This window comes from Gordionus sp. m RMFG-2023, chromosome 1 (assembly GCF_954871325.1).
Source record: "Gordionus sp. m RMFG-2023 chromosome 1, tfGorSpeb1-WG-v2, whole genome shotgun sequence".
NCBI lineage: Eukaryota > Metazoa > Nematomorpha > Gordioida > Chordodea > Parachordodidae > Gordionus > Gordionus sp. m RMFG-2023.
The window spans coordinates 16,345,449-16,417,537 of NC_088775.1; the positions used below are offsets into that span (position 1 = coordinate 16,345,449).

The window sequence follows — 72,089 nt, forward strand, 5'->3', positions numbered from 1 at the left end:
ATACTTTTCAAATGGTTCAAGATACATATGCTATTTTTATTTACTTCTATATACAAATATATAATTAAAATAATTGTTAGATTTTAATAATTCATATATAAAAATGAAAAGAAAACAACTAGAATATAAGGCTGCTGCTATATTCATGGTACTTTCATAACTGAAATTTAAAATTATAGTTTTTTCCCCTATATTCATTATGTTTTTTAAAAAATGTATTCGATCGATATTGTGTATTGTTTACATTTTTACATATTAATTAATTATATTTCTGTATTAACAATAATAAAATATAACTATATTAATTAAATGATAATATTTTAATAATAAAACATTTTCAAAAGTTTTAGCACTGAGGAACCTCCGTTTATATGTAAGGATAATTTTAGCCATTAAAAACTCTTTCTATCGAAACACTTGACTACAGAGTGGTTGTTATATTTAACGAACAACTTTATATTATAATACTTAAATATATTAAAATCCCGATATGCATAAAAAAATTATTTAAAATTTAATGTCTCAAGATATATTATAATACTTAAATATATTAAAATCCCGATATGCATAAAAAAATTATTTAAAATTTAATGTCTCAAGATATATATCATCTAAGGGTATCCCAAAAAATCGAATATTAAATTATTTTATTTCTTTTCACAGATTGCCTAGAAGTATTGATATTGAATAAAATATATGTCTGGTTTGTTATTCTAATGAAATAAAATGGGATATTTTATTAATAATTTAATTTAAATATGTTATTATTTTTAATAAAATAAACGTAAAATAAAATTATATCAAAATATATATAAACAGATACCTCTAAAATAGTATTTAGTAGGGCTGTGTCGATCCACATATTTTTCACCGATCCGATCCGATATTGGTTCAAACCCGATCCGATATTTATATTGATTTTTCACCCCCCCCCCCCCCACCGAACCAAATGTAATTAAGAGATCAATATTTTTTATGCAAAAATCGAATTCTGCATTTAATTTAATTTTTTTATTTCTATAATAATTTTAAAAAATTTACGGATATTGGTAGTAGAATTTTTCATTATTCTTCCCCGTGAAATTAGAATTCTGCAGATAACACATTTTGCAAAATTATCTTTATCTTTTATAAATATTTCCATATTCAGATACCATATTTAAAAAAAATTCTTTTATTTAAAATATAAATAATAAAATTAGCGTTATTATTGAAAAAGATTTAAAATAAATAAAACTTGGGTGTTCCTTTCTATTTTTATAAAAAACTTTTAAAATACTATAAATCTATTTTAAAAAATAAATAAAATTTAAGGGATTTTGTGCATTTGCATTGTTTAAAAAAAAATTATTAAAAAAAATTATTAATGTAAAATAAATATACATAAAATAACAAAAAAAAAGTAAAAGATCGGATCGGGTTTTTACAGGTATCGACCCGATCCAACATTTTTGGAAAACGCTAAATATCGGTGCCGATTCGATATTTAATATCGGCACAGCCCTTGTATCTAGATTCTAATACTTTTTATAAAAGTGTATCTTGGTATAGATATCACATTTTTATATCTAGATACTTCAACTCTGGAATATATGTGTCATTTCTCTAACCCTTGTTCACCCTTATTCATGAATTTAGCAGACACAGTATGGTTAACCATTAAACAGATAAACGCAATGGTAAGCCGAATGAACATATAATTTCTTCCATAGGGAAATTTGCATTATATTCACAAAGTGTAGAGAATATATGTATTCTCAAAATTATAAAAAAATAAAATTCAATTTAAAAACATTTCTTCTCTCCCCCACTAAATTACCTAAATATTAAGGTAACAAACATGCCTGATAGATTTTTAGCATCATAAAGTATAGAATTCTCAAAATAAAAATAATTGCACTTGTGCAAATATGCTAACATTTAAGATTCTTTAAATTGTATTTTGTGAAGGATAATTATAGGGGCTATAAAATAATATTTGTAATTATTTTAAAATTTGAGATATGTTAAATCAAGATAACGCATCTGGCCTGGACATTGAAGGCCCATAACTCTGGGTCTAAGTGAGCTTTAAACATTTGATTTAGGTAAATTTGGAACCTATATAACAAATAAAGAAATTCGTTTGTTTACAAAAATGGGGAACCCTAATTCATCAATTCCCTTTTTGAAACAATTTACAATTGAAAAAATGTTAAATAAAATTAAAATTACAGGCCTGCCATAAAGTAGTCAAAAATCTAAGCTGGATGTTTAAAATATCCGGGCCAGGCCAGAAATGGGCTGGTCCTAAAATTTTAACCTAGACAAGTCTTTGCTCTATTATATAAAACACAAACCTCATATCATTCAGTAAAGAGTATTCGTGTGGGATTTCAGGCATTAAATATGTTTTGGCAATAGTATTTTCGATTGGCTGTAAAAGTATGTTTGGACCCTTATTTATTTTTTTAAAAATTATCATACAATTCTTTAAATTTATCACTTATTATTAAATTGGAAAAATTTGCCAGATATATTTTAAATAAAAATACTACTAATAGTAGAGGCCTATAGGATGGGAAAATTAATCTAAAATTCAATGAATAACTTCATCTTATATAAGCTTTTACAATTCATATAGTTAAAAAGTTTTGAGAGAATTGCTTAAAGAGTTTTATTACTTTATCAAATAAACAATTTATTATGTAAAATATAATACAGCATTATTTAAACTCTTTCACATCTTTGAGGGTCAATGGTAAACCGATCACCCAGTAAGTTCCTGCACCGCTAACCTTGAATATAAAGATAAGTCACGGTAATGTCCTCTAGTTGTCATAATAAAAATGCATTCTTTGTTTTGATTATGGATGTAACGTATTATACCACCGAAGTTTATATCAAATATATCCTTTATGTCGTATTTGGTAGAGTATCTTATTACGATTAAGTATCTTTACAATTAGTTTAATTAAAAAAAATATATTAAAAGTTTAACATGAACGTAAGCCTACTTATATAACATGATAGGTAGGTCTGCAGCCATACAATTTTTTTGAACGAATCGGTATTTTATTTATGATTTGTTTTGATCAACACTGCCACATATGGTTATCATATTAGTGTTGTTAAACAGCTCGTTTTGAGCCGATTTTTAAAAACGGCTAACTCAGTTTTTTTATCCAGAAAAATATTACGCAAGCCTGAAAATTTTGCTTATAGAAGGAGCAAAGGTCTAGACATATATTATTGAAATTTTGAGGCTTAGTCAATATTTTTCTGGCGAAAATATTGAGTTAGCCGTTTTTAAAAATCGGTTCAAAACGAGCCGTTTATATTTAATAAATGGTCGTTTTTCAGAGAGCTTCTTAAGTAGTGTTGTTAAAAAGCCTGTTTAAGTCGATATTTAAAAACGGCCCAATTAAGATAAAATAATATTATGTAATCCTCAAGATTTAGCAAATAGATGTCCAAATTTTTCTGCCAGCTATGAGCAAAATCTCCAGGCTTACATAATATTATTTTGGTTGTAACCTTAATCGTTTTAAAAATTGACTCAAACGGGCTTTTTAACAAGATTATTCCTAGTCCTAATAAGTCAGTGAATCGTCAATCTGATGTTCTGGATTTATATCTAACAAAGACCATATTTTTTTCTGAAACTAAATGTGGTTCCATGCGAATAGTAGGTCAGAGGCAACCATGAGATTATATCATTTTTTGTTAACAACATTTCCTCTTTTATTAAATCAGTTTCACTACAATCAATCATTGCTCAACTTGGTTTCATACATAAGTAAAACTTACGTTCATATTAAACTTTTAATATATTTTTTAAAATTAAACTAATTGTAAAGAGGGCCTTCAATCTTTTGAACTTTTTTTAGAAACTTCAATGAAAGGTTCAGTTTTCCCATGCAAGTGGATTCTACAAATGCAAATAATAGAATATCAAGACCAAAAACATATTAATCAAACTTGAATATTAAAATTGAACATCTTATTTCACCAGAAGTTAAATTATATATTAAATGTTGTTCTTTTAGGATAAATCAAAATTTATTTGATATAAACATCAAATCTCCTCAATATCGATAGTAATCATTTAAGACTTACATGAAGAAATTTAAACCTAAAATTAGTCACCTCCCACTTTTAAAATTAAATTTGAAGTTCTCGAGTATAGGCTTTTGTTTTGCCCAACTCTTCTTTTCTTACCCTATAAACATTTAAATAACAATTCTTGAACTGTTGTGCATATAAGTAGATGTGGTTTGCCCATAAATGTGTAAAGGGCTCTCTAATTTTTCATCCAACTTAATTTAATCCAGTTAGATGGAAATGAGTAATACTTAGTATCACGGTGTTGAACCTTCAACGATAGAGGGAATAGCACTATAAATCACGTATCACGTAATTGGAAGGATATTTATTCATAGTAAGATACCCAACCAATAATGTCATATAGGATATAACTGATAAAAACTTAGGTGGCATAATACGTTAAAAACAAAAAATGCATTTTTATTACAACTTAGAGGACATGACAATGGCTTATCATTATATTCAAGGTAAACAGTGCTGGAATGCACAGGGTGATTGGTTTACCATCATCGCTCCGACATATTATATTTTACATAATAAATTGTATAAATGATAAAGAATAAAATTATAAAAGCAATTTCTCAAAAATTTGTATGGTGGCAACAGTGGGGTGATATATAGTAGGTTGAAGGGAACCATGTGATAAAATCATTTTTTAATCTAACAACTATTATCTTACAAAATTATTTAAAAAATAATCTTAACATAAAATCTTTTATTACTTCATTAAAGGTTGGCTGGAATGGGACATTGGGATAGCTAGATATGTTAAAATTTGCATAATATGGAGAAAGGGATAAGTTTTGATCTTGGTTATATGTATATTTTTGACTATCCCAACTTTGCTCATTTTTTAAATCTGGATAGTAGCCAAAACCTTTATTATAGGGGCTCAATGAATAAGGTAAATTATCTTTTGTTATATTTGAAGCACAAGTCCTTAAAAATTTGTTAGTTATAATATTATTATTATAACAATATAAAACCTTGGTGGCAGAAGAGGAATAGGAGGATTTTTGTTAAATTCATTGCTAATTTCTTTTAAAATCATACATATATCAGTAGATGGAGTATACTAAAAAAATATAACAATATTTTGGTTATTAAACAATACCTTGAGAAGGCTAGGTGATCCAATAATAACAAGTTCATCATTAACCCAATTATGTTTGATGGGAGGTTGAACTTTGATAATAGGCTTTTCAGATGGGTATTCATTAGGAAAATTGCTAAAACATGTATGGTACTCATAGGAATAAATTATATTACATATTAAGTTTAAATTCGATATTAGAATTTAGAAACGCAAGAGCATATTCCTGTTCTTTTACATTTTCGATTATCCTATAAAATAGATTTTTAAAGCGATAAAAGACTTATTTATACTCCGGGAATAAATTTTTTAGTGATTCGATTTGTTTGAGTTTTTGGTAATGAATAATAGAACTCGTAGGCCTCGATGCACCAAATAACCAATTCACTGGCCAATTCATGTAAAAACTTAATTTGTTAGAATATAAAATGAGCAGTATTATAACTTGACATGACATCTCAGTAGGCAAAATGAAAGTTATAATATGTATGTAAGGCAGCATACATTACAGCATACTATTAATGAGTCCATAATAGATAAGCGTGACTTTTGCTTGTTATTTCCCCCCCCCCTCCAAATTTGCCAAGAGGAATGGGGTTTTCAACCATACTAAATCTTATAATTTATTTCGTATCAGGTCAATTCAGCGAAACTTTATCGCGGATGTCATTTAACGCGAAGAAATTTTATAGCGAAAGTAATATCGAGAAACCAATTCCGCGAATTTTTTTCCGCGAAACACTTATAGCGAAGACAATATCGCGAACTTATTATCGCGAATTTATTTCCGCAAGACCTTAACCGCGAATACTAGCGAATACATTCTAGGGAAGCTTTGATCGCGAACTCGTTATAGCGAATTTATTTCCGCGAAACCCTAACCGCGAATACTTTATAGCGAATACATTTTGGCGAAACTTTGATCGCGAACTTATTATCGCGAATTTATTTCAGCGAAACCTAAACCGTGAATACTTTAGAGCGAGTACATTTTAGCGAAACTTTGATCGCGAACTCGTTATAGTGAAACTTTAATCGCGAACCATTTATAGCGAATTTTTTACCGCGAATGTATTTGCGCGAATTATAGCGAGCGCATGAATGCGAAAATTGCGAATTCATTTTAAGTGAAATTGATATAATTAATATCAATTTACCAACCGAAGTTTCTTAAATCATAAACGCGAATGTTTGAAGAATATTTTATTACATATTGTTTTTAATAAGCTTGTAACCTCTATCTGATGTGACAAATATATTAGTCTTTCTGGTCTCACTCACTCATGGTTGTAAGTATGGAGGAGACATTTTGGGTTAAGTTTTTACCAGAATAAGTTAACCACCCACTTCCCCCAACATAAAATTTTAACGTGTGCTTTATGTCATCTAAAATAAATGAAATACGTATTTTCCAATCTAGATAAAAAATATACTGAAAGCTAAGAATTTTTTATTGATTTTCTCAGATTATTTTTAAAAATTATAGAAGATTACTGATAATTAATGCCTCCTAATTACAATTTTTAGATAATGCACATCGATATAACTTTCTGATATAAAAGTAACTAATTCATTTATATATTTTGACCTCTCCTTTTTCTTCTATTCACATTTTAATATATAGAAATCTGCAAAGCTATGATTATTCCAAAAAAATATTCAAAATATTCTATTGGATTACATAAATATGTAATATTTATGAAAAAATAATTATGGAAATAAATCATTAGATCTTCAGTTATTTTATTTTTTTATTTTTGCTGATTTCACAAGTCTAACTAAAATAATATAAAAATTAAAAAACGTAAAATAGTTTTCATCATTTTTTAAAATAATACCAGTTCAATTTAAATCACAGCGTTTTTATGAAAACACCTCTAAACGCTTCTACTCAATTTGTAAGCACGTTTACTCATTTTTTATAATAAAATGGAATTAAAAAAATTCAGGATTTTTTGAAAATAAATAGAAAATGTTCCAAATCAAGAAAATAAAGATAACCAATATCGGAAACCAGGGCAAAATGGAGTGTTTATTTATTTACTCTTACATATTTTACCACGACAAGGGTGGGGGGGGGGGGGGGTTTGTTATAAACATTTTCTAAATTTTGAGAAGAGTATATAAATGAGGATAATAAAAAATAATTATAAAAAGTGTCTATATTTTAATTATAGATTAAATAGGTGTCTTATTCAATTTTCTCATTTTGTAAATTGCAAAAATTTTTAGAACCGGCCATACATCCCATATTCTAAGAGTGAGGTGGGATTTTTAATGACTAAAAGGATAAAAAGCGGGAAAGCGCGACAACTGCAATCCTTTTATATATAAATATTGGTGAATAATTTTTTTCAAATTATAATTTATAAATTTAAATTTGAATATTATCCATATTTATTAAGTCAAAATATATAAAAATTAGATCCAAATCTACATATTTATCGGAAGGAATTTATTTTATTTAAAAGTTTATTATATATGAAAATAAATTTTAACTCTTCGCAATTCATGTCAAAATTCTGCTTTATCATTAATTTGGCCTCTAATAAATCAAATGAGACCGAAGAAGGATTTTTTCGCCTAATCATATTCATTAAACTCATCTCTGAGCCAGCATTTGAATGTAGAATTAAAAATAAATCTTTACATTTTTTTAGGCTCATATTTACATTTTTATTTAATTCTTTCAAAATATTGTAACTTGATCGTATCATTCAAAATCAAAGGTTTAAGCTATTTATATCTATAATTACCATAATAGTTTTATAATTCTGAGTAATTTATTTATATGCTTCAACTTGTGTATCAGAACATAGGAATAGACAAGATTTATATATTTTAATATCAGCGCCATTAATTGGCGACTGAATAGTTCTACGAACTAATTGTAAATTATATCAATATTTCTTGCTTTATTAGTACCAATTGAGTATTTAAACGAGTATATAGTAGCTCGTAAAAGGAAAAAACTATTAGTAACAAAATTCTGGCAAATCTATGATTTAAGCGACTGAAATAATTTATTCCGAAAATTTTATCGATGTTCCGTATTAATTATAATTTAATTCGTTTAATAGACAGTATAAAGAAAAAGTTTATTAGCAAAATAAAAAAAATTGCCAATTTGGCATTTTTGATAGAAAGGAAAATAGCTGGTTTGCGCTCATATTTATTAATTCTTCAGACATTTTTTTCACACACAAAAAGGTAACTGTACTATAAGAGAAATAAAATCTATATCCCCCATTAAAGCTTAAAATCAACCAAATTTCTGGAAGCATTTAATCTGGAACTTAAATCAATAATTGGAATTTATTACATTGATTCTTCAATTCGTTTGGTAGATAGTTTTTAACGACAAAATAAGAAAAAATTGCCACGATTGGCAACATGCGAAAACAAAGAAATATTTTTGGGTGAGCTCATATCATATGAAATGCCAGATTATTATCTACTATTCCATCAATCAGTTTTTCTAGTCAATAAACAAAAACTAGTTTTAATAAGAGAAATAGACAATAGCACACCTTTAAGTATGAACAGGGATACCATGTCTCCCCCCATCAGCGGGAGACTCCCACAATTTTTTAGTTTACAAGCAGATATCTCTCTCCCGCAAAACTACTGCAATTAGACTCTCGCAAAAATCTACCGCAATTTTTTAATTTCTCCCACAATTTAAAAAAAAAGTTATTTTAACGTTTTTAATATGTAAATAATAATTTTGAGACATTAATTGATTATTTTTATATTTTTAAAATAAATTTTAAATATTTATTCGAAAAACATGTCTAGTTTGTATATTTCTTTCTATCCTGTTTTTTTTTATCCAATAATAAATCAACATTATTTCATTCATATTAGTCAGTACAGGGGAGTATATCAACATCGATTGCAATACAAAAATATTCTTAAAATGAAACTATATTTGCGGAAATCGTATACATCTATTATGTAGTTCAACATTCACGGAGCTCTATATATATCATTACAATGTGGGTCGAATCTTTTTCTCATGATATTTAACGAGTCTAATATAAGTACAAACCTTACTTGTGGCAATAAAAATGAGCAAGGCTATCACAAGTGTTTTGGTACCTGAATCCTAGAGGTCAATTCTAGACGATTTGAAAGATGGGCATCTATATGCAAGTCTAACAAATGCATCTAATAAGGGAAATATTAAAACATTTCCCTCGATCCTTCGCAATTTCAACAAGAATAAGTACATTTCAATAAAACTGTTAAAAAATTTTCCTCGGATAGTGAAAAATCCAACGATGTAGCTAGCCACATAATGGTAAATATAGCTGATTCAGGGTTATCAATGATTTGCATGCCAGCTTTCTGCGCTGATAATGCCTCTGTAAATTTTGGCAAAAGCGAAAGTTATCGAAATGAGGCAGCACAAATGAATTAATACCAATTGGCTGTATATGCCATATATACTACATAATTCTTGGAAGAAGGCAATGAATGTACTATCTGTGGATGTCGAAATAATTGTGATGAAATGTTTTAACGAATTTAGTTCAAAAAGAGTTAATGAATTAAAAGAGTTGGTGAAGTGGTCTGACTTGGAATGGTGTGAGTTGTTGCGATATATACCTATCAGGTGGTTGTCATTAATACCTGCCATCGATAGAATTTTAAAATTTTTCAAACCCTTAAAAAAATACTTCTTAAATAAAGATTTTAAAGGCTGTCCTAAAATTTTGAAAATTTTTCGAGTATGAAATGGCAGAAGCATATTTGGGATTTGTTTCACATGTAGGAAATCTAATGCAGTTAATATTCAGTTGCAATCAGAATATTCTTTATTAAAAATGATTCACAAAATCATGCTACAGCTCTGTTCATCTCTATAGTTAAAAATTGATAATAAATTTTATGACGCTATTGCTAAAAATATTATATTAAAATGTTCAAATAATACTCTAATTAATACATTTTTAAATGAAGCAGATATTTTTATTAAGATAATTTTAGAATATTTACAATCAAAATTTGATTTTAATAATTCTATTTACAATTGTATAAATATTATGACATTGGAACAGAAACCATCAATTGATGGTTTTTATAATTTAATAAATATATTAAAAATACCGAAAGACTTTGAAGATATTGTAATTCTATCTATTTTTTATGATTCGCCAAAACTTCTCCTTACCTCATTCTTGTCTTTCGGTGTTATTTATTAAATTATAAAAAGCATCAATTGATGGTTTCTCTTCCGATGTCATAATATTTATACAATAATTGTAAATAGAGTTATTAAAATCAAATTTTGATTGTAAATATTCTAAAATTGTCTTAATAAAAATATCTGCTTCATTTAAAAATGTATTAATTAGAGTATTATTTGAACATTTTAATATAATATTTTTAGCAATAGCGTCATAAAATTTATTATCAATTTTTAACTATAGAGATGAACAGAGCTGTAGCATGATTTTGTGAATCATTTTTAATAAAGAATATTCTGATTGCAACTGAATATTAACTGCATTAGATTTCCTACATGTGAAACAAATCCCAAATATGCTTCTGCCATTTCATACTCGAAAAATTTTCAAAATTTTAGGACAGCCTTTAAAATCTTTATTTAAGAAGTATTTTTTTAAGGGTTTGAAAAATTTTAAAATTCTATCGATGGCAGGTATTAATGACAACCACCTGATAGGTATATATCGCAACAACTCACACCATTCCAAGTCAGACCACTTCACCAACTCTTTTAATTCATTAACTCTTTTTGAACTAAATTCGTTAAAACATTTCATCACAATTATTTCGACATCCACAGATAGTACATTCATTGCCTTCTTCCAAGAATTATGTAGTATATATGGCATATACAGCCAATTGGTATTAATTCATTTGTGCTGCCTCATTTCGATAACTTTCGCTTTTGCCAAAATTTACAGAGGCATTATCAGCGCAGAAAGCTGGCATGCAAATCATTGATAACCCTGAATCAGCTATATTTACCATTATGTGGCTAGCTACATCGTTGGATTTTTCACTATCCGAGGAAAATTTTTTAACAGTTTTATTGAAATGTACTTATTCTTGTTGAAATTGCGAAGGATCGAGGGAAATGTTTTAATATTTCCCTTATTAGATGCATTTGTTAGACTTGCATATAGATGCCCATCTTTCAAATCGTCTAGAATTGACCTCTAGGATTCAGGTACCAAAACACTTGTGATAGCCTTGCTCATTTTTATTGCCACAAGTAAGGTTTGCACTTATATTGGACTCGTTAAATATCATGTGAAAAAGATTCGACCCACATTGTAATGATATATATAGAGCTCCGTGAATGTTGAACTACATAATAGATGTATACGATTTCCGCAAATATAGTTTCATTTTGAGAATATTTTTGTATTGCAATCGATGTTGATATACTCCCCTGTACTGACTAATATGAATGAAATAATGTTGATTTATTATTGGATAAAAATAAAACAGGATAGAAAGAAATTTACAAACTAGACATGTTTTTCGAATAAATATTTAAAATTTATTTTAAAAATATAAAAATAATCAATTAATGTCTCAAAATTATTATTTGCATATTAAAAACGTTAAAATACTCTTTTTTTTAAATTGTGGGAGAAATTAAAAAATTGCGGTAGATTTTTGCGGGAGATTTCCAATTGCGGTAGTTTTGCGGGAGAGAGATATCTGCCTGTAAACTAAAAAATTGCGAGAGTCTCCCGCTGATGGGGGGAGACATGGCAACCCTGCTTGTATGCCTAATCCTTTTATTATATTACATACTTCATTAAATTCACTATGATTAAAATGCTCTCCTTAATATTAGGAACTCACAGCGTCTACATGAGCGGGAGGGGTAGGAACAGTTTGAATCCTATTTTTTGTGGGGGTAGGGGGTAAGCTGCTTTAATGGGGGTAGGATAAATTTTTTGGGGGGTTATCTATTAAATTTTGAGATGAAATAGGACAAAATTTATTGCTGTAAAAATTAATACTTTTATTATAGAATTATTATAATACAATTATCGACCAAATCTATATATTGCAAACAATCATACACATTGTTTTCCAAATAAAACTTTCTGGTATCCTTTTAAATGTCAGCAAGCTCATAATGGCATAAATTCATTGTAAATAATGGAGGTTTTGATTGAATTTATTATCTAAAAAATAAATTCTTTATAATCACAAAATTAGTTGGTAGAGATAGATTAATTTAAGTTATCTTTATAAATTCTCTGAAGAGTATCAATATAATTATAAAGGTCAAAATAAAAATAAAATACCGCCTCCGAAGACGGCGGGGATTTTTAGGGGGGTAGGCAAAAGTTTTTTAAGGGGGTTTGCATCCAATGAAAATCCTGTCATGTAGACGCTGGGAACTCAATAAATAGCAGCATTGTGATCACATGTATTTATATCATTTATTCTTTTTCAAATATATTTTTATATTCAGATCTTATAGAATATTTGACTATTTGACCAGGTCAAATATTCCCCCGTTCAATTAACCTGTCAAAATCTAGTTATTTGACTGGTCAATTGACTGACTTGCTAACCCTGGCCAAAATTGATTGATAAATTTATAAATATTAAGTCATCAGACAATAAATAAGAATGCTACCCAGATATTAATTTCACCAGTAAATATCAAGATTTAACACTCAATGATTAATATATTGATAAAGCTGAGTTCCTTATACGCGATTATTATAAAATAAGAACTTGGAAGAAAAGAATAGGATAGCGAAAAAAGTGTATTTCAATAACAAATTTCATAAACCAGATCTAAGTTTATTAATCATTATATAAATTTTTTAAGGTTAAAAGAAAATTACAAACTATGTGAATTTAAAAAATATTATTCAAATAATATAATTATAAAAAAATGATTCAAAATAAATTAGTCATTATTAGCAATTATCGCGATATTAAATTCTCTATAATATCTTCGCGATATATGTTTCGCGAAATAATTGTCGCTACATTGTCTTCGCGATTTGGGTTTCGCGATAATAACTTCGCTATAAAATTTTCGCGATTATTGATTCGCGATAAAAGTTTCGCGGTAATGTATTCGCATTAAAGGTTTCGCGATAAAGGTTTCGCTATAAAAAATTCGCGATATTTGTTTCGCGATATTGTATTCGCGGTAATGTATTCGCTATAAAGGTTTCGCGATAAAGGTTTCGCTATAAAAAATTCGCGGAATAGTATTCACTATTATGGATTCGCGATAAAAGTTTCCCTATAAAATCCATTCGCGATAAACGAAATTCGCGATAAACGATATTCGTGATAAACGACATTCGCGATAAACGACATTCGCGATAAAAGTTTTGCGAAAAAGTGTTACGCTATAAAAGTTTCGCTGATTTGACATGGAACCAATTTATTTTGCTTGGGGGGGGGGTGGGGGTTAATAAAGTTTTTTATATATAAGGATATCTCTGATATTTGAATGTATTGCTTTGATCAGTCAAGAACCTTTCATTTATTTGATTTAAAAAAGGTATAAATGGAGAGATAAGGCTGTTAAAAATTTGATTTAGCGGATTATTTGAAAATATATAGACCAATATTTCGCCAAAAAGCATTTCCTAGGAATTTTCAATGTTTCCAAGATTTTGCCCTCTTTTGGTAAACTTTAGGGGTTTATTTAATTGAATGAATCACTATTTTAAAAAAAAACAAAGGGGAATAAAGAGACTTTGAGAATATGGATAACATTGAAAAGAATAATTAAGATATTAGTCGTTGAATAATTATTTAGCCATTATTCGATCAAATTATTTCAAATAATTCGTATAATTTGAAATTTTCGGTATTAATTCCTATTGATTAGAAAATACGAATCAAATACGAACAATGCAAAAATTTTATTTAATATTTTTGTTGGCATACGTGGTTTGTCTAAAAAATATGCTTGGGTCTCTTATTTAATTCAAATAAAATTAATTCTATTCTTAAAATATTTGATATGATTTCAATATTTTTTTATTAAATGAAGCTGCTATCCATTATAAAAACAAAAAACTTAATTTTTTTGCAAATGCACATGGATAAATTCCTAAGGATATTTTGGGAGCATTACCAATAAGTAAGCCCAAGTCATCCTGACCTTCTTATGAAAATCGTATACTAACACCTATGGATTTATATAATTATTATCCCGTGAGGATTAATTTAAATTCGTCAGAAATTTAAGTTTTCTTTTTATTTTGGAAAAATTACTGCATATAACATTTATGTACTATTTTGGCCATAAGGCCAATATTTAAGATACGAGAACTCTAGAACCCGATTTGTCCCAATCTGGTTTAGCACAAATATAAATAAGTATAATGTATAACTATAGAATAAATCTGTAGGAAAAAAATATATTACAAATATTTATTAAATATGTATCAGTACTAAAAAAGTATTTTTTATCACAGTAGTTTCATTAAATCTGAATCGTTTTTGGACTAGAAATATAATTGATTTAATATTGAAACTATTATGAAATAACACAGACGAATTTAAATCTTCTAACCAGTAACGGGTTCCGTCTAAAGTTACAAATATATAAAAATAAAATCGCTCTAATTGCATTATAAATTAATTAATATCACAATGGTATATGTTATTTAATATATATCAGAGACCTGCAGAGGTACCATTTGCACGGCCCGGCCCGGTTTAAAATTTTTTAGGCCCGGCCCGGATATTTAAAAAAAATTTTTTACGGCCCGGCCCGGATTTAAAAATTTAAGGCCCGGCCCGGCCCGGGTATTTTTTAAAAAAAATTTTTACGGCCCGGCCCGGATTTAAAAATTTAATACCCGGCCCGGATATTTTTTAAAAAAAAATTTCAGGCCCGGCTGGGAATTTTTTAAAATTATATTCGACCTGGTATATACAAAAATTCACCTATGAGGTATTTTACCATATTTTTCAGCGAGTATTATCGCTTATTATTTAAAAAATACATGTAAAATGCTAATATTTTAAGAATATTATATTGAATTTATAAAAATTATAAAACTGTTATTTATAATAATGGATATTTTGAGCATATACTATATTTTATATAGCATTTATAAAAATAAAACTAATATTCATAAAAATGGTAATAATATTTGTCATATACTATATTTTATATTACATTTAAAAAAAAATAAAACTAATATTTAATTTATAAAAATGGAAAATATTTTGAGAATATAATATATTGTATTTAATTTACTATTTAATTTATAAAATAAAAATAAATCGCCATTTAAAAAAATGCATGTATAATAAATAGTATTTTGAAAATATAATCTAATTGCACAATATTAATATAATTTATTTTATAATATAAATTTTTAACAAAAGAAGATAATTGTATTATATAATATTGTAAAAAAAAATAATGAAAAATGTTGGATTAAAAACTTTCATGACTCAAGGTAAATATAATAAATGCAATAAATATTTGACAGTTTGCAAAGTAAAAAACCAGCATGATTGACGAAACCTTATACTCAAGAAAGATATTAAAAATTCACAAATTATCATGAAGAAAGAGAAGCATATCTACCTTTTCAGGTTGAAGATTACTTCTATTTTCTTCAAGAATTCTCCCAGTAGTGGAAAAATTCCGCTCACAGCTTGCACTTAAAGCAGGAATTGCCAATTTTGCTAAAATTGGAAATTCGCTTTGATGAGCCGCCCACCACTCTAACAAATTATCCACCTTAAATGTTTTATCTATTATTTATGTAATTATAATATTCATCATCGGGTATTGACATATTACCAGAATTACCATCAGAAGTGATATTCCTTTATTTGATTGTTTTGGTAAAATATATTCTAAAAATTTAGAAATGAATTATAAAAAAATATATTAATAATACTTGAATATTGGGGCTTATTTAAGATATTCCTTTATTTGATTGTTTTGGTAAAATATGTTGTAAAAATTTAGATATGAATTATAAAAAAAAATATATTAATACTTTAAATAAATTTGCAGGAAATTAATAATTAGATCGATCTGTGGGTTGTTAGGTAGTGTTAACCATCACCCAATATTATATTAATCATAACTATAATATAATATAATCTTATAAACATTAACTCATAATGTAAAAATTTTTATAAAAAATATTAAGGCCCGGCCCGGGTTTAACAATCTTAGGCCCGGCCCGGATATATTTTAAAAAAAATTTTTTAGGCCCGGCCCGGCCCGGGTATATTTAAAAAATTTAAAATACGGCCCGAACCTGCCCGGGCCGGGCTTAGGGCCGGGCCTGCAGGTCTCTGATATATATTGATCCACTTAATTATTTTGGTCATTTTGTTGACCTTGATAGTGATGATATATTGAAAATGAGACATAACAATTAGAAAAGTTATATATATATAATCCATGAATGGATTATGATGTTAAATATAATAATAAATTATTTTAGTTTGAATAACAATAAATAAATAAAATATATAAATACTCCCAATAAAAAATAAGATGAAAAAAAAACAAAAATAATTTATACAATAATTTAAATTCTCTGTCTGACTGACGCCAGAGTCAATAATAAATAAAAAAATATATTTTTTTAAATATACATACATAGAACTAGGCCTACAGAAAAACGAATCGAATAATTGCGCTATTCGTATTCGTACGAATAATAAAATCATTATTCGTTTCGATTCGTCGAATATTCGATTCGATTCGAAAATTTTTAAAGCTTATAAAATATTTTGCAAAAAAATTTTTACAGATGTTTAAAGATGACACTTTTAAGGATTCTCTAAACTAATTGTCATTACAATATAAAAATTTATGGAAAATAAACGAAATAAAACCCAATGATTTCATATAACGTTAACCAAACAAATTGACCAAAATATCCGATTTTTAGAATTAGAATTGCAAAAAAAAAATATTTAAACTATTTCTTCAGTCTAATGTTCAAATTTTATTAAAATTTTCTAAAAATGTACAATAATCTCATTATATAAAAATAGAAAATAATACACAAAAATATAAAATTATAGTAAATCCGAATTTGATAATATCCAATTTTTTAAGCATAAAGTCTTTCTAATAGTTTCCTCCTTCAAAGACATTCTATTTTTCATTATCATATTTGTTCCTATTGAGAACAACCGCTCACATGAAGCCGAAGATCCCTGAATTGACAATATATCAGTTGCCATTTTCGACAACACAGGAAAACGATCCCCATGCAATCTCCACCATTCTAAGGGACTCTTATTTGAACTGATTCTTATTTCGTTAAGATATGCCTCCACCTCACATACTGATGCGATGTTATTTTGTTTAAAAATTCTATCCATGTTCGACTGTACTATTATGTTAACTGATGTTGATTTGATATTATATTTTATTTTGTGATCATTATATACATCTTTAAATTTTTCTAATAGATTTGTCGTGTCTATGTTATATGTAGTTGGTAATTGCTCAAAAAATTCCATTTTTGATCCAGTATTGTTGATATTATAGTGTGAATATTTGTTAAGTTATAATAAGTTTCTATTTTCTCAATCGCACTGATAGAGTTTATAAAATCGAGATCAAATGAATTTAAATGTTCGATTAAAGAAACATAGAAAGGGATGACAAGATTTAGGGTAGGATATATGTCACCACATATATCTTCGGTAAAATCAAAAAAAAGTCTTTAATTTGTTTTGTATGTTTATTAAAGTAGTCAAATCATTCTGATAAAAAATAATAATTAGTAAATAAAATAAAAATACTTCGCTCAGTTTTCTTTCTTCGATATCAGATATATCATCATATATCTGAGTCACAACTTCATCAATAGCCCTTCTCATTTTAATAGCTCTTTCGACCATTAAATAAGAGCTATTCCATCTGATGGATGTGTCTAATTATAATTTTAAATATTTCATAGGGGGAAGTAGGGAGGAGCACACATTTTGCATAATATTTGTCTTTGTAAAAGAATTGCGAATAATATTTATGATTGTTCTTAATTTTGATACTTGCCTGTCTACTTTCTTAAGTATTTCCTGTACTACTAAATTGAGTATATGTGCAAAACATCGCACATGTAGAATTCCACAATTTGGGTGTTTTATACGAAGAATTTTCATGAAAGTAGAATTAGAGCTAGCATTATCGCAAGTAATTGCTATCTTACTTATGTCGATATTATAATTTTTTATAATTTGAGAAAACTCTCTATAAATATTTTCACCAAATCGAATCAGTAAATGGAACTATATCCAATAACAATTATTTCATCTCCCATTTTTCATCAATAAAGTGGCAGGTCAACCCTAAAAATGGTAGATTAGTAGGGCTTGACCATATATCAGTTGTAAAGTTAATTTAGCATATTAAATTATTTATAATTATTTTAACTTTATTGAATTCTTTATTAAAAATTTCATTCAATTGACGGTATTGAGCATATTTTTATTTCAGGATTTAAAGCTCTAACGAAGGACTTAAATTCCTGAGTGGCGAGAATTTTAAAAGTTATATTTGACTTTAGCAAAAATTTTAATAAATAATGCTTAAAATCATCAGCATTTGTTTTGGGTATATCATTTAAATAGTTTCTAATAGTATTATTTTGTTTTTGATGAAATCTTTTGTTATGATTAATTAGTGCTGACGTAGTTTTTTTCTTGCACATTATCTCCACATTGCATATTTTACATTTAGCTGTTTCTTTTTTAGCATGAAAGAATTTTTCCACCTACCATTAAAAGGTTCAGTTTGATCAGAGATTGATGTAGATCTTAAACTATTTGAGGATTGACTATCCTTCACCACATCTTCTTCCATCAAGATTTTATAATTGATCTTTGAATATATTTTAACATTATATCATATAAAATCCAAGTTTACAATCCTTCCTGAAATTCCAGATTAATGACACATTAGAAGCTGAAAGAAAAAAACAGTAAATTAATTAAACAGTGGCATAGGCATGGGGGGGGGGGGGGGTTTAAAAAATAAAATTATTTTAATTTAATATTTTTATTCCTATTATGAATTAGCAAAACCTTAGAGAAAATTAGACCTTTCTTTATAAATTCAAATCAAAAATAGCAATATGATATAACTCAAGTTTTGTACGATGACCAAAATGCCCTCAAAATCGGGATCCCCAGTTCCGCTCCCCGATAATCCTAGGCCATCCAACCCAGTCGACCCCCCCCCACTCCCCCCGAATAGTTGAACAGCCTACGATCGTGGTCCCACCCATTTCAAACATCATTAGTAATATCGTAATAATTCTTCTAATTATATCCTGTATCCATATTGCACAAGAAATATCTATATATAAATATTAATTTGAATATCATAACTACTACTTAAATTAGTCCAACTATTCAGCAAATGACAAACTTTCCTATCGATTTATGCCTTACTTATCTAGTATCTCCACCAAAGCTAGTCTTTTTGTATTCTTTATCCGAAGACTTGCTTTAATCATATCTTAAGCTAATCTTTTATGTCTTCCAAGTTCTAATTACGATTGTCCCTTGTCTAGTATTCTTAGCTTCTAACGACTGCTTGTATCAGATTAACACTTTATTGCCATTACAAATTTTGTTTCTTCTAATAACAGATATAAATTCTTGACATTTATCATCTATTTGACGATAACTTGTACCCTATTAACACCTACTCCTCATTCACTATGTTGGTCAACAATTATCGATTGATTTTATCTTTCTTTTAAACTTTTATTTCTTCCAAAGTCATTCTGAAATAATCCTGATAAATTATTCTAGTTTGTTGCTTGTTTCTAACAATCTCTAGATTGATTAGCGTTTAAACTCTTTAACATCTTGATTATAACTTGTAATTGATTAACAATTATCGATTAATTCTAATCTCTTTTTCAACTTTGTTTCTTCTATTAACATCATGAAATTCTCTTGATAAATTATCCTCGTTTCAGTTTTTTGTTTATAATGATCTCTTATAATTGATTAACGCTTTATTGTCGATTAATTCTAGCCTTCTTTATTTTTTGTTTTACCAGCGTGGAATTTTTGAAAAGTTATCCTAACTTGTCACTTGTTTTAAGTTTTCTCTTGTAAATTTTTGATGCATTATCTCGGTAAACGATTGCCGATTGTTTAATCATTATAATTTTTAGCACTTGTTTAAAAACAACTTTTTATAATCATTATAGTTTTCATACACACGTTGTTGAAAAACCAATGAAATCTAATCATTATAGTTTTCGCACACACTTTTTTGAACAACCATTGAAATCAAATCATTATGATTTTACACACACGTTGTTGACACACCAATGAAATCTAATCAATATAGTTTACGCACACAGGTTGTTGAAAAGAAACTAACATCGATATATATCTAACGCATGTTATTTCTCCTATTATTAGAATAATGTTGCATAATTGATTTAAATCTTACTAATGATCCAAAATAAAAATCCGATCTCTAATTGATGCGGCATGAATTTTCTAATAATGAAAGCCGTTTCTCTTCCTAAAGTTTTGGTTAATCAACAACCTGATATTTTAATATTATTAACTTAAACAAATTTTATTGACATGTGAAATCCTTGAGACTGTTTTATCTCGCACAGCCCTTAGTATAAAAGCTAAACGTAAATTTTTAATAGGAATTTAATTACAACATCAACATATTTATATTTTTTTTCATAATTAATTTAAAAAACGAAGCGTTTTTTCTTTTTCAAAATTTCACAAATGGTATTTAATCAAGATTCACTTTATCAGAATTGTAATTTTCTTCTAATTATATTTTATGACATCTGATAAGCTTAATAGAAATTATTGGTCTCATGGTGAGATGAAAGATTATTATTTTTAAAAATAATATTATTTTAATGGCAGCATACCTGAACTGCTGAGCAACAAATTATCTTAATCCTCCAATTCATAGATTAAAATATAAAAAAAATTATAAAGCCAACTTCCTTTATCTTGGGTGAGAGAATAAGGGAAAAAATAATTAAATAAAATTTGGCCGCTGCTTAGTAAATTAATAAATGATCCTGGCATCCCTTGACTTATTTTCTTCAACTATTCGCTTTCCTAATAATTTTATGAATATTCTAAATAACACCAATTTTTTTTATTATTTTACTTCAGTTTAATTATTTTCGCTTTTCGCTATAATATTTAAAATCGGACTTGTATCTTCAAAAGAAATTATCGAATTAGAAAGGTTGGACAAATTTTTTTCAGATCGGTTTTGTTTTTTTAAATATTTTGGCTTTTATCACGAGTTTGAAAAAATCTTTAAAAAATTTTTGAACAAAATCTAATTTTTTTTTTTAATAACTAAGATTCTGATCACCTAAAAATGCCAAAATTATTATATGTAAGTCTTTTGTAATTTTCATACATAAAAAATATTTCAAGATAATATTAAAAATTTGATCTTGACAAATTTCGATATCTTACATCTTGCATAAAAAAAATTTTTTTAATAATTTTTTTTTTCAAACAAGAAAATTTACATACGTAAATTAAATTATGATGAATAAAATGAAAAATTATATATCTAGAAGAGGATATTAAATTATAATGAATGAAGGTACACATAATTAAAATTTAGATCTTTAAATCACTAGAGAATTATCAGAGACAGCTTTATTTAATATATTACATTAATAAAAATAATATTTAGCCAACATTTATAAAAATAAATTGAAGGAATTTCCATGAAAATAATCTAAATTTTTTGTAAGCATCATTTTTTTATAAGGTAAAATAAAGATATGGCCATAATATATATATCTAAAATTTTCAAAATTTATGAAGGCATTTAACCAAGGGAGTGGACTAAAGATTGTCAATAAAATTTATAGGGAAAAAATCCATCTAATAGCCCCCCCCCATCTTAGCAAAATCCTGGATACTTCTATGACTATCACTATGTTTCCTTAAAGTTTCAAAACATTTGAAATAAGTTTTAGACGCATTCTTTAAAATATATTTCATACAACTTTATATAACATTTATATTTTTCTACAAGTTTATTTTCGAAGTTTAGAAAGCGGAAAAACAAATGTTATATATATATCAGAATTGTAAATAATGGCAATGAGTTCTAATAGTAGAAGCTAATAATCGGAAAAAATTTGCCCTTTTTCAGCGGTACTAACTAACACTCTTTATAATATTATATAAAAAAAATTATATGAAGAAAATGCTTGAGAATTGAAATTTTTTTTCAAGATTAAAATTTTTTACTTATAAAAAATTTTTTACAAAAAAACGATTTGAAATTTTTGGTAAAATTTTGGTTTTTTTTATTTTGTTAATTAATATTTATAGGTTGTTTATATCTTTTTTTTGGTTATAAATTATAACACCTTTTAAAACGGAGAAATTATATAAGAAACTAATATTAGCTTAAAATCATACAAATAATAATTTTATTGCATTAGGAAAAATAATTTTAAAAATAAAATATAAATTTGGTTTTTTTTTATTGAAAATAATCACACTAATATAATTGGTAGAGATAATTTAAGAAATTATCCAAATTAGAACAATTAATCCATAATATAAATACTATTGATGAAATCAAAGTAAGATAAATTATAGAGAGAAATTCGCTCAATTATTTACCTCTAAACTAGGACCATTCTTTAACAAATTAGAATCCTCTTACCAGTTATTTTTCCATTAATCTACAAATATTGTTATTTCTCTTCAAAAAATCACTCCTACCACCCCTAATGTGGACACTGCCTGATGGGCTCCAACACCTATAGAGAAGCCATTTGTTATTCTACATCCCGGCTGCATATTCGTTGTAGGCCTTTCTTGCATATATATTATATTATATTTATAAAGGAACTCAAGGTTCTTTTCTGAATCAAAATCTCAATTATAAAATAAATTTAAAAAATGAAAAAAGAGTTTGGGCCATAAAATTCGATATTATAATTCTCTAATTGATTGTGTTTATTGATCAAATCCTATTAAAAATTGGAATTTCGATTCAAAATTATAGAAAAGAATACTTATTTTTGCGACTATAAATGAAAGGTTAAGGAAAAAATAGCAATGATACTATATATTTGTTTATTGTTAATAATATTAAAAATCCGAGGAAAAATCACGATAAGATAAAATGTAAAGAAAATAATACAAATTAATAGCTAGTAAATAATAGTAAATAAATCGTATTTCAATAAACAAAAAGAAGACTGTTACTTATTTTTTATTTTCAAAAAAAAATGTTCAAATATAACCAGGATATAAAATTTTTAGGAAAAATTTGTATTTCTTCGTAAAAACTAAAGTGTTTCGACGGGTATTGATTCTTCCGATTGTAAAATATCGTATGATTCTTCCACCAACATATCCGAATCTTTATAACGAAAATATATAATATTAAAAAGTGGTTTAAAATCTTGTTAAGTATTAGTTTTTTTTATATTAAAAAACATTGTTTTTTTGTAACTAGTGACTTTTTTACGTTATATAATTATATATTATTCATTATTTATCTATATATGATTTCCCAAAATTTAAAATGAATGTTTATTAAATAAAATGTCTCATTTATATCAAACCCTCCTGTAGAACGTTTTTTAGTTTAGGGTATAGCTAACGAATAATTTAATATCTAATATCTATTATTCATCTAAAATACTTTTGAGTATTCATAAATATTGTAAAATAATATATTAGTAGGAAATATTTGGTCGTATTAGACATCGTTCAATTTACAAATTTCCATTCTGCGGAAAATATATAAAACATTTTATAATATTATAAATATAACATTGATTTAGGATTAACAGCGATCACATGTAACAATGTCACATCAAACACCGCTTTCATAAATACTCTTAGAATTAAAAACCCTAAATCCAAAATTTTGCACATTCAATGTTTTGCATATATTTTATTTCTAGTTGTTCAAGAAATAATAAAGCAAATAGATGAGCAATTAGTACAATTAAGGTGCATTATAAGAAGCATTCATAATTCCTTTAAAAAAATTATCATGATGAAAAAGTTTTGTAATTCTCTAATTCCATTAAAATTAAAATTAGATACACCTATCAGGTGGAATAGCTCATATTTCATGATAGAGATAAATTGTTGTTGTCAGATGCGTCTACTACATGATATGTAATACGAATAGTACTATTATTCAATTTTTATTTTGTAAGCATAATCTAGGGAAGTTTATTTTTGGAGCAAAACTAGCAAGTGTAATCATGTGAATGCCGCAAGATCTATAAGACCATGGGCTGGCTTGAGTGACATCTAAAAGGCACCAGTAGAATCAAAGATGTCCATAGGTCATCAAAATAATTCTCTCAGAAAGTAGGGTGGAAGTCTCACTCCGAGAATGGGTCCAACAATGGATCATTCTCAGTTAATTGCAGCAGGACACTATATTGGGAAATAAGTATCTAAAATTAAAAATAATAAAATCACCATTATTTATAAAATTTTAAATTTGGTTTAACAATTTTATTTAAAGATATTCATATAGAATTAGTTTTAAAAATTGAATGATCTTTCAGACTCACTGATATCGGCATCTCATTTGACATAATATCAAATTAGCTTATGAATTATCAATATATATTTTTCCAATAATTTTCTGACAATTTCTCCGAAAGTATTAACTTTTTACTTATAAAGAAATATTAAGGTTAAAAAAAGTCTGACGTATGATATTTTTCAATCTTAATCTGTAACTTCTCTAATTGAAATATAAATTGAAATCCACAAATTTTGCTAACCCTAATAATTATTCATAATTCTATAAAATGTTTCATATATCTCTACCCCACCCCAGATTGGAAATTTGTAAATGGAACGATGTCTAATAATATTGATTTTAGTACCCATTCATCACCTATGTAATGGCAAGTTCATATAAAATAAAATATTGTTGGCCAGTTGACCCTCCAATATTCTATCGTTTATCAGAATGGGAACTTAAGGATACAACCAGTCGTTAATGGATACCAGATGTACTTTTACTATCTATTCATGAAAATTCCCGAATTTTACGTAAAACCGACATTATAAAATTATCACCATTTCCCATGAAATTTCTGGTCTCACCATCACCATATATTACTTTACATATCATAGTGTGAAAGTGATGAAAATAAAGAACAGTTATGTAGTGTTATGGCACCAAAATAGATCACGAGGTTCGCTGGCCTTCGCACCAGGGGACCCACATTCATTGATACTCTAGGCGAGATCAATCCAAGGTAACCGATATTGATATTCTAGGTGAAATCAATCATAAAAGGAAACTGATATTAATACTCTAAATGAGATCAATCATACAAAGGAATCGATAATGATACTCCAGGCAAGATCAATCTTAGAAAAAAATCGATAGATACTCCAGTGCCTGATCAATCGATATTGATACTCCGCTGAGAGATCAATCATACCAAGACAGCTTTTATTGATTCTATGTTGTATTGTTGTTAAAGGCTCAATTTGAGTCAATTTTTAAAAATGGCTAGCTCAATATTTTATCCAGAATAATATTGTGTTAGCCTCGAGATTTCGCTAATAGATGTCCAAACCTTTGTGTCATCTGTGGGAATAATCTTCAGACTTATGTAATATTTTTCTGGCTAAAATATTGAGTTAGCCATTTTTAAAAATCGGCTCAAAACGAGGTATTTAACAATATTACTATGTTGAGAGATCAAAATTTTGATTGGGGGCAAAGAGTAAATGTTAAAAGGTACCACACGGAAAAAGTAAATGAAGGCTACCGTCAAAATTTTTTAAGAGAAACAATAAGTCATGGAGACAGTGAAGAGATAAAGATTTTCCTCTAAATTGATGAAAGAGAAATGCACTAAATAAAAATATGTTATAATGTAATATATTATTTATATATCGTCGGTCTAGAATTGGAGTACTCCACTCGACATTTTCAAAATTTTGAGTTAGAAGTGGATAATAACTTATTTATTACCAATATATATAAAAATAAAAACTAGATTAAAAAATATTAATTTTTGCCAAAATTATAGCTGTCAATTTTGCGCTATTTGCAAATAACGATGTAATTTTTGCTTCATATGCATGGCCTATCCTATTATCTTATTTAATCACGTGTTGTCTTTCCCTCCTTTTTTAATTTGTTGCTTTTCATATTAAAATATTTTCATTCCATATCTATTCCAAATTATTTTAATGTTAAGGTAAAATTTTTTTCTTATTTTAAAATATTCTTAGTATAGTTTTCATGTGTAATCTTTATAAATAAATTTGTAATTAATCATAATGAAACTTATCATAATTTTTTAATAATTAACTTGCTCATAATATAAATAAAGATTATATTTGACCAAATAAGTTATTAAAATTTATCACAATTACTTGCTCATTAAATATAGAGATAAAAATTATTTTTACTTTACTTAGTCCTTCAACTTCTAGAAGCAAAGCAAATGAAAGAAAAAGAGTAAGGGATGTGGTGAGGCCTATATCAATATTAAAGGTGATTTGAAAAGAGCAAGGATGGTTCAAAATGATCATTCTAATAAATGTATATTTCAATGTCATAAAAAAGTTAATGCAGATCAGAGTAATGAAGCTAAAAGATCTTTCTATAGCAAATTTATTGATAGGACTCCATGTAAGAAAAGGGTAAAAGATTCTTTAAATTAAAAAAACTATTCATACTTATATTTTTTTGAAGTGAAGAATGTTAAAGTTAGAGTTTGCAGATAATTTCATAAGTAAATAAACATTATTTCTTTAAAAATTTATACCAAAATACTGGAAGTGATTTATCTCTCTAGAAAAGGTAAAAATACTAAAAATGTTATTTATGATGGAAAAGATTTCATCATTGATCTTATAAAACCATTCTAGGGTCATTCCATGTCAAATCAATCACTTTTCGGCCGACCACTTTCGATTTCGATAAAAAATCGTAGGCTGGTTATATATGTTACCATTAGATTATAAACAAAATTTTAGCTCATTAGCAATTATATTAGCGGAGATATTCGGGGTTAAAGGTCCAAAAAACGTCTTTTTTTTGCTTTTTACTGATGTTAAATAATTAGTTTTTAATTTAAAACTAAATATGATCAAATATTGAATCTAATATCGATAGCTAAGTTAATAATTGATGATTAAGGTGAAAACATCAAAATTAATATTTAGAAATGTATATGATCTCCGATTTTTAATTTTTTTAAGAAATATTATCCGTTTACTATTTTTTTAATAATTTCTTCAACAATTAGCAAGGCTGAATATTTATTTAAAAATATATTGCGATTTTTATACTTTAAAAAAATAGATGGCGCTATATATAATAGTTTTAATATGTTAAAATTCATTTTTTTTATTGATTAAAATATTTTAATGTATATATATCATACTAAATCGATTACAATGTGCATTATATATATTTATTTGTAATTCAGATCATAAATTTTTAAAATTTTCACAAATTTTGCCTAATTAAGATAGTTTATAAATTAATTAAATCCTACTTCATCTAAAGGAATACAAAGCCTGGCTAGCTTATGAGATTTCTTTATGAGATTTAGGCAATACTAAAATATCATCTTTCAGATGAAATTTGAGGCTGAAGGTCCACAAAGGTGTAAAAATCGGATTTTTACTTCTTCATTTGTATCATTTTTATCGATTATATATCCTATCCACCATTTATCTTCATATACACATGTTATATATCCATTAATATTTTAAAATATAATTTTCTCATTTAAAAACGAAACTTGTTTTATATTATATTTTTTGGAATTAGAATATATTTTGGTTTTTAGTCTATTTTGATCAATGGGAATAACTCCGTGAATTTTTTGGGTACCATGTATGGGCAGTGCAGAATCAAATCTTTTACGAAGGGCTAATTCCTCTTCGATATATTCTTGATTGGATACATATTCAAATTAATTCCATTAATATTTTCTTTAGCATAATTATATAATTCTAATGGGGTTAGGATTTGATTTTTATTTGGCCTTTGAAGACTAGCTCTGGCAACTAATCTTTTGACAGTTCCGCCGATACCGTCACATGCATTTTTGCCGTGAGCAGTGGCAAAGAAATGCCATTCGGCTGGAATATTAAAATCGTATTTATGAAGGCATATGTTCAGAAAATTTTTGCTATTCTTGTATTGAGACGCGGCTCCATCTGAAAAATATATTATTTTTTCTGGTTTAGAATTAAATTTGGCTGTTAGGAAATTAATAAGTTTTTTTTGGTAAAGGTGGACTGCACTAGTATTATGGTTTCATGATTCGGATATAATAACAAAATTTATATTTTTTAAATCTTCTCCAGTTTTATAATATGCTACAAATAGATGTATAGTGGCCTGCACGTTGTTCCAATGAAATCCCTGAATTTCATCTTGTAAAATGAGGAATAATTCTCAGAATAATCTAGAATTGTTAAAAATTCCCCATCTTTTAAATTTTCTTTGGAATTCTTCAAAAATAAACTTTGTGTTTAGCTATAAACGAGTGACGCAGTAAAATTTGAACTTTTTCTAATAGATATTCGATGAAATCATCAATGGACTTTATAATAGTTTCAAGATTTGCTCTATCCACCGTGATCCATTGTTTAAACGTGACATATTCTATACGATTTCTCTGAAACAACTGGTATAATTGGCCCTTAAGAGATTTTATACCAGGGCATTGATCACAATTTGTTAAATAACATTTTGGCTGAGATGGATTACAAATAATTTGAGCCAGATAGTTATAAGAATTTATAGTAATCTTCTCCTGCTGTAATTTCAGCTATTACATTTGTCATTAATTTCATATTCTGATGAATGGCGCACACAAACAGTGTGTGTGCCACTAGCTCCAACTAAAATACAGTTTTTTGGTCTAAGTTCGGCAAATTTAGAGAATCCAATTAATATATTTGGGTATTCTTCTTTAAACATCTTGAATATTTGTTTAAGATTATTTAATATAAGTCTTTGGACTGATTCTTTCTCGCCTTTAACAGATACACAATCTTTTATTTCAGTCATGAGTCGGCTTATTTCATCAGAACTATAATTTTGTTATTTTTATAGCTTAAAAAATTTTTCAAAATCTTTGAAATTTTCTTTATCTCTGGTTATTTTAATAATGTAAGATAATGAGAATTTCATAACATTCTTGGTCTTGATGGGTATGACTTTGTCTGGGAGGAGGGGGGTGGAGGATTGGGGGTAGGCCTGGTAATTAATGTGATTTTCGATTTTTCCCTTAATAATTTTCCTGCAATCCTTTAATCCTGCTTTTTTGTTCGTGTGCTAGTCCGATTCTGCGAATATCTCAGGGGAATAAGGTTTACAAAGTTATATAATCAAATTTTATGATATATTATACATTAAAATATTTTTAATCAATAAAAAAAAATGAATTTTAACATATTAAAACTATTATATATAGTGACATCTATTTTTTTTAAAGTATAAAAATCGCAATATTTTTTTAAATAAATATCCAGCCATACTAATTGTTATAGAGATTATTAAAAAAATAGTAAACGGATAATATTTCTTAAAAAAATTAAAAATCGGACATATACATTTCGAAATATTAATTTCAAATTTTGAACTGACCATAAGATGACCCATATTTTTAAAAAATTAATTTTGATATTTTCGCCATAATTATCAATTATTAACTTAGCTATTAATATTAGATTCAATATTTGATGATATTTAGTTTTAAATTAAAAACTAATTATTTAACATCAGTAAAAATTTTTGGACCTTTAACCCCGATTATCTCCGCTAATATAGTTGCTAATACGCTAAAATTTTCTTTATAATCTAATGGGAACATATATAACCAGTCTACAACTTTTTATCGAAATTTAAAGGGGTCGGCCGAAAATCTTGATTTTTTTGCTCATTTCACATGGAATGACCCTCTAAGAGTCTATTTACATTACAGGCAAAAAGATTCTTCAAAGGAGTACTTTGAGGGAAGTCTCAATTATAAAATACCTTATGATTTATATTCTCAAAATGTGATGAATTATTATGAATTCCTGTTAAAGATCATTATTACATGAATAAATTAGAAAAAATTAAGATATTTAATTTCGATGATTTGAAGTTATTAATATTTATTAAATTCTAATAATGTAAATGGAGCATTTTGAACATCAAAAAAAAATTATAAAGTGTTATATTTTTTGATTTTATCAAATAAATTTTATATTAAAATTTTTGAGCATAAATTTTTAAGGCAATAATTAATTAACAATATGATAAATTATCTCTGAAATTTTTAATTACATTGATCAATAAGTTTTTCCTATATTTGATTTTAAAGTTTAATGTTGATTTTCTCATTTTAAACATTTGCGGATGTGGAGCACTCCAATTCTAGATCGATGATATAATGAATTCTCATATTGGTTAATTATGTTTTATAAATGATATAAACTTATTATCATCAATCCTTTCATGTATAGTTCCGTTTGATAAAAAATAACGCACTATAGTTGTTTAGCTAAGGTATAATTACAAGAATAATAAATAAGAAATTATAATAAAGATAACAAAAATAAAGGATTTTAAGACCAATAAATAAAAGATAAAAACCCAAGTTAAAAAGCAATTTAAATAACTCATGTGGGGTCATTTAAAATATTATACGAATAACATATGATTCCGAAATTTATTTCACAAAAATTAATTATTAATTTTAGTATGGAACTTGGATACTTAATAGCATTAATACGAAAATCGAAACTAAATTAGGATGAGGAGTTTAAATTAAAAAAACAAATATTTTGTCTATCCCATTTGTTATATTTATTATGATACTTCGAATTAGCCGCTCTCGGACTTCGGCGATTTTTTTGATCCTATCCATTTTGGTCAGAAGATAGGCGTCATATTCATCTTTTTCCTTTTTTCGCTTTTCAGTTAATTCCTTTCAGATAATTTTTTTAATATAAATATATATAATGTTATTAATTATATTTATCGTATTGCCTTTTTTTCATTAAGCTTTTATTTTATATTCTTTCACTTTTGAAAATATTATTTTTTGAATAAGCAACCAGAGTTGTTAAAGTAGCGCGCTATCTTTTTTGGTAGCTATAGCTAATAGCCGCTACTTTTTTTAAAATTATTTAATTTTTTAGTGCGCTACTTTAAAAAAATATAATGAATGTAAGTATAAACATGAAAATTTAAATATAATATCATAATTAATTATAATTTTTATAATTTATTATTTAATTTTGAAATTTAAATATATTTTCAATTTTTAATTTATATTTTCAATCTGTGTTAATAATCTAAAATGGCATCGCCCATGGATATCCAAATCCTTGAAAGTGATTCGGACATGGAAGATTCAATGGAAGAAAATGTACTTAATAACTCTAATAACGATTTCCCATTCCCTAGATTTGAAAAATTTTTTAAAATAAATATTAAAACAAAATCTGGATTCAAATTCCTGTGCTTAAAATGTAAAAAAAATATATCATCAAATCAATTGAGTAGCTATAACCTGAAGAAACACCTAAAGGTAAATTGTTATTTTTACATTATAATATTATTTATTTTATTAGACTGTTCACGCCAATTGCTATAAGGAAATAGAGAAACATATAAAAAAAATTGGTATAGGAGAATCTTTATTCAAAAAGACAAATACTATCCAAACCAAATTAACTGATAATAAACATGCCAATATTTCACAAAAATTGGCTGATAAAGTAATTGTTGATTTTATTATTGACACAGTTCAGCCATTGTCCTTGGTTGATAATCCATCATTTACTATGATGATTAAAACTTTATCCCCTGGCACAACAGTTTTATGTCGCCAGACACTTATGAATAAAATAGCCAACAAATTCAAAGTGATGAAAGATGCTCTAATAGTAGAGTTATCAGATATATCTTATGTATGTACGACGGCAGATAGTTGGACACATAACAGAAGGTAAAAACTTATTTATATTTATAAATTGATCTGATTAAATATTTTTAGAGCTTATTTGGGAATCACAGGCCATTGGTTAGACCCTAGGACTTTAAAAAGAAGATCTGTAGCCTTAGCCCTTGAAAGGATTATCTGACATATGACGTACTTGCAAATAAAATTATTGACATCCACAAGTCTTTTAGGATTCATAATAAAGTTTGCAAGATGGTTACTGATAATGGGTCTAACTACCTGAAGGCATTTAGGTTATATCACAAATTTATTTATAATATTTATTTTAAGTTATGATTTTTTGGGCAGTAAATTAATCAGAATGGAATGGTTATTATTTAATCTATAAAATATCTAGTATTTTAATATTTCACATTATTTATAGAATTTTTATTAACTAAATACACACATATTTTAGTAATATCATGATTATCATAATTTATATCAAATTATAAATAAAATTAGTGAAATTAACTAATAAAATATAAAACAGAGGTGGATTATTTCATTAATTTTTATTGTACAGTGTCATTGAGCTAATCTAACATTTAATAAGATATGGTTATTGAATATTTCATGGATGATTAGATTTTTACTATATTTATTTCTTATTGATTAATTGCCATCAATTTATATACAGTACAGGGAATTCATTTGATAAAGTATTTTTGCTTAGTTACATTATACTGAGGTTCAAAATTTAGAATACTAAGAAATGATTTTTTTAAACCATTTTTGATAAATATTACTAGACATTTCTATTAAAACTGGATGAATAATTTAATTTGTCCTATTTAATATGAATATAGAATATTTGGTGAGGATAATGCTGAAGATGAGATACAGAATGATAGTTAATATGTATTGGAAGAGGAGGAAATAGGTGTTGATGCCAATGATATTAATGAGATCTTAGAAGAAAGTTTAAATTATTTTATAATACATGTTAATCTAATCAATATTCTATAGGATCTTCAACTAACTCCACAATGTTACCCAGCCGTCAATGCTCCTGTCATAATTTAAATTTGATAGCAACAGTAGATGCTGAAGGAGCTTTAAATGATGAAGATTATAAAAGGGTGTCAAGATCGACATTTTATAAATGTCAAACTTTATGGAATAAGCAGAACAAATCTCCTAAAAGTTCTGACATGTTTAAAAAAAAATTAGGGAGGTATTTATTAACCCCTAATCGTACAAGATGGAATTCTGTATACCAAGCAATAAAACTAATCGCTTTTTTTCTGGAGGAAAGTAGAGATTAATTAACTCTGTGATCTTGTTGAAATTGAATATATTAACGATGAAGAGCATACTTTTATAAAAGAGTATACAGAAGTAATTCTAATTAATAATGATTCATTTCCATATCAAATATTTATTTATATTGCTTATTTTTTATAATCTAAACTAACTATATTTTTATATTTATAAATGTTGATTTTTATATATTATTTATTATACATTTACATTATAAGCAATAAATAAATATAAAAAAATTTGTTTCATTTGTTTCTAAATATTTTTTTATAAAAAGTAGCTTAAAAGTAGCTAATAGCGCGCTACTTTTTTTGACAAATAGCGAAAGCGGTAGCGCGCTACTTTTTTTGACAAATAGCTATAGCGCGCTACTTTTAAAAATAGCGTAACAACTCTGTTAGCACCCCTAACCCATATCTAATCTACTTAACCCTAGCTGATTTTTGTTTAATCTATCTGCTAGAGGATTGGTATTATTTCTAAAGAGAAATCTGTTTAGTTTTATATACTCCTCTAAACTGAAAAAAAAGAAAGATATCATTTAGATTTAGTATACACTAACAAATAGAATAGGGTGTACTAGTTCACTAGCCTAAACAGAAATAAGTTTCAAAGAATAAGGCAAATTAGGACACGACCTTTTTTTAAATGTTGTTAACCCTAGTTAAATCTTATCGTCGTCACCATTGCAAGACCTCGTAAGTAGCATTTTTGAAATTTTTCATGAGAAATAAACAACTATTTTAAATGTTATTAAAATATTATACTTATTAATGAATTTTAACTTTTAATTATAATACTGCTTCTTAAGAATAGATTTTTTTAAAAAAAATATTCACATATACGAGTTTTTGTTGATTAGTTACGAGGCTAACGAAAAATTTGATTTACAATTTTTTGAAAAAATATCATTTACAAAATTTTGATATTTATTTTTTCTTTGTTTTAATGTTATTTGATATAAAAAAACTGGTTTTATTTGTTATTGAGATATAATTTTTTGTGGAATGATATATGGCTTATAGATGCACCCATTTATCCAAAAAAACGTATTTTGAAAAAAAAAAGATATTTACGAGGATTTGCAGTGGTGACGACGATATTTAGTGGTATTTTATATTCATAAAATATTCTTAATAGTTTTTTCTGCCAAATGTTTTAGAATTAGTATAAAATGCTAATATGAATATTAATAATAAAAAAAATTTCATGGTATTGCTGAAAATGAAAAATATAAAATTAAGTTATCCAACCAAAATATAATTTATTTTAGGAAAGTAAGTTAAAACGCAGGGGACACTTGATCGATAGTAATTCATTATTTGAGTCTTTAAAAAAATTAAGTGTTGAGTGTATGTGCAATTCGCCCAAAATTTAGAAAAAGTTTGATTCGTCCCAGATAGTTAAAAATTTACTAAAATAAGCCACGGTCCGAATTTTTTCTATGAATTTTCCGGCCATCAGAATTTTAATATCTATTCTATATTAACTCAGTGTCGAATAAGGTTCTTATATCTCTCCTGAATGGCTATCTATTTCCATAACAACCGTTTTAAATCGTTGTGTTTGACATCTCTGTGCTGTATTTGTTATTAAGTCAATAACTTATTTAATTTCTTACTATATATTATTTATATTTAGTAATTTATTTAAATTGCTTGTAAAATACCCATAAAGAAGCATATTGTAATATTTTTTCAAAGAGTATTAATAAAAATATTAGCTTGGAATTCAAGATAATATATCAAATAGGGGATAATTTGAAATCATTTTATTATATAAAAGTATAGAATAAAATTATATTTCTATTCATATCATAATTATCATACCATCCTTCATCATATTTAATAAATAATAATCGATAATTTATCTCTAACGTTTTAATTTAACACTTTATTTTATAAGAAAAAAATATAAAATAAATAAAAGTATTTTTTAACTTTTTGGATATATTTTAATAAAAAATGAGGGGGGGGGGGGGAGGGGCAGGAGGTAGAGGTGGAATTTTAAAATAAATTGTTTGAATTGAATATTATTAATATATTATTTCATAAAGAAATCCTAATAATTAGGAACTGTGTATAATTATGAAAGCCGGCCCGATTTTTTTTTCTTCTAATTGCTAGGCACGATTTTTCTTTATGCATTACTTGCCAGTCCGACCCATCAGAATTTATTTAAAATTTTTCTTGGCCAGGCTTTACAAAGCTTTAATAGATATAGCTATTTATATTAAATATATTTATAAAATAGGAGCATTAAAAAAACTTTAGCGGCTTGAGTGTAAAGGGCCTTATCTTGAAGATCGTAGACAGTGCTATATTTCTTAAGATTTTTCTTGATTTCCTTGATCTGTTCAGAGGTTATCAAAGACAAGTCTCGCCTAAGGCGCGGTCTCCAATCTAACTCGCGTAATTTGTAGCACAGGTTTTGGGACAAGGGTTTTCCCTGAAATGACCATATTCGATAACCATTGTCTTTCTTTAAAAATTTAATTAACCAAAAAAAATAAAGAAGTAAAAAAATGAGTTCAAGGAATTGATTTAAGCTAAGGAATATTAAGTGTTTTGTAGTCAGTATAAAAAAATTATAGCTATATATCGATATAAATTATATGGGGTAGTTTACAAATATATTATAATGTGTATATTTTTTCAAAAAATGGATATTATTTTGAAATAATATAATTTTAGAGGGAGACAATGAAAAATTTTCTTAAATGTGTAAATGTTTGAAATATTTAAATTTTCGGAAGCGATATTTTTCAATGACTGGCTTGCCATCTTTTAACATTATGCGCTCTAAGGCTTCATAGTTATGGCTTTTAGTACACTAATTTTAATATAAATTAGCTTAGTTTTTCTTTAAAATAAAACCTTTAAACAAAAATACAAGGATAATCAAATTAAATTTTTTTTTAACTTACTTCAAATATAGAAAAAATATTTTATGTAAATTATATTTTCCGTTTCATAAAAATGGAAAAACATTAGGGTGCATTTAAATTTTTGATTATTTTAAAGATATTTTAATTAGATTTTAAAAAAAGAAGGATCTATGAAAAAAATATTTATACCATCTTCCTAGTATTCATAATTAAACACCAAAATAAAAATGCTTAGTAAAAATATCGTTTTTGCCTTTCATATTAAATAATATATACAATCTTATAACAACCCTGGTATAGCAGCTTTATGTAGAAAGAATGTTTTTCTCTTTTGACCTAGGGCAATCCAAATTTAGAAATAAGCGTGAACTCAGAGATCTGCAGAGGTACCATTTTCAAAGTCCGGCCCGGGTTTTATATTTAAGGCCCGGCCCGGATTTTTTAAAAATATATTACATTTATTTTCAATTTTATAGCTAATAATGGCGATTTAAAACATTTGGTTTTAAAATATAAAACATGGCTTGGGTTTTTTTAAAGAATTTTAGGCCAGACATGGGTATATTTAAAAAAATTAAATACGGTCCAGTCCAGGTCTCTGATTGAACTAGAAAAGTGGTAACAATTACTTTTTTCTTCTTTAAAAATAATTTTTAATAAAACCTATATACTTAATTTCTATTTTGAATATTAAACAGCTCATTTTGAGCCGATTTTTAAAAACGGCTAACTAGAGAGAAAATAGTGCATATGTGTCCAAGCTTTTGTGCCATTTATGGTTAAAATCTTCAGGCTTGCCTAATATTTTTCATGATAAAACATTGAGTTAGCTGGTTTGGAAAATCGGCTCAAATCGAGCTGTTTAACAAGATTAGTTGAAGCTTACATTAAAAAAGGAATAGATAAGTATATGATATATGGATAAGTATTATTTTTTAGCGTTACAAATATAAGACCTAATATTGATACAGAATTTTATATTAGCAATTTAATTTTTAAGCTTCAGGAAATGACACCAAATAATTTTGATTTATTAAATTGCTAAAATAAGTTTAAATAAAAATTAAAAAAGATAAAATTGCTTAATTTTTATTTTAACACTCTGAAAAAAATATGGATATTTATATATAAATAGATAATGTATATAAATAAAAAAATAACTGAATAGGCTAAGGAAACTGCAGTAGCTAAATATCTACCAGAAAAATCCCACTTAACGATGTCAACATGAGGATGGGCCACTTCACTCATTTTTGTCATGTCGGCCGTGTCCAAGAATAAGAGGGCGCCATTATCACTATGTTAAATATAAAAATTTTCTAAATTTGAATGAAAGATAAATTGCTGTATATATAAAAAATGATGAAAGATGACAGTGAGGAAATATTTCAAAACACCAATGATACAATTTTAAAAATAAATTATCGTCAAAAAAAAATAAAACAATTTTTTTTTCAAAATGTCATATTTAAAGATTTATTTTTTTTAAATTTTACAAAGAGAATAAATATACTTTGTAAAAAATAACAAGTGTTTCTTTAAAAAAATTCGCATATTAACTGAAATATATTGCAAGCGTGACATGATCTAACAGTTGATCGGTAATTATTATCTTGTAATTTTTAGCGATAAAAAAGTTAACATCCACTAGCAGATTTTATAAACTTGATCAGCTGAGAGTTAACATTGATCTTACTTTTAATTAAACTCACTCTTATAATCTTATTATGTTTTAAAGGAAAAAAAACTTATATAAAAAAATAATGTATACGATTTAGATCCGGTTTCGGCCAGAACTAAAAATTGACCATTTGGACACCAGAATAATTTGTTGTATTTTTGAAGAGTGTATTCCTCTGGAATTTTTCATGAATAAAAAAATTCATAGGTAAATTATAATATTTTTAAGGTAAAGAATGAAGCAGCGGACTAGTCCGGTCGGTTTGGTCTTTAGAATCCGTTCGGGTTTCATATTCGGTTTTTGACCAGTAGAAAAATTACATTTATATCACCTAAGCAATCATTTTCAACAACTAAAAAAATGTAATATTTTTAAAAAATCCGGGTCTGAAAATATAAAACCAGGACTGGGCTGTGAAAATGGTCCCTCTGGATGTCTCTGATATTTATATATAAAATAATAATGAGCAAAATTGAATGTATAAATAATATTATTTAAAATAAAAATGTATCGAATATGCAACAATTTCTAAATATCGCTAATTAACTAACAAGGTTACGTAGTAATTAATTACCAAATTACAATTCATTTTTTTTAAATTAGTTTAAAAAAAGAATAATTAATTAAATCACAACCACATTAATAATTACTTTTCACAGATTTAATTTTTTTTTTATGGCAGATCTATAAAGAAAAATTCTCAGTTGGATCTGAAATTATGTTGTCTTAAATCATCGGTAAGCCCAAAACATTGTTCACTGCAATGCTATTTTAGCTGAGCCCAATATATTTCATTTTTTGATAAAAAATTTTTGGCACAAAGAGTAAAACAAAAGTGATGATTGGTGGGGAAAATCTAAAGATGGAGGAATCCAGTAAGTGGCCTTGTGGTGTATGTGGGAAAGGAGTTGCTAGAAATTCTATCCAATGCACCAGATGCCAGAAATGGGTACATAAAAGATGTAGCGGGAAAAAAGGCAGTTTGATGTTAGAAAGAATGACCTTTATTTGTAGAACATGCATGAAAGGGACACATAATATTGATAACCTAAAAAATGGTGGTCTGGATAATGGCAATGGGTTAACCCTTGAAAAAGTGGATAAGTTTTGTTATTTAGGTGACATGCTAAACGCAGATGGTGGTGTAGATTATGCCGTTGTTGCAAGGATCAGACAAGCTTGAAAGAAGTTCAGAGAGATGTCGTCTATTCTTACAAATAAAAAAGTTTCTCTGAAATTAAAGGGGAAAGTTTACGTAAGCTGTGTGAGGAGTTGTTTAGTTTATGGCGGTGAAACATGGGCAATGAAAGACTCACGAAGCCAAATTAGAAAGAACAGAGATGAGGATGGTTAGATGGATGTGTGGGGTATCTCTGAGAGAGAAAAACTAGCAAGGAATTGCGAGCAAGATTAGGTATAGAAATGATTAGTATGGTATTGCGACGAAATAGACTAAGATGGTTTGGGCATGTGGAACGTATGACAGGTGACTGGGTAAAGAGATGCACAATGATGGAAATAGGAGGATCAAGACCTAGAGGAAGACCCAAGATGACGTGGACAAATGTGATAGCGGCGGATATGAGAAGAATGAATCTTACAAGTATTGATGCTCAGGACCGTCAAAAATGGAAAAGAAAAATCAGAGGGAAAACTGGCCTACCCGGGTAAACCTGGAAATCGCCATAAAACGGAGAAGTAAAGATTCCATTTTTAATATAATTTTCAAATTTATAAAACAGTTATTTATTGAATACAATTCATTTATTCAGTGTCTCTAAAAATGTTTTTACTGGTAGAAATTGATACAAACTTTGAAAATGTTTTTTTGTTAAATCAAAATAATATTTAATATAGATATTAATTTGTATTGCTATTTTTAATATAGATTTGTTAAATATTAATAAACTATAAGATATCCCATCAAAAAATGACAGCTCAATCAGAAATTTCCCATTTATTTAATGGATGAATCAGAAATGTACCTATATTTTGATGAGAGAGTGATTGAGAAATTAGCCATTATTTTGATGAAGTATTTTGTTATTATAAATCAGCTGCAATAGCAAAATTTCAGATCTGGTCAGCTTCAGATCTCTGATCTAAATATATCCACGAAAAATATTCAAATTTTTCTAATCGATAATAAGATTTTTATATTTTAGAGTCCTTTTTTAAAAAAAATAATAGCTGAAATGAGGAATTCCTTAAATATTCCCAATTTTTAACGATTTAGAGTAGGAAAAAAAATTCATATATAATTAGGCAAAATCCCATCGTAATAGCAAAATGAAAAAAATTGTTTGATCAAAAACAATTTTAATAAGTATAAATAAAAAATGGCACGATTATATTTAAAAAAAAAATTTCCTCGAGTTTTTATAATAAAAAATTTATTTACTAAGCATTGTAGGTGGTTTGCCCCCTTTGTTTATCTCGTAGATGTAAACATTTTTACAAGATTGGTGTTCCGTTATGATAGCCAATTTATTTCCCTTAGGTTCGGGTTGAAAATTCAATATTTTATCTTTTAAAAATAAAAATAATGATTCACAAAAGTTGGCAATAATTTTATTTATATAAGTTTTTTTAGCATCTAAATAAAATATATACAAAAGTAGAAGAAAAAAAATCAAGAAATGTAAGAAGATCCATCCTAGATATTCGTGAATGAATATATAAAACATATTTCGAGGGACATCTAAATAAAATATATACAAAAGTAGAAGAAAAAAAAATCAAGAAATGTAAGAAGATGCCACCCTAGATAATCGTGAATGAATATATAAAACATATTTTGAGGGATATCTTCTGAAAAAGATATGGTTCCCTTCCTACCCAAAACTTTGACGAGTTTAAATTAAAAGCGATTATTGCATTATATAATGTTCTATAGAAACGTATATATTATGTTATCAATACCAGACTTTACAAATTAAAAAAAACTATAAACTAAATAAATCATCTAAAGTTGGAAAAATAAAAAAAAAGAATCTAAGCGCTAGTAGCATCACTAGAGGGGGAGGGGCGCGTGGAGGCTCGAATACCCTGAAAAAATTATTTTCTAAATCTAAAAATTTATTGAGGATAAAATCTTAATCGAGCCGTTTTTAAAAATCGACCCAAATGTAACCCCAGTAAAATATGCATATATTTAAAGAATTATTACTTTTAAATTCAATCGTATCCTTAGGAATTTCGGATTCGCGTAGGTGAAATATTTCGAAAACATATGTTATGCCCTTTTTTATACCATATTATTTGTAATATAAAAAAATTATTGCATATATCAATCAGTTAAAAATATAATAATATTCGAGAAATTGGATAATTTTTGTTAAGGCCGTGTCCTAAATCAAAAAAATAATTTCGCAAAAGTTTTGCGAAATGCACAACATGTCCCGAATCATACATTTATTTTCAATTTTAAATTGTTGATATGCATGATATACTATTTCTCTATTTTATATTATTTGAAGATACGACTGAGTCTAGAAGAAGGCATAGATTTTTAGAAGGACGGTATATATGATATGATTTATATTATATGTATTAATTCTAGAGATCAAGGAATTTTTAGAACATTTGATAGTATTCCTTCATATCCTGACAAATTTCGTCAGATGTTCCATATGCATGTGGAAACATTTAATTACATTCTTACAAAATTGGAATCTATAGACACCACTATAGTTATACATAAAAATTCTATCAGTATGAAGCATAGACTATATATAACACTCATGTATGATGATTATTTTTTTATATAATATCTATATATTTATAGATATTTGACAACTGGTATGAGCTTTAGAAAAATAGCTTTATATGCTAAGATTGGCAAAACATCAGTAAGTACAATAGTTACATCAACTTGTAGATTAATATGGATTGGTCTTCAACCCAAGCATCTCTGTTTACCAACAGTTGAACAGATGCTTGAAATTTCAGCAGAATATTTCAGGAAATCAGGTTTTCCTCATATAATAGGATCTATTGATGGAAAACATGTTAAAATAAAACAACCTAAAAAAAGTGGTTCCACATTTTATAATTATAAAAAATACAACTCCATTGTCATTCAAGGTATTTCAGATGATAAAGCTAGGTAATTATATATTTTCTAAATTTTAATTCTTTTCTAGATTCATGTTGATTGAAGTTGGCTTTCCTGGGTCTATCTCAGATAGAAGTATCTTTTCAAAGAGCCTATTTTATGAAGGAATGATCAATAAAATCATCAAGATACCCAATCCAAATTTTTTTACCATCTACAGATATTATAGCACCTTATGTATTTGTAGGTGATGATGCTTATCCCCTATTGGATTTTATTATGAAACCCTACAAAACTAATTTGAATGATAATAAATCAACTTTCAATACTAAATTATCAAAAGCCAGAGTATCAATAGAGAGATGCTTTGGCATCATGAGTGCCAAATTCAGACATCTTTACAAACCTTCAGAAACAAATATTACAAACACTATACAAATAGTTAAGGCTGACTGCCTTTTGCATAATATTATAATAGATCTTGAGGGAAATCATAGCACAGATATAAATCATGAACAATACCCAATACTCAATTTTACCCAATCTCAGTTCCAGCGATGGACTGAAAGCTCTAATAATATTAGAGAAACTTTTAATTTATTTGTAAATAATTATATGTAAAATTTTTGTACACATTAATTTTTGATTCCCATAATCTTATATTTCTTAATTCCCATAACCTTATATCTCTTATGAATGTTTTCATTTGTCAAAGTAATATAATTTATTTATAAATATTCAATAAAAAGTGCAAATAAAAGTGTTGTTTTGATTACATTATATAAGTAAGTTATTTCTAATTAATTTAATGAGTAAGACAAATGACTAAATTTCAATAATTTTTATTATAAATAAATATACAAAATATGTTTAACATATTATGGTATTAAAAATTAAGATATAAATATGTATAAATTAATTAAAAAAATACAGTATAAACTAAACTAACATTGTTGTTATAAATTTTAATTTAAAATCAAAAATTTCTTTATCAGTCATAATATTAAATTGAGCTTGATATGATTTGAAAAAACCCATAATATTATGGGGATCATCTCCTTGGGATGTATGTTTGGCAGCAAAACCTATTTTAAAAATTAATAATTATTAAATATATAAATGTACCCCTAAATATCTCCATTTTTTCATCTTCATACTTCTTAGATTTTTTAGCTTTAGATTTAGGAGTATCTAAATTCTTCCTCTTTGAGCTACATGGATTAATATTTTCTTTATTAAAAGAATTGTCTAACTATAATTAAATTAATAATATATACATAAAATTAATTTAACCTCTAAAATTTCTTATATATCAGTAGGATTAACAATATCAGTTAAAAGATCATGTGTATTTAACTCGTAATCCTAATATATAGTTCATTATATACATTTCATGTTATAATACCTGTGATGATGTTTGTACATTCACCACATCTTGGATATTTTGTTCATAATCCTAAAATATTGTTATTATATAATTATAATTTCATGTTATAATACCTGTGATGATGTTTGTACATTCACCACATCTTGGATATTTTGTTCATAATCCTAAAATATTGTTATTATATAATTATAATTTCATGTTATAATACATGTGAAGATATTTGATCCAAACTAAAACTTGCCTCTGCATTCTTACAAATATCTTCCACATTTTCTTTTAGCCAAAAATAATCTTCTATAAATTTCAAGTGCCTACTGCTTATCATAGCAGCGCCAGAACCTATATAAAATTAAATTATAATATATTTAATAATATCATACCTGATTTTTTTGAAAGGGAATAAAATTTATTAAATTTTGACTTTATAGCTGTGAACTTTTTTTTTATTTGCTCATAGTTTAATTCATATATCTTCCCTATCTCTTCCCATTTTATTTTACTTGCTGCAGTGTCTTTATATTTGAGGTCCCTATTACACCAAAGAAATCTATGAGGCCTTATTTTTTCCATCAAATTAGATTCATTCGCTATCTTTTCGCACAAATTACAAAAGTTTAAAGAAAAAAAGATTAAAGTTTTACGAATCGTAAAATTTGTAAGAATCGTGTAATATGCGCAAAATCGAAAAAATCATTTAGGCCAACATTTTAATTTTCCGTTTAAAATGGCTTATATTATTTTTTTCGTTAAACTCGCGCAAATTGCGCGAGATTATTTTTATGCAATTTTTTATATTTAGGACATAGCCAAATAAAAAAACCGCAGGGCCGGGCAAATAATTTTGGAGCCCAGACTGGACCTAAAATAAATTTTTTCTAACCGAATTAGGATTCGAAATAATAATAAACCTAGGCTCTATCTAATCAACCAGTATAAAATATCACATGGTATATTTATTTAAACATTCATTCGCTTTTAGCATTTTTCGACAAAGTAATTTGCTGTACAGAAAACTCGTTTTAGGCTATGTCCTAAATATCAAAAATTGCATAAAAATAATCTCGCGCAATTTGCGCGAGTTTAACGAAAAAAAATATAAGCCATTTTAAACGGAAAATTAAAATGTTGGCCTAAATGATTTTTTCCATTTTGCGCATATTACACGATTTTTACAAATTTTACGATTCGTAAAACTTTAATCTTTTTTTCTTTAAACTTTTGTAATTTGTGCGAAAAGATGGCGAATGAATCTAATTTGATGGAAAAAATAAGGCCTCATAGATTTCTTTGGTGTAATAGCGACCTCAAATATAGGGACACCGCAGCAAGTAAAATAAAATGGGAAGAGATAGGGAAGATATATGAATTAAACTATGAGCAAATAAAAAAAAGTTCACAGCTATAAAGTCAAAATTTAATAAATTTTATTCCCTTTCAAAAAAATCAGGTATGATATTATTAAATATATTATAATTTAATTTTATATAGGTTCTGGTGCTGCTATGATAAGCAGTAGGCACTTGAAATTTATAGAAGATTATTTTTGGCTAAAAGAAAATGTGGAAGATATTTGTAAGAATGCAGAGGCAAGTTTTAGTTTGGATCAAATATCTTCACATGTATTATAACATGAAATTATAATTATATAATAACAATATTTTAGGATTATGAACAAAATATCCAAGATGTGGTGAATGTACAAACATCATCACAGGTATTATAACATGAAATTATAATTATATAATAACAATATTTTAGGATTATGAACAACGTATCCAAGATGTGGTGAATGTACAAACATCATCACAGGTATTATAACATGAAATGTATATAATGAACTATATATTAGGATTACGAGTTAAATACACATGATCTTTTAACTGATATTGTTAATCCTACTGATATATATGAGAAAGAAATTTTAGAGGTTAAATTAATTTTATGTATATGTTATTAATTTAATTATAGTTAGACAATTCTTTTAATAAAGAAAATATTAATCCATGTAGCTCAAAGAGGAAGAATTTAGATACTCCTAAATCTAAAGCTAAAAAATCTAAGTATGAAGATGAAAAAATGGAGATATTTAGGGGTACATTTATATATTTAATAATTATTAATTTTTAAAATAGGTTTTGCTGCCAAACATACATCCCAAGGAGATGATCCCCATAATATTATGGGTTTTTTCAAATCATATCAAGCTCAATTTAATATTATGACTGATAAAGAAATTTTTGATTTTAAATTAAAATTTATAACAACAATGTTAGTTTAGTTTATACTGTATTTTTTTAATTAATTTATACATATTTATATCTTAATTTTTAATACCATAATATGTTAAACATATTTTGTATATTTATTTATAATAAAAATTATTGAAATTTAGTCATTTGTCTTACTCATTAAATTAATTAGAAATAACTTACTTATATAATGTAATCAAAACAACACTTTTATTTGCACTTTTTATTGAATATTTATAAATAAATTATATTACTTTGACAAATGAAAACATTCATAAGAGATATAAGGTTATGGGAATTAAGAAATATAAGATTATGGGAATCAAAAATTAATGTGTACAAAAATTTTACATATAATTATTTACAAATAAATTAAAAGTTTCTCTAATATTATTAGAGCTTTCAGTCCATCGCTGGAACTGAGATTGGGTAAAATTGAGTATTGGGTATTGTTCATGATTTATATCTGTGCTATGATTTCCCTCAAGATCTATTATAATATTATGCAAAAGGCAGTCAGCCTTAACTATTTGTATAGTGTTTGTAATATTTGTTTCTGAAGGTTTGTAAAGATGTCTGAATTTGGCACTCATGATGCCAAAGCATCTCTCTATTGATACTCTGGCTTTTGATAATTTAGTATTGAAAGTTGATTTATTATCATTCAAATTAGTTTTGTAGGGTTTCATAATAAAATCCAATAGGGGATAAGCATCATCACCTACAAATACATAAGGTGCTATAATATCTGTAGATGGTAAAAAAATTTGGATTGGGTATCTTGATGATTTTATTGATCATTCCTTCATAAAATAGGCTCTTTGAAAAGATACTTCTATCTGAGATAGACCCAGGAAAGCCAACTTCAATCAACATGAATCTAGAAAAGAATTAAAATTTAGAAAATATATAATTACCTAGCTTTATCATCTGAAATACCTTGAATGACAATGGAGTTGTATTTTTTATAATTATAAAATGTGGAACCACTTTTTTTAGGTTGTTTTATTTTAACATGTTTTCCATCAATAGATCCTATTATATGAGGAAAACCTGATTTCCTGAAATATTCTGCTGAAATTTCAAGCATCTGTTCAACTGTTGGTAAACAGAGATGCTTGGGTTGAAGACCAATCCATATTAATCTACAAGTTGATGTAACTATTGTACTTACTGATGTTTTGCCAATCTTAGCATATAAAGCTATTTTTCTAAAGCTCATACCAGTTGTCAAATATCTATAAATATATAGATATTATATAAAAAAATAATCATCATACATGAGTGTTATATATAGTCTATGCTTCATACTGATAGAATTTTTATGTATAACTATAGTGGTGTCTATAGATTCCAATTTTGTAAGAATGTAATTAAATGTTTCCACATGCATATGGAACATCTGACGAAATTTGTCAGGATATGAAGGAATACTATCAAATGTTCTAAAAATTCCTTGATCTCTAGAATTAATACATATAATATAAATCATATCATATATACCGTCCTTCTAAAAATCTATGCCTTCTTCTAGACTCAGTCGTATCTTCAAATAATATAAAATAGAGAAATAGTATATCATGCATATCAAACAATTTAAAATTGAAAATAAATGTATGATTCGGGACATGTTTCGTAGCTCGCAAAACTCGCTAAAGTTGTGCATTTCGCAAAACTTTTGCGAAATTATTTTTTTGATTTAGGACACGGCCTTAATAAAAATTATTTAATATTTAATATATATATATAAATATCATCTATGGATGATATCAAGTAAAATATATAAAAAAAACATGTTTGAGCATTCCCCTAAATATCTTTGAATATTTTTTCTTTTAAGGAGCATTTTAAACTCTGCTTTTAATGATATTATTTAATTCTAATTAATAAATAAAAAACAATACACAGATAGATAGTGGACAATCTAAAATTTTTGCTACGTAAAATAAATATGGGCACACTCAGGCACATACTCATTCTTCTATCTTATATGATGTTGAACATTATTTTGGTATCAAAAAAATTCGAATGCAACTGAAGGAATAACACGTTCGGTAAAGTCATCTTTTATTAGTGAATAGAGGTTCCATGAAACTTTTCTCATAATTGGAGATATCAATTATTCTTTAGTCTTGATCTTGGCCATTCTACCAACAATAAACATGTCGCTAATAGTTGGAGGGGGGGGGGAGGAGTATCAACAACACCACCCTGAAATATTTTTTTGAGCAAAACGTGTAAGAACTAAAATATCAAGATAGGCTTGGCGAGGTTCATTGGTTCAAGACTCCAATTTCAAAGATATATTTGCCTCGCCTTATCTCTTATTATCCTTGTGGTAAAAAAGATTTAATTTTTTTTAAAGTTTTACCGAATATTTGATTATGTTATCGTTCCCTTTCTTCTTTTTAGCATATCTCTCACTGAACACCGTCAAGTAATAATCCCCCCAGAGCATTTTGCAATTTGTCACCGTGCCAAGGGTGGAACTGGGCCGGCATTCGATTTTATCGGGTATGCTTATGATGAATAGCTTGGCCGGGATCTCCTTCTCTTCCCGAACCCAATAGGAAAGTATATTGCTGGATGGGCACCATTCGAAATCCCTAAATTTTTTGCAAGATTGAGGATGGGTAAAAAAATGGAGTATATTATATTTTTATTTGTGACGGTTGTTATTGAACGTCAACCAAAATCGGTTTCGATCGCTCCACATAAAAAATAAATTAAAGTAGTCAGTTGCTTTTATAGCGTATTTAGGACTAGATATTCTATAAATATATATTTTTTAAACATATAAATGAATCTTACACTATATCCTTGATGATCATCGGATTTTTGTCTATGAGCGAAAATTTCTAAAGAAAAGAAATAATTACTTTATAGATACGAAACATTTTTAAAATTTTATTAGGAAAAGAATGTAAAATACAGATGAAAGATTTAGCCTCTGACCTGATCTTTATAAATTATCATCTACAATTCTATGTACTCTAAAGGGTACGCTATTATTAATTCTTTCCACATTTTTGCGATCGTTTAAATGTAATTTTGCTTAATAAATTTTAAAGGGGAATTTCCCAACCCCTTCTCTCTCTTTCTCTATGCTTGGCCTATTCTTCAAAAACATTCTTTTAAAGAAATCGAATAATTTACATTGAGTAATTATATAAATCATTTGTTCAAATAGAATAGCAAATTATTCCATGTTTAAACGAATCGAATAAAAATAATTCGTTATTCGATTAACATTCATTTTTGAACCAACTATAGGGCCACATTTATAGTAAACGCGTTAGACGTTATTTAACGCAGTGTTATTAACAAAAGCCAATAAATAAGTAAAATTTATAAATATGGAGGGTTTTGATTATAACGTTATGATAAAATTTGAAAAATATTATGTTGAGACGTATTTTTCAAAAATTATTAATGCTATGAAGAATCAGCTGTGATTTCGATAATGTTAAATAAAGCAACGCTTGAACTTAAAGCGTTTACTATTATTAGAATCTTTTATTCTCACAAGTAAAATATTTTTATGTAGAAATAAAATAATATTTTATAAAACATATTATTTACGGTTGTATTGTAAACGCACAATTTATCCGGACCCGAAATGCGCGCAAAATATGATCCATCAAAACTCCATCTGTAATTATTTTGCATTTTTTGTTATATAGAAAACATTAATAATTTTTAATGAAAGAATTAGCGTCAACGGGATTAGTAAGCCCTACAAAAAAATACGAAAATATTATGGTCATTGACACGAAAGGAAAATATCGAATGATCCTATCCCTAACCATCGATCGATCCTACACCAAAATCCTCTAGCGGATCTGAACTCAAGCTTATAAAATTCTGGTCCCATTTTTTATCGGTTTCGGATTTACAAATATTTTATCCGGCTGGGTCGGTACAGAATTTCATTCTTAAAAAAAAGAACTCACTTATAAATAAAAAATTTAAGTATTAATTTTTTTTTGATAATTTATTTTAGTATATCCAGCAATAGAATAAGTATAATTAATCGACAGTATTAAAATATTTTTATTCATTTAGAGACGATTATTTGTGTCGAAACCTACTTGAGTTTTATTAATTCCGCATGTTTTAAACTAGGGTAGTGAACCCAAATTATGATTCAAAAATTATAAATTTTTTAGTTTGACAGTTTGAGACCCCGGGCCAAACAGAGACCAATTTATGGATAACCCATTGAACCCGGGGTAATATAAATTCGGGGCGGGTTCTGACCTGTTTCAGAAATGTCTTTAAAAAAATCTTCGAATGTCAAATCGATCAACAATTTGATTGACTCTTTTTATAAAAAAAATTGATGAAACTTGGAGAGTTTATTTTATATGTTGCAATATTTATATAAATCAAAATGTTTTCACAATGTTTAAACTTTAGATCAATTGAATCTGGAGTTATGTGACTCTCAAAGTCCAACATAGATGCGATCTCGGGTTTAAAAATCCCAAATTACTAGATATATATTTGGTTCAAATTGAAAGCCTGATTAAAAAATCTTTAAATATTTTTTTTGCCCTAAAAAACTTTTTCATAATATTAAAGATTATTGTTTTAAAGATCAAAAAATTTACAAAAAACATTTAGAATTTTAGGTTTTTTTCACATATCAACCTTTATTTTTTATTTCGTCTTATAATTATAGTTGGGTAATAGGTAAATGCCTGCTAGTGTTGTTAATGGCTCTATTTTTAAATATGGCTAACCCAGTACTTTTGCCAAAGAATATGATAAAACCTCGAGGTTAAAAGATGTCCAAAGTGCCATCTATAAGCAATTAAAGGCATGCATAATATTTCTGATTAAATATCGGGTTGGCCATTTTAAAAAAATCGAGCCGTTTAACAACACTAATGTCCACTAATTCGGCCTCAATCTACAGGCGTGTGCCGGAGACGCGTAGGCGTTTTATATTAATATTAATTTATTTTAAATTTGAGCTGTTATATTCTTAAAGAAAAAATTCCGAGGCCAAAGTGATAGTTTGCGGCTAAAAAATTGGTTTAGCCAAATTTTTTAACCGACTAAAATTTAGCTTAAAATATATTAATCACCAAACTATATATATAACGGGTGGAGATTCATAGTTCAGTCAAAAAAAATTTTTTTAGGATTTTCATTTTTCCTTACATTTTCTCACATTGAGATGCTAAACCATAATTATATTTATTTAACTTAATTAATGCATACCCTACATTCACAATACTTTGCCGTGAATTCACAAGAAGCATGATTCTGCATTCATTTTTCTAAAAAATAGCGCATAATTATTGAGGATGTGTATTTAAGTCATCCAAAAAAGAGTTTTTTTAAAAATATATTACTAATTTTCCAGAATTTTAAAAAATTAAAAATAACATTTTCTAATTTATCTCGCTATACTAAATATCAATTTTACTTAATTTATGCTTCTATAATTGGGGATCCATAGTTTAGTAAAAAATAGTTTTTTGATATTTAAATTTTTTTTAAAAAATTAATATTTTCCAAATCCCCTCAAAGAGCTAAATATTATATTCATTTTTTTAAATTATAGCCTTTTTAATATGGGATACATAAGGATTCATAGTTTAGTCAAAAAAGTGGTTTTCCAATATCCCAATAAGTTAGCAAATTTTAAAAAAATTAATATTAACATTTTATGAATCCTTTTAAAGAGATGATTCTACATTCATTTTTTAAAAATAGCGCATAATTATCAAGAATGTGTAGGGTAGAAATGACTATTTTAATCAATTTTTTTCATATTTTACTAATTTACCATTTTTTTAAAAATATTTTAAAAAATATTTCCGAATCACCTTGATAAGTTAAACCAGATTCTATAAACTTTGTGCATCTATAATAGGGGATGCATAGTTTTCGGGAATGCCTTCATTTTTTTTAATATATAAATTTTATAATACATGGAAAAACATTTAAATCAATAATTTATTATATTGAAAATAACTTGAAAGGAGGCCAAAATGGTTTATCCAAATAAATAGGAGTGGTGTTGTAAGAAAAAACCATGAGTTTAGCACCAGATAACACTTCCCAAAGTATGAGAGGCTCACCTTTCTCAGTCATTTTTCCACTAAATGTTATAAAGTACCTTAAAAAATTTATATAATTTATTAAAAAATTGATATCTCATTCAAAAAAATTGATATTTATGTAAAATATCTTTTTTCATTGTATTCAAATTTTATATTAGAAATCTGAAAGACCCAGTCCATACCCAGCCTGGCCCAAACAGGTTTAAGCCTATTTTTTTACTATGATTAGACTGGGTTGATACTTTTTAAAAAATTTGAGATGTGTTTAAAATTATAAATATGATTTACTTTTTTTTAAATTTTTTGAAGAACAAGGCAGCAATATTTTCTATTTGCAAAGTATTAATTTTATAAGAGTTAACAGTCCATTTTAATAGTAGCTAGCTCCTGCTCCTATTTCCCCAAAAGGAGCTAGCTCCCACTTCCACTTTTAATTTTTTAAAAAGAGCTAGCTCCCGCTCCAAGTAATGGAGTGCCACTCCATAGCAGCTCCTTTGATTTTCATTTTTTTTAGAAAGTACACAAAACAAAATCATATTTTTTATCAAAAAAGTTTTATTTATATTAAATGATATATTAAAATATTTATAATTTTTATTAGCTTTTAAAAGTAATAAATTATCTAAATTTGAATCTAACAAACATCTACACCTCTCCCCTAAAACCTGTTTAGCAATACTAAACAGACACTCCATAGGAGTACTAGAGGGAAGCAGGGTATTTTATTTTCTAAAAATTTAATTTTAATTCAAGAAATTTATCAAAAATAGTAATTTTGATATCATTATTTGAAAAATATTTGGCCATATATTATTTTCCTGATGATCAATTTCATGGAATGCAAAAAAATCTTCCAAATCATTGCAGGGTTCCTGTGCATTAGTAGCTATTTTTGCATCAGGAATTTGTTTTCTTAAAAAATTAATTAATTTGTATTTTAGTTCCATATTTTGTGTATTTTTTTTATCCATTTCCAATTTAATTTCAATGCAGGATGGATAATAGGCACAATATTTTCATCATCATAATTTGAAAATGCAATAAAGTTATTTAAATAGATAATTTATTTATTATAAACGTTTTATTATATTAATACCACTTATAAGAGAATCTACAAGAGGTTGGCAAAATTCTAAATTTACTAAGTCATTTATTTTTGAAGTAAGTTTAGAAATGGTTAGAGTTAAGAAACCCATATCAATATGAAGCTCTCCTTCAATGATTTTAACTGTTTTAGAGTAGAAAATATTTTTTGTATGATGAAAATGGAAATTTGATTCGTTCTTCTATGATGTAAATATCAAAAACTATTTTTTATTATATATCTATAAAATACATTAATATGACTTAGATTTTCCAATAAAATTTTCAATATAAAAAGAAAGAAAAACATGATGTTTGATAGTTTAAAACTCAGTTCAACATTTAATATTGCATAAATTTAAATAAAATGATATTCATTTTTATTGGATTTTTATTAACAAATAAATAGATTTATTTTTAAAAAAAATAAATTAATTATTTGCTACTATATTTTGACAACATATCATACCAGTAAATATTTAAATAAAGTAACCCATGACCGAAAAAAAAATAATTTATATATTAAATTTAAAAGAGTGGTGAAGCTCCAGCCCTAAAAAGAGCTAGCTCCATCTACAGGTTGAAAAAGTGTAGCAAACAACATTTTTATAATAAAAAAATATTAAATTTTTCAATATTTAATTAAATTTGGACCAGGCCAAAATGACAAATAATTTTTATTTTAATTTTGGGCCAGGGCTTTTTTGGGATAAATAAATGGAAATTTGTTCTGGATTGTTCCAAGCAAATTTTATACAAAAAATATTTGAGCGATGCCAGGCTTGAAATAGGCCAGATATAGATTCATTTATATTATAAATTATTTTCCCTTTCCCTTTTTTTAAAAAAACAAAAACATTTATATATAATTATTTGTTTGATTATAAATCAAATACCTTTCACAGGGTGAGAAAAATATGTACTCAGCATAAGGATGCAAAAAGCGTTGAATTTGTTCAAAATGACTTGTCCCATAGAGACGTATGCCTTTTGGGTGAAATGTTACTAAATAAGTACCTTGAGGAGACCAACTTGCCTTTTTATCAGTCCATTTCTATTAGTTTTATTAAACAATAGATTTATCATTTAATAATTATTTTCCAATATTAATAATCAGAATATTTATATATTCAAACTTCTTTATCAATTATTAGTTGAGGGCCAGTGATAATATTTAAATAAATTGATAATAGACATTCTTTATTTTCTTGCTCAGACAAAACTAAAAATTGATCATATCCTTCAGGATGCAACAACCAATCATATAAATTATCCTAAAATAATCTAGCTATGTATGGGTTAAATAATTAATACTATTTCTTTGTAAGGTAGAGGTTGAATGGGCTCAGTTATTTCTGTATAATTTTCATATCTAATCACATGTTACATAGTAGATAAAATAATAATTTACTTTTCTATATCACTTAACAAATTTACTCTTATTGTATGTGTTTTATCTAAATGATAGCCATTGAACTGTTTTACTGCTTGCTTTGCAGCCTCCTCTGTAGCATATTCAAAAAAGAAATATCTATATAAAAATAAATATAAATAATTTCATTAAAAAAAACCCCTTGGTCATTCCTTCTTTATTTAATGGATAAAATTCATTTGCAATTTCTCCAGGATTTTTAAACAATTTTAATATAACACTTTTCAATCTATTTAATCTTTCACTTCCAACAATTGGTACATTATCAATGATTATTACATTTTCGAAGGCTTCTGGAGGCTGAGGTCTTTTCGCAAGGAAGTCACTTAAGAGTTCTATGTAAAGAAATATATCTTTATAACTATATAAACATTATACCCTGATCTGAAATATCATCCACAAAGTCCTCATTATCACTGTAGCATGCGTTATTTGTTCCGTTTTGTTTAATTTCGCCAATGTCTTCTAGATCATCAAATTGATTTGATTTGGATATAGGCTCATGTCTTTGAATAACCATGCTCCAAAAAAATTGACAAATCGTCAAATAATACTTTTATGAATGACTATTAAATTTTATTTTTGATTAAAAATTTCAGGAATGCTTCAGAGCACCCGGTCAGGAAATAAGAATACCGAAAATACAAGTATGTTTTAAATTATAGGATTTTAATATGATAATTAAATAGATTTTTTTATATATTTTACCAGATTGTGTTGTGATATCAACAGGTATATGTTAAACTTGCCCACATTAAATACAGGGGGCGTCGGTAATGGTTGCTAAAGTGTCTCCTTTTTCTAGCATCAATTTCAATTTTTAAATAATTAACATTCAAAAATATATATTAATATCAGAGTTGTTAGGCTACATGTAGCGCGTTACTATAGCGCGCTCTTTTTTTTTGGTAGCTATAGCTAATAGAGCGCTACTTTTTAGAAATATAGTGAATGTAACTATAAACATGAAAATTTAAATATAACATCATAATTAATTATAACTTTATAATTTATTATTTAATTTTGAAAGTTGAATATTTTCCATTTGTAATATATATTTTTAGTTTGTATTATAAACTTAAATCATCTGGTAATATTAATGAAATGGAAGGTACCCTGGAAGAAAGTGTTCTTGAATAATACAATCCAAAATTTGCAAATATTTTCAAATTAATGTAAAAACAAAAGGTTGCTATAAATTTATTTCTTCTAACTGTAAAAAAAAAATATATATCTTAAAATGAATCTAGTAACTATAACCTCAAAAAAACATCTAAATATAATTGTCATTATTAAATTCTAATATTAATTTTATTTTGTAATAATGTTTATGCCAACAGTTCTAACTAGATAGAATAATAATTCTGGCATAGGGGAGACTACATTCAATGATTAATAATATTGACCATGCCATTATTACTTAGAAACTGGCTGATAAAGTTATTGCCGATAATTGATACAGTTCAGCCAATGTCATTGCTTGTAGTATTTAAAAAGCCAGATTTGGGTTGATTTTTAAAATCGGCCCTATTAAGATTTAGCCAAAATAATATTGTGTAAGCCTCAAGATTAGTCAAGTAGAAGTTTAAACCTTTCTGCCATCTATGAGCAAAATCTTGAGGCTTACACAATATTATTTTGGTTATAATATAAATCAGGCCGTTTTTAACAATCGACCCGAATCGGGCTTTTAACAACACTAATTAATTGATAATCTATTATTTACTATGAAAATTAAAACTCTATCCCCTGATACAACAATTTTTTGTCGTTAGGCACTAAGAATTGAGATAGCAGACAAAAATGGATTCCATTGATATTTTTTTGAAATAGAGGATACTAATATAATATAAAATCCCCTAGAGGCGTTTTTTAAATCTAAAAATGCAAATGAGTATTTTTGTTAATTTCGCTTATGCCTTGCGCTTAAGTGCTACTCTACTTTCAGATTGTCGCTCTAGACTTGGGAGTATTAAAATGCAACTAAATAAAAAATGAATATTAGCATAAATAGTTATTTTTATTACATAAATTCAGAGTTATACATTTGCTCAAAATAAAAAGATCTTTGAAGGATCGTAAAATTTGAAGATCTTTTATTTTTTAAAAATGTTGTGTAACGATCTTAAAAGATCTAGATCTTTGAAGATCGCTGCGATCAACGATCTCAAAAGATCTTCATGATATTTATTTTTTTACCCCTTTATTAAAAGCCCAGATGTTTTTCAATTTTATTAATATAATATTTCTTTTATGTTTTATACCTCTCCTCCTGCCTTGATGAAAATTGAAAAACATCTGGGCTTTTAATAAAGGGGTAAAAAAATAAATATCATGAAGATCTTAGAAGATCGTTACACAAAATTTTTAAAAAATAAAAGATCTTCAAATTTTACGATCTTCAAAGATCTTGCTCAAATTTTTGAGCTAGATCTCGCTCAAAAATCTTCATAGAAGATCTTTTGTACAACTCTGCATAAATTATAGTCTTTTTACATAAATTTTTTTATAATTAAAACTAACTATAGTTAAATATTTATAAATGATCATTTTATTTATTATATACAATGCAATTACATTATAAGCAAAAAAAAATAGCCAATAGCGAGTTACTTTTTTATGTTTTTGATAAATGGCGATAGCAGTAGCGCGCTACTTTTAAAGTTAGGGTTTAACAACTCTGATTAATATTATAATTAAAGAGACTTCTTATAAAGAGTGTATATATTAATTAAATTTTATTTCCTTGTGGCATTAAATTATTTTATTATTATTTCCTTTCTTTCGCATTAGGCTATTTATATAATTGATGCTTATATCTCAAACGAAATATGCATCGCTGGATATTTTTCAAGTGCAAACAAATAATAAATAAAATTTATAATCCAAAGCAATGTAATTTATTTCATCGCATCTGGCGGTCATTGTAAAATTTGAATAACATTAACTTGCTTTTAAAAATACGCAGGGATGATTGTCGCATTGTTTGGGCGATACATGATTATTATAAATGAGGTAAAAAATAAAATTGTGAAAAATCAAAATTATGGGAAAAAAGTATATAATCCATTTACAATTATTTATCAATATTTTATAAATTATCATACTATTAAATGACCTCACACAATCAAAATCTGAAAAAACCTAATAGAAGTAAAAATTTAAATATTAAGTAGTTCTTCAATCAACTCAAAAATATTTTTCCATTGATTATCAAATTTTTTCATTTAATAGATGCCCCTCAATCTTTTATTTTATTTAAAATATGGAATTCCTAATTTTAATCAATTTGGAAATCATTAAAATTAAAATCTCATGTAACTTCGCTTTTTTTGATCGGACCTCTTCCTAATTTGGTACTTTTTCTCTTGATTGAACATTTTCCTTTTTTATTCAGATCTTTTCCCTTTTTGATTAGAACTTTACCTTTTTTGATTGACAATATTTATTTTTTGATTAAGAATTTTCCTTGTTTTGGAAATAAATATTTTTTTTGACATAACAATTTCTTTATTAAATTCCTAATGTAAGAAATGATACACAAATAATTCTTTCATCTGATTATTTAAAAACGGAGGTGGTTCTACAATCCAAAAAATAAAAATAATTATATTTTAAAATGGTATTTGTATTTTTTATTATAAAAAATAAAATTCTTTGGGTTTGATGAATGACATTGATTGGTAAAAAAATAAAATTTGTTATTTTCGAATATTTAATTGTTTATTTTTCTCGGCTATATTAACCAGGTTAGAATTTAATTTTTTGGAATGAAGAGAGAGGCATGTGAAGTTCCAAATTAACCTAAAGACCAAGTTACAGAAGTTAAGCCATCTGATCTTAGGCTAACATCTGATGATAAATTAGCAGACTCAAGGATGTTTGGTATTCGGGCTCTCGTGAGAGAACGGCTAATGACTGAATTAATTGCTGTGTCTTGCAAGTCTGCCTTGACTATATATACAATTAACATCATGTCTCTCTTTAGAATCAACTAATATTTTACATTTTATGCATATAAGTGGTTAAACTATATTACATCCAATTCGATGGCCTATGGCACCTCTTAATTGTTCATCTGAAGGCTACCTAGGTTACGAATTGGTAATGCTTCAAACCATTCATAACCATCAGTATAGTCATCATTTTGTAATAGTTGAATATATTCTAAAGGGGAGGTTTGATGAGAATATTTAAAAAAAATTTTTAATTAAAGGTTCGAAAATTGATGTGTTAAAATTGAGGGTAAAACAGCTTAGGTAAAGCTAAAGATATCCAAGCTGTCAAGGCCAAATTTAAAGGTTATCTTTAGGGGTGATAAAAGAAGATATCATGGCGTTGTTCATCAAGCGCGATGCCAAAAATAAAGAAAAAGATAAGATTTAATGTATATAAGTCTAAACCACCCATTTTCGAGGGTAATTGTGAAAATTGAAGTTAATGCCTAAAAATATTAAAGTTAATATCTATCATTTGAATACCCGAAATTAATCAAGATTTTCTAAAAACATAACTTGTAAGTTGTTAAGTGTCGATAAAGTTGATTTTAAATTTTATTTTATTTACGAAATAATTTTTAGTTTATGTTAACGTTTTATTTTATCGTATTAACATTATTTTAAAATCAATTTATTTTGACAATTAATATATTTTTTGATATCAAGTTATATTCAATTTTAAACGAACATTTCCATTTTATATAATTGGTTATTTTATAATTTATTTTTTTTTAAAAAAAGATATAAAAGGAACATTTTTTTTGTTAAAGGAGGATAAATAAAATGTAATTCATAATAATAAAAAAAAAGAAAAAATGTAATTTATTTTAATATGAATAATCAAAATGTAATTGTAATAATATAAAGAATAAAAATGTTATTATATGACAATTCTTTATAAGTATTTTATATTAACATTCCTCTCTAGAGAAATTTGCAAATATTTTGCCAAAACCGCTCCTTGTTTATTTTTGAATTTCAGGTTGTTGAATATATCTCGATTCTTCATCATCATCGATATCAATTTGATTTTGTTATTAGTTTTAATTGATTGCGATTTGTCTATCGTATTCCAACAAGTTTTGTTGATGTTGGTTGTCATTTAATATTGCAATTATCTGTTTATGATTTTCATAATTTGTTATTATTATTCTTCTTTTTTAAATCATCATTTATTTTATCTTATCTTATATTTTATTTTATCATTGTTAATTTTAATTCATTTTAAATTTCATATATTATTTTAAATATTTTGATTTATAACTATGGTAATTTATTTTTAATTCCTTAAAAATATATTTATATTCGACCTCACACGTTTTAAATTAGGTTCATATATGTTTCATGCACAATGGTTTGAACCAGTTTTAACGGTTCCAATAGATCCAATATTATTATTTTCTATGAGTCCAACTTAAAATATTACTTCTCAAGGCTGAATCAATAATTAGTATAATTCAGATCCTTGAAATTTGCAATTTATATTGAAGACAATTATGCTATAATTAATACAGGCGCATTAACTAGTGATGTGGAGAATCTCTCTTATCGCAAATAGGCTAATAATAATTTTTCCCTTACACCTCCCCTCTATAAAAAGAATTTGTTAGTAAAAGTTAATAACTTTTTTAAATAACCTTAGAATTCGATATTCTTTTAAAAAAATCAATTTTTATAAAAAAAAATAAGTGAAAACCTAAAATTATTTTTATAAATACATAATATAGCCAACCTAAAATATGTGAACTTAAAGACCTCCAATAAAAATAACAGAAAAACCCACAGATTAGTGCTCCTCCCCCATAGGAAAATTCTAAATAAACCTATGAAATGATAGAACTAAATTTAAATAGTACCATATAAAATTATATTAAATATTCTAATAAAATTTGTCACATTAAAAAAATAGAATTTAATTTTAAACTTGTTACTTTTGACATGATTTAAACATATTTTTTTATAAAAATTAACTAATTCATATTTTATAAATCTTATTGAGTAAATTAGGCAATATGAGCCTTACATATAGCTAATTGTGCCATAATTTCCACTCTAATGTAATAAAAGCTCTTATAAAGTGAACCGGATTAACGTACCTCTTCCCTACGATCACCTTACGTTCAGGATTTTATAGCACTGTAAAAGCCTCAGGCTTGTTAATCGAACTTTTTAAAAAGATCCAATCCCGATCAAGATCTATTCAAAAAAAGAGGATCCAAATTCAGGATCGACCTTTTTTAAAAAAGGATCACGATCATGATCCTTTTCCTATTTAAATTTCTGAAGGAAATTTCTGATCGATTATAAAAATAAATTAAATATGGTATAAATTTATTGTAATTGGATAATATAATATAAGTATAACATTTAGAATATATTTATTTATAATTAAAATTAGCCTTTAATAATAAAATTTCTAAGTTATTATCATTTAAACATCAACCTCTTTCATTAAGCACATGTTTAGCTTTACTAAAAAAAAGCGCTCCATAGGAGGGCTTGATGGCAAAGGTGTGTTATACTCAATAAAAAATTTTAAAAATTAATATAAGTATAAAATATATTCATTGAACATTTTGTAAAGAATTTTTCCAAAAAAAGGTATCTATTACATTTATTTGAAGTATCTGCATGTGGTTGATCCTGCATATTTCCAAATGGGCAATTAACCCTTCTTTTACTAACAGATTTTGTGGCAGATTAATATAAGGCCAATTTAGCGTAAATTTTCGGTGAATTATTGCTGCCAATATGTTACTGTCATAATACAGTGAAGGAAATCTATATTATGAAATGATAATTAATTTATTATTAAATAAGTGTTCGTTCATATAAATCAGGTACCTGCAAAACTTAGCCCTTATTAACATATCAATAAATATTTTATTAATTATTGTAAATAAATCTTATTATATGCATATTGTTAAGTTCTTCACAAATAAATAATAAAAACTGTATTTTCAAAAGAATTAATTACTTCTAAATGCCTTTTGAAGTTTTAACTACTAATCTTTGAAGAAGATATTTTTTTCTTACATAAAGAGCATTTTGCACTGATCATTGTATTGTTACTTCCATCCATTTCATATAAAGTAAAATACTTAGTTAAATTATAAAATGGTTAAAGATACTCATTCTCACTTGCTGTTACATTAATAGTAGATGTATTATTTTCTAAATCTAAATGGTGGACATTATTGAAACCTAGAATTTATTTATATTATATATATATATAATATGATTAAATAAATAAAAATTGTAGGCTCTAAATCTCGTTCTAGATAAAATTTAGGAAATTGTTGAAATATAAAATAAGGTGGAATGGAAGTTGATAAAATATGATGTAGATAGATATTTTTTTTAAAAATAATATTTTAATTTAATTTTCAAAATTTTTATTTTATTTTTTGCTTTTTAAGTAAAAAAATGAATTTTTAAAAGGATCGAGATCTAATATTAAAAAAAATGATCTCGATCACGATCCTCAACTTACAGGATCATAAATCCGGGAAAATTAACAAATTTAGGAACGAATCCAGGATCGGCGATCTTTTTATTCGATCTTTTAACAACTCTAAAAAGCCTTCGTCGAAAGGTTATTCCCTTTCATTGATTTAAATGAGTAATTATTTGATAATTGGGAGCCAAGCTAAATCAAATTTTACCTAATGTTCGCGAATATTGAAATGATATTATACGAATACGAATATTAATGGTTGAGTAATAACAAAATAATTATTCAATTTAAATATATTTTAAATCTTACATAGAACCTATCAGGACGAGGAGCATTAACTGATAGTGTCATAACTACGGTGATGAGATACCCTTCTTTTACATTTCCTTTGTACTTGGTGCGTGCTTAAGATATTAAATCATTTAATTTTGTTATAATAGCTTAAGGCTCTTAAGCCCTCAAATAGTCCTCAAAATCTCATTGAAACGGTGAAAACTTTGAATACTCTTTAATTGGCATACAAATGTTAAATATATGTTAATAACAACTATAGCCTAACTGCCACTAAAGGACGGTGCAACCCAACCTTGGGCCAGCCAGAAAAATTTCGGCACCTGGCTGGAAAACCTGCGCAAAATATTTTTTTACGGGTACGATAAGAATTTCGCGAAAATTTTATAGCTTAATGCAAATTTATGTTCCTTTTTTCATATAAAAATTTGGAGAGGAACAAAGTTTTCATGGACCGGTTCGAGCTGGGTCATTCAGATCTCTAGGAATCTCTCCATAAATTATTTCCTGTGAGATTGAAACTAAAAAAGGTAAAGTGGCTCCATAACTGTGATAAATATGTATGTTATTTTCCATTTCATACAAATTAAAATTAGAGAAAATTACTTTGGAAAGATGTATGAACATTATTATATAAGATATTCTCTGCACGTGGGGGAATATATTTCCTGTAAAATCAGATTTAAAATTTTAAATTTCGCCATCTTAGATTATTTAAAATCGAGAGATTTCGAGTCTTTACACCAGAAAATTTATAGAAAAAAATCAAATTTCATTTAAGATCTATTTGTATGGTAAAAATAAAATTCAAAATATAATAATGACTTTAAACATTGTTAAAACAAATTTATCTTAATTTCTTATTCTCAATTATGAATTAAATGAAAAATATAATAGAAAAAAGGATAAGGAACAACAATGTAATAATAAAAAAATATAAGCTTATCTATTTTTAATGGGCATAATATTTTCACTATAGTTGCAAAACTTTAAACTGTACCCTAGTGATCTGCACCGGACCTAATTTTTCAAGCCCAGCCCGAAATTTATTTTAGAAATTTTTGCCGGCTCGGCCCGAACCCGAAATTTTTTTAAAAAAAAATTTACTGACCCAGTCCTGCCCGAATTTATTTAAATATAGAAATTAATCTTTATAATTACTCAAAATAAAAGAGATATAATATGTCGTTTAGTTTCAATAAATAAAATAAAATATTTTTATTACATAAAAAATTCAATATAAAATTGATAAATTTAGATATATTTAAAAAAAATTCCAAGGTCCGACCCGACCCGGATTTTTTTTTAAATATTAGGCCCGAGCCCGGCCCGAAGCCCGTTTGAGCCGGGCCGGACTCGGGCCGGGTACCGTCGGGCCTAACTTTACAGATCTCTAATGTACCCTACTCTAAACGATAAAATAACTGAGAGTGAGATTCATAAGACGAATCCATTTAGAAATGTTACACGCCTAATTTTGCAATGCTTTTTATAAAGCTTAGAATCAGGGTTTTACAAACTGCTCAAAATAAAAAAAATCTTCAAAAAGGAAAAATTATGAAAATTTTTTATAAATTTTTTTTTGAGAAGCTCAGATGAAGAAACTTAAGTTTAGACAATCATCTATTGAATTTATACATTATCTAAAGACAGGCGCGTAGGCAGGAATTTGGTCTGGGGGGGGGGGGGGTATAATAAAATTTATTAAGAAATATTATTGTTTTTTAAAAATATCAAGCATAAATTTATTAGGACTAATAACTATTTCTAATACACAATTTAAATTAATGTGAATTATAAAAAAATGATATGTAAAGAATCACTTAAATGACCCAAAATAGAAATTTGATATTTTTGAGCCTTTACACAAAATGTTTCTTAGGAATAATTGCATTTTGTATGTTATACATTTACAATGTAAAATTCAATCTTCGTTGTGATTGAGCTAATTTTTGAATTATCTCATCCTTGAATATTCAAATCCAAACCTTTCAATCTACTTTCAGATGTTGTAATTCTTGGTATGTTTTTCAGAGACCTGCAGGCCCGGTCCCCGGGCCGGGCCCAAAATTTTTAAAAAAAACACCCAAGCCGGGCCTAAATTATTAAAAAAACACCCAATCCGGACTGTATTTTTTAAAACTGCCTATATTTTAAATCGTTATTATTAGCTATAAAAATCAAAAATAAATATAATTTATTTTAAAAAAATCTGGGCCGGGCTTAAAATTTTTTTTAAAAAAGCCGAGTCGGGCCTAAATATTTTTTTTTTAAAAGCCAGGCCGGGCCTGAAATTTTTTTAAAAAAAACCTAGGCCGAGCCATAAAAAATCTTTAAAAAAAATCCGGGCCGTGCCCTGCAAATGGTACTTCTCCAGGCCTCTGTTATTCTTCTTAAAAAAGAGAATGTTCTCTCATTAGTTTACTAATGGGAAGAGTTTATAAACCATTTTAATACATTGGGAATTTAATCTAGAATGTGTTTGGAATAATGCAGAGCATCCATAACATTTTTTGGGACTTAACCATAGTTAATCTTATAAACATAGTTATTCAGTAAGGCATTATAAGAAACTTTAACATATACATAATAAAAATCTAACAAATATTTTTTTTTCTATCACCATCTGAAAAAGGTTGGGAAGTCTTTTGTGGAAGTAATATTTGCAGATGTAAGTGCTGCATGATATATTAAAAATTCATTTATTTGGTTTATAAATGTATCTGCATCTAAGATAAACTCTTCTACTGATCCTATATTAATGTTTTAACGATGAGCTTGCCTTGCTGTCGAGGGAGACAAATATTAAACACGTATAGCTCTGCTTTTGCCTAACAATAAAATATAAAATATGAAATTCTTCATCAACATTAGCCCTAATTTCCTTGAGTTCTGATAAAATGCTCTCCGCTATTCTCATTTTCTTAATCAAGTCAATGTCATGTTTTTGAAAAGTAATACTTAAAATAGTTGTATAATTAAATATACATTCTTATGAGAAATAAAATTTGGAATAAGCATTGTATCCAATAATTTTCTTGCTTCTGAGGAAATATTTCTTTCAGGCCATTGTGATATTTCAGTAATAGCAAATAATTGGCTCTTCTAACTCCTTAAGCTGTTACTGCTTGATATCAGAGACTCTATCTCGTTGGACTTGCAATTTCTTTTTCCCTGTTGGACAAGAAGTTTCAGAAAAGAAATTTGAAAATGGTAGATAAATATAACGCCACTAAAAATTTGAAAATAATAAGTAAATATTACGCCGGAAAACTTAAAATCGAATTTAATTGATAAAATAACTTAGTAGATAAATGTGATAATAAATGTAATTAAATAAATATTTAATATGAGATACGAATAAATATTAACAAATATAAATTAATATAAATAATAATATTTTTGAAAAATATATCCGGCATCTGCATTTTTTGGCTTTGGGGGGGGGGGGGGATTTGTCACCCTGCCCCCCCCCACCCGCTGCGTACGCCAATGTCTAAAGACAAATAATACCTAACCAACACCTGTTAATAATGAATCTGTATTTTTAATAGCATTATATAAGTTATTTATTTATTATAAAAATATTTATCATTGATTTTGTATTAAATGTGTTATTTATCTTATTATATTTACTTGTGATATTTTTCTTATTATATTTACATGTGATATTTATGTATTTTATATTTACAAGTGATATTATTATTTTTTTTCATTTTTGTATATATTTTTACAATTAATAAAATATTTATATATTTGTATAGTGTCTATTTTCACATTTAATTTAAATTAAGTGATACAATTAAATTTTTCTTAACATTCAAATAATTTATTTATATTATTTAATAACATAAGTGTGTATAAAAATTAAGTATGTATTTATAAAATAATTTCATAAATAAATTTATTATAATATAAATATAAAAATTTAATAATTTATAAAAATTTTAAATTTGTCTCTAAGAATTTTTGATTCCATTGAGGAAGAATTATTATCTCTGATAGACAAGAGTGGCCGTGTAGTAAGGCTTACCATTGTTGTATCTGTATAATTTTGATGATTACATAATTTTAAAAATATAAAGAAATAAGATGTTTTATTTGTAGTACCTGTATCATCAATGGAAGCTGATACTTCTTTGTTGATGATTATGTTGTGTAAGATACATATTGTTTTTTATCACTATTTCCATGCTAACTAGGCCAATTTCTATTGGCCTACTTAGAAGCTCAAATTTTTTAACAATTCCCCCAAAACTCCTTTTAATTGTGCAAATAGACCAGTAGTTAAATACCTTTTATTCAAATAATTACTAATGAATTAAATTTATTTTACCACAAGGTAACTCTGTCTTCGACATCAATTTGCTTGTTGCAATTAGTAATTTTTAGATTAATATCATCATATATTAGCCAGGAATATATGAAAAGGTTGAACTTCTCATTCTATATGATTCTAAACTTGGAAATTTATCAAATCCTCGTTTATACTAATATATTCAGAAAAAAAATTTCTTTTTACATATATTGTCTTGTACCTCTTTCTTCCTTTATTTCTTTTAAGTAAATATAAGGCAAACATTTTTTTTGTTAAATTTAGACGTTTCATATTGAAAAAAATAAAACTTAACGCTTCAATTTTAACACATGCGTTTACGTTTATTATATGCATTATGAAACGCTGCGTTGAAACTTTCAATTTGTGCGCCTATATATTTTCCATCCTTAATTTTAAAAGTTGAATAATTAATATTATATATTCTAGTGAATTTTGATTTATAGAAGAAAAATTAAAGATTTCGATTATTTGATTTGGGCAATAAGAAATTCCTTTTGAGAATAAATGGTAATCGTTAATCAATATTTTATAAAAAGAATTATATTTTAGTGAATTTTATTTATGGATGAAATTTGCTCGGCCTGTCCGAAATTTCGGCCGGGTATCCTTTAAATGCTAATGAACACCTACAGTCCAGATCCTACTAATATTCCATTGAAGAATTTTAAAAATATATGCGATAGTGTAAAACTATTGAAAATTTCCTATGGATATAAGTAAACACTTAACAATCCAGATATATTTTCCTTTGCATATTTCATTGAAGAATTTTAAAAATATTAGCGATAATGAAATTTATCGTAAATGGATATTTCGGGAAAATGGATATTTTTTGAAAAATTAAAACGCCTACTATACAATCAAATAAGGGAATAGTGGTCAATGGGAAAAGGGTGTAGGGAAATATACCGCCGGAATCTATCTATAAGACTTACTGCAGTTTAATAAAAAAAATTAATAAATTTGCTCCAAAGATGGAAACACGGAAACAACTTTAATATTGAACCAATTTGAATTATTTGGTATATGCCAACGAATTAATAAAGGATAAGAACATTATTCAAAATTTTATAAAAGGATCGAAGGTAAAAGATAATATAATTTCTAATAAATAATTTCAATAAGACATTTCGCAAAAATAATTATATTTCATTTATTCTATTAATACTATGGTCAGCGTTAATCATTACATTACCAATTGAAACAATTATAAAAAGAATTTTTGACAATAACAAGAGAGATTTTTCATATACATTACATGAATCAAAAACTATAATTATAATACGATATGATAGATTGGATGACATGCAACAAGCTTATGAACTTTTAAACGGAAAGGAATACATTGATGGAGATTGTTTACACTAAAGGCTAAAAGATATCAGAGACACTAAAGAAATTATCAACATTAATCGTATTGTATTTATAAATATATATATAATAAATTATAGTTATAAATATTGATGTGATATAATAAAGTATAATGAAACCTTTAGTAAACGTAAAAAATACTATTATTGAATGTCCAAATTATAATAATAATGTTGAAGTTTTTTTAAAAAAATTTGTTAATATTTTTAAGGATCCGCAATATTCTGACGTAAAAAATACCCGAAGAGGAATACCTGAAACTAGAAGCAATATGTACTCCAACGGAATTTTGCAATCCATCAATCGTACTTGAGAGATTCAAACTATTGCACCCAGACAAATCGTATATATCGTATTTAAAAGAATTTAGTGAAGTGGTACAAGATAAAAATGAAACATTCAGTAATTGGGTAACCAGATTATGTTTGTTAAGTAATAAATGCAGATTTAGTAATTATAATAGAGCAATAGAGAGAATAAAAATATTTACACAATAAAGAAATACGTCAGAAAATTTCACATATTGAAATAGATATTCATGAGATAATAAAAATAGGAAAGGAGATTGAGGAAGAAGAAGCATATGATAAAATAATTAATAAAATTGATAATATAAAAATAGAAGGAGACACAACCGAAATAAAACAAATAGAAATGCAGAAAGACAATCAAGCGGATACGTATAGAAGAATGATAAAATACGATGATCGCAATAAATGGGTAGATGTGCAAACGAATAACGTAGGAATAATTTCAATCCGCGTTTTCAAAACAATTTTAATCCACGATATCAATACAATTTTAATTCGAGACATGAAAATAATTATGAACCAAGATATCAAAACAATTATAATCCTAGAGTTTATGATAATATAGTGGGTATAATGGGCCAAGATCGTATAATAATTTTACAAGATTTAACAATAAAAATAATTATAATAACAACTACAATAACTATAGATATAATAATAATGATAATTATAAATATTATGAAAAAATTATAGAGATTATAGACATCAAAACGAATCAAGATACATACTAAGATACAATAATAATAATCGAAACAATAATCAGTCATATAAAAACAGATATAAAGACAATAATAATAATCTATCCAGATATTCGAATAATATAAATACCGTCGATATAGAAGAAATAATGGAGGATACTAATGATAAAAAGGAACACAGTTTATTTAACGTTGATGTGAATAATATGGAAGATGATGACAGGGCAAATGATGCTTACAAAGTTACGATGTACCTTAATGAAATACCGATAGTCATGCAGATCGACACCAGGTCACGATTTTCAATATTGCCGATTAATATTGCAAGAAAGATAGGAATTAAAGTCTTAAATAAATCGGACGCGAAACTGACTGGCTATGATGGGAAAAGAATAGAGGTGTTAGGAATCGTTCAAATAAAAGTGAGATATGAAGACAAAGCTCAAATCTTGACAAGACTGCACTTCTGGGAAGGAAGTGGACAAAAGTTTTTGGAAACATACTTAATAAATTTGTGAATCTAATCGAGAAAAGTAATAATGATATGATAGAAAAATCGATAAAAGAATGCAATTCAAAAATTAATAAAAAACCTATGTATCGTAGTGATGTTAAATTACATTTGAAACAAGATGCTAAACCAAAAATTATACCACCAAGACGCGTTCCATATAAAAGACTTAATATTACAAAAATGGATTGATGATAAGATAATAGAACCAGTACATGAAGTAAGATGGACAAGTCCACTCACTCCAGTTTATAAAAGTGATGGATCACTAAGACTATGTGCTGATTTTAAAAATACGATAAACCATGTATTAGAGGACTTTAAATATCCGATACCACGTATTAATGATTTAATTTCAAAATTATTGAAAGGAAAAAATTTTACAAAAATTGACTTCAAAAACTCGTTTCTTCAAATACCAATACATAAAGAATCTAGAGATTTACTTACAATATCAACGCACAAGGGTTATTATAGATTAACGAGATTACCTTTTGGTTTAAAAACGTCATCAGCAATTTTCCAATGTACCATAGATAAAATTTTTGGAGATATGAAAGATGTCATATTTTACATAGATGATTTATTGATAACTGGTGATAATGATACAATACATCTGAACAACATAAAAAAAGTCTTCGACAAAATAATAAATATGGACTGACACCAAACTTCAACAAGAGTGTGTTTATGAAGAAAGAGATAAGATTTTGGGACATGATATAGATGAAAAAGGCATACATCAGAATGAAGATAAAATCAAAGCCATTACAAATATGCCAAAACCAACAACAAAAGAGGAGTAAGCAACATTTTTAGGCATGGCCAGTTATTACAGAAAATTTTTGTGTAACTTTGCAGACTTAGCAGACCCGCTGTACAAAATTGTTAACAAAGAGAAGTGGATATGGGAAGATGTACATCAGAAGAGTTTTGATGATTTGAAAACGTTGATTAGTAGTCCGCCAAATTAAAATTTTTACAATCCTGAATTGCCTATAGGAATTGCTACTGACGCTTCGAAAAAAGGATTAGGTGCAGTATTATTTCACATTGAAGGCGATGGTAAAGAAAAACCTATAGCATTTGCGTCGCGAACTTTATTAAAAGCTAAAACAAATTATACCAACATTGAAAGAGAAGCTCTATCTATAATATATGCTGTGAAAAAATTTCAAGAATATTTGATTGGGACAAAATTTACGATAATAACAGATCACAAACTGCTAATATATTTGTTTTCAAAAACACTCAATGAGAATACTTCAATATCAATGCGTTTACAAAAGTGAAATTTAGCAATGGGAGCTAATGATTACACAATAATACATAGACCGGGGAAACAGAATTTAGTGCCAGATTGTTTATCAAGATTACCATTTGACAAATACAGAAAATGCGATATAGAATATAGAAGGTGAAAAAATTGATGACAAATTATGGGACATCCCAATAAACTTCAATAGAATAGTTAAAGAAAATATAAGAATGAAGAATTAATGGAAATAATTGATAATATTAGGAATAACAACCCGATAAAAATAAAACGTACAAAAATATGGAGATGGAATTAAGCTTGATGAAGGATTGTCTTTTTAAGGAAAACAGAATAATAATACCGAACATGAGAAAGGTACGTGAATTACACAAGGGACATCTAGGAGCAGGCAAAACAAAATTGTTAGCAAGAGATTACTTCTGGTGGCCTGGTATAAATACAGAAATAGATCAAGAGGTGAAAAATTGTGATTCATGCATTAAATACACAGATAACCCACATAACATACAAAACCCATGGGAGAAAGCAACTAAGATTTTTGAACGAGTACACATAGATTTTGCACAATTTGAAAATGACAATTTTATGGTATTTATTAAGCATATTGCAAATTTCCAATAATAACATGGATGAAGAACATAACGACTGAATCTACGATAAAAGAATTGATGAGAATCGTTAGTTTATTTGGAATACCATATAAAATAGTGACGGATAATGGTACTAATTTTACTAGCTATTTATTTAAAAAATTTTGTGAAGATCATGGAATCAATCACATACTCACAGCACCACATCATCAACAATCAAATGGGCAATGTGAACGCATGATAAGAACGATGAAAATGAGCATGAAAATAAATATGGAAAACAACAAGAAAATAGATGTGGACATTGCGTTAGAAAATTTTTTGTTCAATTATAGAAACACGCCTAATGATACAACAAGGATGATACCTAGCAAATTGTTTTCAAGAACAATGGGGACTAAATGGGATTTAATGAAACCAATGGAAGTAAAAGAAAATATATTAAAGAGAAAAATATCGGATAATAGAGATATAGACGTAGGAGAAAAAATTTGGTACAAAACGTTTAAAGAAAATATTTGGGACAAAGGAACAGTGATACAAAAAGAAGGAAATTTAACGTACATAATAGACAATGGACATCATATTATTAGGAGACATTTGGATCAAATAAAGAAGAGAGCATCGATAGATAATACTGATAAAAATTTTAGAGGGGGAAGAAGTGAACAAATTCAAGTTCAAAATTCGAAAATTCAAAGTCAAGTTCAAAATTCAAAAATTCAAAGTCAAGTTCAAAATCGAGAATATGACATATGACATAGAAAATGATTGTTATAAATAAATAAAAATTTTTTGTAAAAAATATATATATAAAATTTTTAAAGAGAAATGGGATGATCAATACAAACAGCAAATCAACAAGTAATGTTCAACCAACGACGTTTCAACAAATGCTCAACCAACGATGTTTCATAAAAGATGTTCGATAATCGATTCAACAAACGATAAATAGATGGTCAAACAAACAA

At 26.7% G+C, this 72,089-nt stretch overlaps 4 protein-coding genes and 2 long non-coding RNA genes across 6 annotated transcripts in view; 1 reads left to right on the top strand and 5 right to left on the bottom strand.

Moving 5' to 3' along the window:
- Positions 1-5,591, bottom strand: part of LOC135931801 (vacuolar protein sorting-associated protein 37A-like) — a 20,730-nt gene extending 15,139 nt beyond the window's left edge. The window contains exons 1-6 of the mRNA XM_065469096.1: positions 5,473-5,591; positions 5,356-5,430; positions 5,201-5,315; positions 5,073-5,161; positions 4,809-5,025; positions 2,340-2,437 (exon numbers count right to left, since the gene is read on the bottom strand). Of these exons, the coding sequence (XP_065325168.1) occupies positions 2,340-2,437; positions 4,809-5,025; positions 5,073-5,161; positions 5,201-5,315; positions 5,356-5,430; positions 5,473-5,579 (701 nt within the window). The 5' untranslated portion in view covers positions 5,580-5,591. The remainder of the gene's footprint in view (positions 1-2,339; positions 2,438-4,808; positions 5,026-5,072; positions 5,162-5,200; positions 5,316-5,355; positions 5,431-5,472) is intronic.
- Positions 5,592-23,395: 17,804 nt separating this feature from the next.
- Positions 23,396-54,829, bottom strand: LOC135931413 (eukaryotic translation initiation factor 3 subunit B-like). Its single transcript, XM_065468497.1, has 17 exons — positions 54,652-54,829; positions 54,413-54,608; positions 54,253-54,372; positions 54,156-54,213; positions 53,978-54,115; positions 53,738-53,895; positions 51,671-51,814; positions 49,264-49,333; positions 48,493-48,539; positions 48,053-48,287; positions 41,158-41,230; positions 40,390-40,515; positions 38,079-38,163; positions 37,469-37,604; positions 35,689-35,901; positions 31,029-31,137; positions 23,396-23,561 (listed from the first exon to the last, which is right to left on the bottom strand). The coding sequence occupies exons 1-17, from the start codon at positions 54,791-54,793 to the stop codon at positions 23,488-23,490; spliced, it is 2,124 nt and encodes a 707-aa protein (XP_065324569.1). The 5' UTR covers positions 54,794-54,829; the 3' UTR covers positions 23,396-23,487.
- Positions 41,428-42,715, top strand: LOC135931415 (putative nuclease HARBI1). The gene is made up of 4 exons (XM_065468499.1): positions 41,428-41,510; positions 41,551-41,733; positions 41,776-42,096; positions 42,134-42,715. The coding sequence occupies exons 1-4, from the start codon at positions 41,428-41,430 to the stop codon at positions 42,294-42,296; spliced, it is 750 nt and encodes a 249-aa protein (XP_065324571.1). The 3' UTR covers positions 42,297-42,715.
- On the bottom strand, positions 42,984-43,352 carry LOC135931416 (uncharacterized). Its single transcript, XR_010573037.1, has 3 exons — positions 43,339-43,352; positions 43,171-43,297; positions 42,984-43,130 (listed from the first exon to the last, which is right to left on the bottom strand). It is a non-coding gene; the product is annotated as an uncharacterized LOC135931416 (long non-coding RNA).
- On the bottom strand, positions 43,349-43,722 carry LOC135931417 (uncharacterized). Its single transcript, XR_010573038.1, has 4 exons — positions 43,641-43,722; positions 43,546-43,596; positions 43,451-43,501; positions 43,349-43,410 (listed from the first exon to the last, which is right to left on the bottom strand). It is a non-coding gene; the product is annotated as an uncharacterized LOC135931417 (long non-coding RNA).
- LOC135931414 (putative nuclease HARBI1) lies at positions 45,980-47,311 on the bottom strand. Its single transcript, XM_065468498.1, has 4 exons — positions 47,185-47,311; positions 46,962-47,144; positions 46,599-46,919; positions 45,980-46,561 (listed from the first exon to the last, which is right to left on the bottom strand). Exons 1-4 carry the CDS (start codon positions 47,265-47,267, stop codon positions 46,399-46,401), a joined length of 750 nt encoding a protein of 249 aa, XP_065324570.1. The 5' UTR covers positions 47,268-47,311; the 3' UTR covers positions 45,980-46,398.
- Positions 54,830-72,089: the final 17,260 nt, after the last annotated feature.

Coding starts and splice junctions, on each gene's coding strand:
- LOC135931415 (XM_065468499.1), top strand. CDS start 41,428: ATGCATGATATACTATTTCTCTATTTTATATTATTTGAAGATACGACT. Junction 41,734..41,775: donor AGACTATATATAACACTCAT/GTATGATGATTA, acceptor ATATATTTATAG/ATATTTGACAACTGGTATGA. Junction 42,097..42,133: donor ATTTCAGATGATAAAGCTAG/GTAATTATATAT, acceptor ATTCTTTTCTAG/ATTCATGTTGATTGAAGTTG.
- LOC135931414 (XM_065468498.1), bottom strand. CDS start 47,267: ATGCATGATATACTATTTCTCTATTTTATATTATTTGAAGATACGACT. Junction 47,145..47,184: donor CATAGATTTTTAGAAGGACG/GTATATATGATA, acceptor TATTAATTCTAG/AGATCAAGGAATTTTTAGAA. Junction 46,562..46,598: donor ATTTCAGATGATAAAGCTAG/GTAATTATATAT, acceptor ATTCTTTTCTAG/ATTCATGTTGATTGAAGTTG.
- LOC135931413 (XM_065468497.1), bottom strand. CDS start 54,793: ATGGTTATTCAAAGACATGAGCCTATATCCAAATCAAATCAATTTGAT. Junction 54,609..54,651: donor GGATGATATTTCAGATCAGG/GTATAATGTTTA, acceptor TTCTTTACATAG/AACTCTTAAGTGACTTCCTT. Junction 41,231..48,052: donor ATAACATAATCAAATATTCG/GTAAAACTTTAA, acceptor GGTATAAAAAAG/GGCATAACATATGTTTTCGA.